The 72,089-nt window shown below is 46.2% G+C and overlaps 2 protein-coding genes across 2 annotated transcripts; both read left to right on the forward strand.

Annotated features, from left to right (window-relative positions):
* Positions 1 to 27,270: 27,270 nt before the first annotated feature.
* On the forward strand, positions 27,271 to 28,792 carry LOC101768125 (cyclin-P3-1). Its single transcript, XM_004965250.4, has one exon. It carries the CDS (start codon positions 27,495 to 27,497, stop codon positions 28,191 to 28,193), a length of 699 nt encoding a protein of 232 aa, XP_004965307.1. The 5' UTR covers positions 27,271 to 27,494; the 3' UTR covers positions 28,194 to 28,792.
* A 7,163-nt stretch (positions 28,793 to 35,955) lies between these two features.
* LOC101767717 (cyclin-P3-1) lies at positions 35,956 to 37,481 on the forward strand. Its single transcript, XM_004965249.4, has one exon. It carries the CDS (start codon positions 36,185 to 36,187, stop codon positions 36,881 to 36,883), a length of 699 nt encoding a protein of 232 aa, XP_004965306.1. The 5' UTR covers positions 35,956 to 36,184; the 3' UTR covers positions 36,884 to 37,481.
* The last annotated feature ends 34,608 nt before the right edge of the window (positions 37,482 to 72,089 follow it).

The raw sequence follows: 72,089 nt of genomic DNA on the forward strand, positions 1-72,089 counted from the left end.
TTCTTACTTCTGGTCCGATGCTCTCAACGCATTTCTGTTTGGACACGGACCAATGACCCCCACACTGGCCGATGTAGTCTTGCTGACCGGCCTGGACATTTCTTCCCCAGACACCCCTTTCCGCCTTATAGCCACAACATCCCATCGGCTGGACACAAGGGGAATCGGCGGGTGGAAAGGTTTCATCAGATGCAACAAAAGGGCCGGATCTGTCGAGAACAGAGAGTACACGGCCTTCCCGATGATGTGGCTTGAGAAACACTTCTTCTGTGGGAGAGCAGCTGGTCCATCTACCAATACACAAGCTTTGGCCGAAGCATTATCGATAGGGACTTCCGTTCCCCTTGGAAAGCACTTACTGGGAGCAGCCTACCACATGCTTCACCAAATCGGCATCAAACTATCCCAAGGGGAGCCGATTGGAAACCCAGGTGGACCCTGGTGGTTTATTAACTTATGGCTTAACCTGTACATGAGCAAGATTTCTCAGCAGCGAGTGGAAAACATGACGTTCCCCAACGTCGAATCGGCAGAGAATCCCATTGTCCGATGCCGATGTACGTCCTTCGGCGAAGCGGCATCGGCCTTCTCCGGTTGCTCGTACTCTGCTACCAAGGTGGCCGAATACTTCCGGTGTTTTTATAACGGCTTTAGTGAAGATGCAACCGTCTGGTTCCCTTATCGGAGAGATGACCCAATCTTTGAGCTCCCTTCTTGCTTCGACTCGACTACCGGCCAATTCGACAAAGATCTCACAGACGAACTAATTAAACCGGGAATCTTACCGGCCAACTTCTTCTCGGGGAAAGATGCTCCTACGTATGAGTTCTACAACCCCTCCGCTGCAGCACGGCAATTCGGCATGGGTCAATTGCCGATTCAGGCATACTTCGCCGGCCGAGCAAAGTTCAGAGATGAGCTCACCAAGGGCCTCGAATACAATCGGCTGCGAGACCGGATCCCAAACTCCAGTACCATAGACTTGAATGAGTGGATAGTAGCCCCCTTCGCCGTTCAACCATTCAAGCTATGGTGGGCCGAATGGAAACAGTATCTGTTCTACACTTCTGCATCGACATACTGCAACCTCCTGGACCCAACCAACATCGATCCGAATGCCGAGGTATTCTTCCCTAACCGATTTTCATTCCTTATTAACGTTGTCAAACGTGTATACTAACTCTTGTTGTTGTCTCAGTCCGAAAACCGCGTTCCCCCAAAACGCAGCCGGAGCGGTCGACTGATAGAGGACCATCATCCATATACCACCTTCCCCCTTATCGGCTATCATGCTCCTTCCGTGGACGTTATTGCCGGTCGAGCGAAGCAATCGCAGAAGAAGGTTGTCAAGAAGACCAGTCGCCGAGTACGAAATTGTATAGAATCGGCCGATCCTCCTATGATTACATCGGCAGAAACTTCGGTCGCACCACCCCTTCCAACTGTTGGAGAAGTAGACATTCAAGTCGTCACAGAAGTTGGAGCAGCTGTTGCATCACTACTGGTGGAGGCCATGTAGGTAAACTCATTGTCCGATCTTCCCGATTGCCATTTCTATACTGACTCCTCTTATATTAGACTGCACAAATCACCCCCGTGGACCCACAACAATCGGCAGCAACCCAATCGGTCGTCGACACGCCAACGCTTCCATCTGCCGAGGTATACTACCCTTCAACCGATTCTCCTAGTATTTGAATGATGTTCTTATTCAATCTTTTGACACAGGTCACCGGCACACTAAGCGCCCCGCCTAATCAACCATTGGCCATCTTTCGGGAAGCTGGCCCAAGCAAAGCACCAATCATTGTGGAGTCTTCTTCTTCTGACGAACCAATGGTACCAGCCCCTGAATCGAGGGTAACGGCCTCTCAGACGCAGTTTGAAGAAATCCGTTTTAAGGAGGTAAGAGATTTCCCACCCTTACTTGGCCGATTTGCTATCACCATCGGCTGATCTGTTTTCTTTTTGACTTACTATTTTCCAGGAACAGGACACCCCCAACAACAATCTTTTTTCGTTTGCGGTCACACTCTCCGACGACGAGGAAGTCGCCTCTCGTCAGGTCACTCTGAGCTCCGTTCCTGATGACGTTCGTGCCAAACTTGCAAGCATCCGATCTCTTCTTCAAGAGGACATCGGCCGATTAGTAGAAGATGCCTCGCCGATTCGGCAACTTTTTGGTGACGTCAGCGGGCGAGTACCAGAAGAAGCGGAAGAAGCCTTGGCGCCGGTCGCGTATATCGAGTCAATGAGGATTCCGGTCTTTAGGGCCCTGCGCCACATGGCCGATCGCGCCAAGTTGAACAAGACTCGTGAAGAAGAAGACACGTACAAGCGTCAAGCTCAAGAGGTGCATCAACGGATCCACTTTCTGGAAGACTCTCGCCCGGGAATTGTCGGCACGATAGATTGCCTCAAACGCCGAAGAGCAGAGCTTGCCAAGGAGATGGAGCAGGTGACCAAAGCAATAACCGCCGAAGAGAAGAGGCTTCAGGAACTTCCTTCCATCATCGCCGATCTGAACTGGGAGAGGCAGCACCTGGCTCACGAAGCCCTCAAACTCCACCGCCATATGTCAGAAGTCCCTGGATCGGCGGAGGATGATCAACGGGTCCTGGACTCTGCCGATCAGATCCAGCGCCGAGCGATCGCAGCTATCAACGCCCTTCTGGGCGACCTGTAAAAGCACTGGCAGTCTTTGTACAAACATTAATATCTCCTTTGACCGTCCTTCGCAGCGCCCCCTTATTTATTACCTTCTTTACTTCCGATGGGACGCGTCTTACCAAACATCCATGCCTTCTCTTCTTATAAACGCCGGTCTAGGCCCCCGTTTTGAAATTACCCGTCTAGCTCGGCTTCATCTCCCCTGACTTGTTTTCGTCGGCATGCCTTTCAGTCATGTCTTCTTCATCCTCTACCTTTTTCTCTGTTAATCAGGTAAAAGATTTGCCTTCATCCTCTTTTCTCAGCTTAATTCCTCTTAAGAGAATCACATCTTCGGCGGCCATATGAATATTGTTGCTTTTCCCAGCCGCGGCGCCTTAGTCCTGAGCTTGTACGAGCCATCGGACTCGTGTATTCCGACGAACCGTTGTCACAAGAAGACAATGATTTAATCAGGGCCCACTGTGACGAACTCAAAGAGCACGTCCCTGCTAACATCTGACGGATCTGAGACTTTCTTGACGGCAATGACCATCGTCGACCTCAAGCCGATAGAAGTCACACGCTCCCTCATCAAATCATCCTTGAGGATGCAGCAGCAGGGACATCACGCCCGGCAATGGACCGGAGTCATCCTATCCCCCGTCAAGTTGAAGCGGAAGCCGCGATGAAAGAGATAGAAGAACGGCGCATCCGTCTTCTAATAGAACTAGGTCAAGTTGAGAGAGAGCTTAAGAAGAGACGTGGTTAATTATTTTTTGTTCTAAGGGTGACTTGTACCGTGTCGGCCATGTAACCCATCGTCCGTACCGAATAAAATATATCGGCCGATTTGGACGATTATGTTTTTCTCTAGACGATTCCTTTTGTATCGGCTGTGTGCTTGTTCATCGTGGTTGATCCTTATGCTCCGACCCATATACTAGGATAGTACCTTTTCAAGTATCTTCCGTTCAGAGCCCTAGTAAACTCTTCTCCTTCGATCGTTTCCAGAATATAGGCGTTTCCTGGAGCACATCTGCCAATTTTATATGGCCCTTCCCACGTAGGGGACCACTTACTGAATTTAGGATCTTTCGACCCGATTGGCAACACTAACTTCCATACCAGGTCTCCCGGAGAGAATTGTTTGACTTTGACCTTCTTATCATACCATCTGGCCACTTTCTTCTTGTTTTCTTCAATACTTATCAAAGCTCTCAATCGTTGGCCAGCCAAGTCATCAAGTTCCCTTTTCATGAGTGAGGAGTAGTCGTCGGCCGCCAACTGGTCCTGGAGCGAGGTGCGTCTTGACCTTGCCCTCAACTCCCATGGTAGTACCGCCTCGTGACCGTACACCAACTTATAAGGGGACATCTTGGTAGCCCCATGGCAAGCCATCCTGTAGGCCCATAGGGCTTCAGTCAAACATAAATGCCATTTTTTTGGCTGTTCCTCTATCTTCCTTTTGATTAACTTAATTATTCCTTTGTTGGAAGATTTGGCCTGGCCATTAGCTTGGGCATAATACGGAGAGGAGTTTAACAATTTGATTCCCATGTCGGCCGTGAACTCCTCGAATTCTCCTGATGTAAACATCGTTCCTTGATCGGTCGTGATAGTCTGGGGAATGCCGAAACGGTAGACGATATGGTCCCTTACAAAGTCAACCATAGCAGCCGATGTTACGGCCTTTAACGGAATCGCCTCCACCCATTTGGTGAAATAATCAGTGGCCACCAGAATGAACTTGTGCCCTTTGCTTGATGGAGGATAGATTTGGCCGATGAGGTCTATTCCCCAACCTCTGAACGGCCATGGTTTGATAATGGGATTCATGGCCGATGCGGGCGCACGTTGGACATTCCCGTATTTCTGACAATCCTGGCATCCTTTATAATATTTGAAGCAATCTTCGAGGATCGTCGGCTAGTAATACCCATTATTCATAATCATCCATTTCATCTTATGTGCCGACTGGTGGGCTCCACACACTCCTTCATGGATTTCTCCCATTAGAGTCTTAGCCTCCTCCGTTCCTAGATACTTGAGTAGGACGCCATCAATTGTTCGGTAGAACAAGTCATCTTCCAGTAACACATATTTGGTAGCATGAAATCGCACCCGCCGATCCACTTTCTTGGATGGATCTTTCAGTTAATCGGCAATCTCCTTTCGCCAGTCATTGGCCGCGAGCTCTAGAGCCATAGTGCCTTGAATCGGCCGATACCCAGATGCATGTTGGGCGAGCTTGTTGGCATCCTCGTTGTGATTCCTTGGGATGTGCTCAATAACTGCAGACTTGAATTCTTTCAGAAGCTGCAAGCAATCTTCGTAATAAATCCTCAACACATCATCCTTGCATTCGGACCTCCCTGTTAATTGATCCACGATAAGCATGGAATCCCCAAAAATTTCGACAGAATTAGCCTTGACTTCCCTTAATAATTGTAACCCTTTCAGTACGGCTTAGTACTCTGCTTGATTGTTAGTGGCGGATGCTTCTATCGGCAGAGAGAAATCATAGCTTGCCCCCCGAGGTGATATGAGGATGATACCGATTCCTGATCCGGCCCCACATGACGATCCATCAAAGTATAAGGTCCAAGGTACTGGTTCCACGAAGGTAGCCTCTGGTCCACAGTGCTGGGCAACGAAATCGGCCATGACCTGACCCTTAACGGCTTTTGCCGATTCATATCGAACGTCAAACTCCGACAAAGCTAAGATCCATTTTCCGATTCATCCTTTCAAAATCGGCAATGACAGCATGTATTTCACCACGTCGTCCTTGCATACGACCACACATTCCGCTGATAGCAAATAGTGCCTGAGTTTGGTGCATGAGAAGTAAAGGCATAGGCACAACCGCTCTACTGGAGGATACCTTGTTTCGGCGTCCAGAAGTCTTCTACTGACATAATAAATTACCCGTTCTTTTCCCTTGAACTCCTGGACCAGAGCCAACCCGATAGCTCGTTCATTGGCTGATAAATATAGTTTAAATGGCTTACCAGTTTGAGGTGGGACCAATACCGGTGGTGAGACCAAGTACTGCTTGATATCTTCAAATGCCTTGCGTTGCTCTTCCCCCCATATGAACTCCTGGTCGGGCTTCAACTTTAATAATGGTGTGAAGGCTTGGATTCGCCCAGACAGATTAGATATGAATCTTCTGATGAAATTCACCTTGCCGATTAGAGATTGCAATTCAGTTTTATTCTGCGGGGCCACGACTTTGTTGATGGCCGCTATGGTCTTTCGATTTATTTCTATTCCTCGCTCATGCACCATGAATCCTAAGAATTGTCCGGTGGATACGGCATGATGTTCACTACAGCTCCTCCGTCTACCAGTAATCTGGTGATGGGTCGGCCGTTGACATGCCCTTTAAGAAACAACGCTTTCAGGTGTTGTCGTTTGTCATCTTCGGGCTTCTCGAATGTGGCTGTCATTGGCTCCAAACCCAATTGTGCCATCTGCTCTTCTATTGCCGACATGTTCTGTCGGTCGGCAGGAGTCAGGATTTCCATCGGCAGTATGAAAACCATGTCGATGTCGGCTGTCAATTCGTCGCCTCCTCTATCATTTCTTTTGGGACGCCATACCTGAGACCTGCCGTTCTTCTCGTCTGCCGTATGCCCTTGCTCTTCCTCCTGTTGTTCCCACTGGCGGAGACGTTGGATTCTTCGTTTCTGAGACTTGGTCAATCCATCGGGGCACCACCTGGGGTTCACTGGTTTGGTTCGTGGCCTGGCGCATTCCCATTCTGGTTCGCGACCTAAAGGATTCTCGTCCGACACCCGAGCATCGGCCATTTCTTCAAGTTGACTGTGGATGCTAACCTTGTTTTCTGGCCGGTCATGTCGATCAAATCTGCCCCCCGGCCTATCATTTCGCTTGCGCCTGCCTTCCGACCGGTCATATCGGTCACTTCTGCCCCCCAGCCGATCACGTACTGGAGGGCGCCGGTCTTCCTGGTCGCGCCAGTTCCTGCTGATCGGCTCTGATTTCCCATCTCTGGAGCGAGACCTGCTGAACGGCTGATTGTTACGATATGGGCCGTTGCACTCAGGGCAATTATCGGCCGATGGCAACCTGAGGTTGCTTTCCCAACAGTGGATGAAGAACGGACATCGCCAGTGATCTTCATGTCGCCGCATTGCTTCTTTCCGGGATCTTGAGCGTTCATGTTGCCGCTGATACTTATTGAGCAGAAATTGGGAAGTAATGGGCCTTCGTGGTTCTCCCATCCCGTCGTCATCATCTTCCATCCGTCATTTTCCTTTGACGTCTTCGGGTGTTGCTTGATTCCTGGGGTCCACGGCGTCGCTTTGCTTAGCCGATTCGGACGTCAGCACCTTGGTTTGGAGCGAATTCCTCCCCGTGTCAACCATGTTGGTGGGGAAGGGGTGCTGGTCGATCTTCATCGGCTTGGCCGATTTTGTTGGAACTTCAAATTTAAGTCTGCCTTGCTCGATGGCCGACTGTATCTGCTGCCGAAAGATTTTGCATTCGTTTGTATCATGGGAGGTAGCGTTATGCCACTTGCAGTATTTCATCTTCTTCAGCTGTTCAGCAGAAGGAATCATATGGTACGGTGAGAGCTTGATCTGTCCTTCCTGGAGGAGGAGGTCGAAGATTTTATCGGCCTTTGATGTGTCAAATCCGAACGTTTCCGGCTCCTTCTTTCCGAACGGACATGATATCGGCTTCTTCCCTTTAACCCATTCCGCAAGGCCAATTTCTGTGTCCTCTTCGGTTTCAACCTCTTCTAAGTATGCCACCTTCTTCTGAAAGTTCCTCCGTGGATCGAAAGGACGTACTTCTTGACCAGACAATCGGTGGACGATTTGGCTTAAGCTCTCAAACTCCTATGAGGCATATTTTTCTTTGATATGAGGTAGGAGACCTTGGAAGGCTATATCGGCCAACTGTGCATCAGTCAGGGCTAGAGAATAGCATTTGTTCCTGATCTCCCTAAACCTTTGCACATACGAGGAAATTGGCTCATCGCTTCTCTGTCTGAGGCTGGTTAAATCGGACAACTTCATCTCATGTATTCCGGCGTAGAAGTATTTATGAAATTGCCTTTCCAGATCGGCCCATGTAATTATCGAGTTGGGCGGTAACGTGGTGAACCACTGGAAGGCCACCCAGACAGGGATGACGAGAAAAGGCGCACCCGTAGAGCATCCTGCGCCCCTGCTTCCCCGCATTGGATGATGAATCTGTTCACGTGTTCCACAGTTGAGGTGTCGTCCAATCCTGAAAACTTGGTGAAATCAGGAACTTTGTACTGATGGGGAAACAGCAGTGAGTCATATGTAGGCGGGTATGGTGTCCTGTATGTGTAGGTCTGTACCTTCGGCTTTAAGCCGAATTGTTCCTGAATCACCTCTGCGATGCGTGCCGACCAGTCCGGCTGTTGCTGGTGTACCGTCGGCTGGGGAACTGGTACGTGCTGGTATATTGGCGGTGAGATGACTTGATGATGAGTGAAAGCGTGTGGCGTCTGATGTGTCATAACCGGCTGCGTAGTCAGGGTTGGCTGTTTGAACGAGCCGCCTGTTTCGTCATACAGTACGAGCGGCGCAACGCCCCGAAGTACTTCCGTTGATTTTGTTGCCCTGCTCATCTCTGGTGCAACAGGCTGATACTGCGGCATGAGTGGCCTAGTGGCCGCCTGGAAAGATGCCTGGAGTTGAGGACTTCCATGGTTGGCCAGTTGATCCGGGGCGGCCGTCACTGATGGTACCCCCCAAGGCGCTGGATTTAATGGAGGAAATTGCGCGGAGGACAACTGAATGGGACGTGGCTGGAGGTATTGTGTGCCATTAAACCCCATAGGGATCGATGATGAGGAAGCGCCAGAACCCCCAACTGGAATTTGGATCGGCTGAGAAGCCGAATAAGGTGTATTTGAATAACTCTTGTTCGGAGCAGTAATTGGCGGAGCATATGCCGGCCCCTGGTACCCTTGAGATACACCGCTAGCTAAGGAGCTGATGACGACATTGTACACCGTATTAGAAATCACTGGGGATTGATCGATGAAGGCTTGATAGACAGATTGTTGAACCATTTCGGACATCTTGTCCGAGTCCTTGGTGATTGTGATCTGGCGGGGAGTTGGAAACGGAGTCTTTTTGATAGTTTCCCCGCTCCTGGTGCGACTGAAGGACTGCAGACATGTCTTCCGGTAGTATGCCGTCTGCTTCTCTAATTCTTCCCTCTGGTCATCCCTGAGGTCTGCTTCTATCACTTCGATGACGTTATCTTCGGAGACTTCAGCAGCTTTCAACATTGTGGCGGTTGTATTGGTCCCACCGAGCGTGCCAAAAGTGTGTTGGTCAAGTTGATGCAGCCCCGCCAACCCGTACGAACTCGTGAAAAAGAAGGAAAGTGTTGGCAAAGTCGCCTGCTTGAAAGTAAGTACGAGGAAATAGTAGTTTGTTGTATTGAGTTGATGATGATTACAAATCTACAAGGGTGGCTATTTATAGCCCCGTACAAACGACTTCTTATCCGACTAGAACTCTATCCCTAAATTTAAACAGAAAATGAATATTTACAAGTACGATTCGTACTAGGTCGATTATCACGCGCTTCATGGGTTGATTCCCTCTTCATCTTCATAATCCTTTTTAGGCCCACACCGGCCCAACTATTCCAGCCTCCTAATTGGCCGACCATCTCATCGGCAAGGGACAACCGATTAGGACCCACACGTCGGGGCTCAGACTACTCCGACTCTGGAAACTAAGATCGGGCGAGGCGGAGCTCCAAGGGTTAATCAGCCGATCCTCGACTGTAGCATCAATCGACCGATCCTCGACTGTAGCATCAATCGGCCGATCCTTGACTGTAGCACCAACCAACCGATCCTTGACTGTAGCACCAATCGGCCGATCTCCAATCGTCGCCCTTGCACCTTGCCGCATCTTCTAATTTCTTCCTCTCCTAACGCCGATTTTACTCATGTCGAAATCTGGCGTCAACAGTGTGGTACCAAAGAACAGCCAACTCTAAGAGAGTCCAATGGGATGAGCGAAAAATCGGCCAGTGCATCAATCTCTCTCTGTCTCAGATGGAGAGGAATGAACACTTGGTAATAGCAGCCTCCTATTTTTGGTACGACGCTCTCAACGCATTTCTTTTCGGACATGGGCCCATGACCCCTACTCTGGCCGATGTTGTGATGTTGACCGACCTTAACATTTCTTCCCCCGATACCCCCTTCCATTATTTGGTCAAGCCGACCCATCGGCTAGAGACAAAAGGAATCGGCGGGTGAAAGGGGTTCATCAAAAACAACATGAAGACCGGGACAGTTTCAGATAGAGAATATGCGGCCTTCTTGATGATGTGGCTGGAGAAACACCTTTTTTGCGGCAGCGCAGCCGACCCTTCTTCCAATACACAAGCTCTAGCCGAAGCATTATCAAGAGGAGCCAGTGTCCCCCTCGGGAAGCATCTACTAGGATCGATCTATCATATGTTGCACCAAATCGGCATCAAATTATCAAAGGGAGAGCCGATTGGAAATCCAGGTGGCCCCTGGTGGTTCATCAATCTCTGGCTCAATTTGTATATGAGCAAGGTCTCACAGCAACGGGTGGAGCACATGACATTCCCCAATATTGAATCAGAAGAAAACCCCACCGTACAGCGCCGATGCACCTCCTTCGACGAAGCAGCGTCAGTCTTCTCTGGTTGCCAGCTCACCGCCACCAAAGTAGCCAAATATTTCAAATGCTTTTACAACGGCTTTAGCGAAGAAACCACCAGCTGGTACCCGTACCAGAGATCAGAACCACTTTTTGAGCTCCCCTTCTGTTATGACTCGATGACCAACACCTTTGACAATGATCTCATGGACGACTTGATCAAGCTAGGGATCTTACCGGCGAACTTTTTCTCGAGGAAGGATGCCCCTACTTACGAGTTTTACAATCCATCCGTTGCGGCACGGCAATTCAGCCTAGGTCAGCTGTCGATTTACGTTTTCTTTGTCGGTCGTGCAAAATTCCGGGATGAGCTCACCAAAGGCCTTGATTATAGTCGGCTGTGCGACCGAGTGCCCGACTCCAGCACCATCAATCTGACCAATTGGATAGTGGCACCTTTTGCTGTCCAACAGTTCAAACTATGGTGGGCAGAATGGAAACAACATCTCTTTTGTGCATCTCCCATGATATACTGCAACATCCTGGATCCTGACAACATTGACCCAAATGCAGAGGTACCGTTCTTCCCTCAGCCGATTTCGATGTCGTTTTCTTTTTTATGTGACTAACTCTTATTTCTTTTACAGTCCGAGAGTCAACTCCCTCCAAGGCGCAACCGGAGTGGCAGGCCGATAGAGAATCATTACCCGTATACGGAATTCCCACTTATCAGCCATCACGCCCCATCCATTGATGACATCACCACCGGCCGATTGAAGCAGATGCCGAAGAAAACCTTAAAGAAGACAAGCCGCCGAGTGCACGCCCGCACGGAATTGGCCGATCAGTATGCGGCGGCATCGGCGGAATCTTTGGCTGTGCCGATTCTCCCGGTCATCGAGGAAGTTGATCCCCAAGCTGCTACAGAAGCTGGAGCGACCGCTGCATCACTGCTACTAGAAGCCATTCAGGTAACCTCGTGTTCACATCCTTCTGAGTATTCTCCCGATACTGACTTCTCCTTTATATTAGGCCGCACAAGTCGCCCCAGTGCCTCCGCAACAATCGGCGATGCCCCAAGCAGAAATCGGAGCACCAATAATTCCTCCCACTCAGGTAAAGAATCCCTTAACTCAATTCTTTGATACTTAATCAAAAGCTTGACCGATTCTGATGCAGGCTACCCTTGGCACGTCAATTGTACCTTCTCAACAGCCATCGGCCAAGGAAACTACGAAGGTACGGTAATCACCACATGTCATCAGATCTAACCATTTGTATTATACTCATAAGAATTTGCTCCTCATACCTTTCCAGGAGGCTCGTCCGAGCAGGGCATCAATAATCATCGAATTCTCCTCCTCTGATGAGCTGGTCGCACCAGTTCTCGAACCAAGGGCAGCACTCCCACCGGCGCAAGCAGAAGAAATCCGCTTCAAAGAGGTAAGAGACTCATCACCCAAATTGGTCGATTTCCCTATTACCGTCAGCTAACCAATGCTTATTATTCTACTCCCTCGCAGGAACAAGATACTCCCAATAACAGTCTCTTCTCCTTCGTGGTCACGCTTACTGATGATGATGAGGTTGCTTCATGTCAGGTCACTTTGAGCTCAATCCCCGATGACGTCTGCACCAAACTTGAGAGCATACGGACCCTCCTCCAAGAAGACATCGGCCGATTGGTGGAGGACGCCTCGCCAATTTGGCAGCTCTTCAGTGACACCAGCGGCCGAGTCCCAGAAGAGGCGGAAGAAGCTCTGGCGCCAGCCGCGTACATTGAATCAATGCGGATCCCAATGTTCAGGGCTTTGCGCCACATGGCCGATCGCGCCAAGCTAGCTAAAGCTCGTGAGGAGGAAGACTCTTACAAGCACCGAGCCCAAGAGGTACATCACCGGATCAACTTCCTTGAAAATTCCCGCCCAGGTATTGTTGGTGCTATAGATCACCTCAAGCGCCGAAGGGTGGAGCTCGCCAAGGAGATGGAGCAGGTGACCAAGGACATAACCATTAAAGAGAAGAGACTCCAAGACCTCCCCTCCATCATCGTCGAACTGAAGCAAGAGAGACAAAGCCTGGCCCACGAGGCAATCAGACTCCATCGCCATATGCCAAAAGTCTCAGGATCGGCCGACGACGACCAGCGCATTTTAGACTCCGCCGATCAAGTTAGGCAACAAGCAATTGCGGCCATTAATGCCCGCCTTGGATGAATTGTAAAAGTGCTGGCCACTATGTAAAAACATTAATGTCTTTTGACCATTTGACGTACGAATCCAATCCTGATCCATCCTTCGTGGTGGCCTTTCATTTATTACCCCTTTTACTCCAATGGGACGCGTCTTACCAAACTCTCGCCCCTTTTCTTTCTATAAGTACGAGACCCCGTATTACTTCTTAAGTCATTCGCCTCGCTCGTCCTCTTCTCATCCAGTAGTTCATACCATCGGACTATTCACCAAGATGTCTTCTTCGTCTTCTTCCTTTTCCTTCTCCGTCAACCAGGTACGAGATCTTTCCTTCGCCCTCCATTCCTTGGTTTGACATTTTGATCAGTCTGACGTCGAGAGGTTGTTTGTCAATTTTCAGCCGAGACGCCTTAGTCCCGAACTGGAACGAGCGATCGAGATCATGCACTCCGATGAATCGTTGTCGCAAGAGGATAAAGACTTGATCAGAGCTCATCGCGAAGAACTCAGGGACCACATCCCTGCTGAAGTCCAGAGAATCTGGGACCACATCGATGCCAACTGCTCCAGGCGGTCGCCAATCGAAAGGAGTCATCCACTCCCTCGCCCAGTCGCCCTTGAAGATGCCGTAGCGGGAACGTCTCAAGCACCGCTAGATTGGAGCCACCCTCTTCCACGCCAAGTTGAGGCTGACACCGCGATGAAGGATCTGGAGGAAAGGAGCATCCACCTCTTGATAGAATTAGGTCGGGTAGAGAGGGAGCTTAAGAAAAAGCGTGGTTAACAGATGTGTTGGTACTTTTGTTCTAAGGGCGACTTGTACCGTGTCGGCCATGTACCCCATCATTCGTACCGAATAATAAATCAGCCAACTCGGACGAATGTTAGGTTCTCAAGGCGATGTCATCTTTGCATCGGCTACAAGATCTAACAGGAGCTGGCCGTGCCATCTTGATACACTCCATAACTAGTTATGCATCGACCCATATACTAGGATAGTATCTTTTCAGGTACCTCCCATTCAAGGCCCTTGTGAACTCCTCTGCTTTGATTGTCTCTAGTATGTATGCATTTCCCGAAGCGCATCGGCTGATTTTATACGGCCCTTCCTAGGTGGGCGACCATTTACCGAACTTGGGATCTTTAGACCCTATCGGCAGCACCAACTTCCATACCAAATCTCCTTGGGAGAATTGCTTGACTTTGACCTTCTTGTCATACCACCTAGCCACTCTCTTTTTATTCTCCTCAATGTTGATCAGGGCCCTCAGTCATTGACCTGCCAAATCGTCGACTTCTCCTCTCATGAGTAAGGAATAGTCATCGGCCATCAACTGATCTTGAAGCGATATGCGTCTTGACCCTGTACTTAATTCCCAAGGCAAAACTGCCTCGTGACCATATACCAATTGATAAGGAGATATTCTAGTGGCCCCATGGCAGGCCATCCTGTAAGCCCATAAAGCCTCGGTCAAACACAAGTGCCACTTTTTAGGTTGTTTCTAAATCTTCCTTTTGATCAACTTAGTTATCCCTTTATTGGACGATTCAGCCTGACCGTTAGCTTGAGCATAATATGGAGAAGAATTTAGTAACTTGATTCTCATATCGGCAGTGAACTCATCGAACTCTCCTGAAGTGAACATCGTCCCTTGGTCAATTGTGATGGTTTGAGGGATACCAAAATGATGAACAATGTGATCTCTTACAAAATCGACCATAGCGGCCGATGTCACAGCCTTTAATGGGATCACCTCCACCCATTTGGTAAAGTAGTCAGTGGCTACTAATATGAACTTGTGTCCCTTGCTTGATAGAGGATAAATCTATCCGATAAGGTCTATTCCCCAGCCCCTGAACGGCCATGGCTTGATTATCGGATTCATAGCCGATGCGGGCGCACATTGTACATTGCCAAACTTCTGACAGTCCTGACACCCTTTATAATATTTGAAGCAGTCTTCGAGTATCGTTGGCCAATAATATCCATTATTCCTAATCATCCACTTCATTTTATGAGCCGATTGGTGAGCTCCGCACACACCTTCGTGGATTTCTCCCATCAGGATCTTTGCTTCTTCCGTCCCCAGGCATTTGAGTAGAACCCCATCAATCATTCGGTAAAATAAATCATCTTCTAGTAATACATACTTTGTGGCTTGAAAACGCACTCGCCGATCCACTTTCTTGGACGGGTCCTTCAAGTAATTGGCAATCTCTTTCCGCCAATCATCGGCTGCGAGTTCCAGAGTCATGGCGTCTTGAATCAGCCGATACCCGGATGCGTGTTGGGCAAACCTATTGGCCTCTTCATTATAGTTTCTGGGAATATGCTCAATAACCACAGACTTGAATTCTTTTAAAAGTTGGAGGCAATCCTCGTAGTAAATTCTCAAGACATCATCTTTGCATTCGGACCTTCCTGTTAATTGGTCTACGATGAGCATGGAGTCCCCAAAAATCTGCACAGCGTCGGCTTTGATTGTATGCCTTTTAGGACGACTCGGTATTCCACCTGATTCTTGGTCGTTGATGCTTCTATCAGCAGAGAGAAATCATAGCTTGCCCCTCGAGGCAATATGAGAACGATGCCGATTCCTGATCCGGTCCCACATGACGAACCATCAAAGTATAGAGTCCATGGAACCGGCTCAACGACAACGATTTCCAGTCCGCAGTGTTGGGCCATGAAATCGGCCATGACTTGACCCTTGACGGCTTTGGCTGATTCGTACCTTAGGTCAAACTCTAATAGTGCTAGGATCCACTTCCCAATTCGTCCTTTCAAAATCAGCAATGACAGCATGTACTTTACCACGTCATCCTTGCATACGACTATGCACTCTACCGATAACAGGTAGTGCCTGAGCTTGGTGCATGAGAAATAAAGACATAGGCATAGCCGTTCTACCGGGGAATATCTTGTTTCTTTGTCCAGAAGTCTTCTGCTAACATAATATATTACCCGTTCCTTTCCTTCGAACTCCTGTACTAGCGCCAATCCGATGGCTCGCTTGTCAGCCGATAAGTACAATCTGAATGGCTTGTCAGCTTGTGGTGGGACCAGTACAGGTGACGAGATTAGATATTGCTTGATGTCTTCCAGTGCTTTTCGCTATTCTTCTCCCCATACGAACTCCTGGTTGGGCTTTAACTTCAATAACGGTGTGAAGGCTTGAATATGCCCAGACATGTTGGATATGCATCTTCTGATAAAGTTATCTTTGCCGATTAGGGATTGCAACTCAATTTTGTTCTGTGGGGCTACAACCTTATTGATGGCTGCTATGATTTTCAAGTTGACTTCTATCCTGCGCTCGTGAACCCTAAATCCTAGAAACTGCTCGGTCGATACACCAAATGCGCATTTGTTCGGGTTCATTTTCAACCCATGCTTCCTCGTGCACTCCAATACTTCTCATAGATCAGCTAGATGTTCTTGATGCCCTTTTGATTTGACCACGACATCGTCGATGTAGATTTCCACCAAGATGCCAATGAGTTTGTGGAAGATGTAATTCATAGCCCGTTGATATGTAGCGCCGGCGTTCTTCAATCCGAAGGTCATTACTACCCACTCGAATAAATCGAGGTGGCCCGGACACCTGAAAGTTGTTTTTGAAATGTCTTCTTCGGCCATTAATATCTGATTGTACCCAGCATTACTGTCCATAAAACTGATGACTTTATGTCCTGCGGTGGCATCTATCAACACATCTGCTATCGGCATTGGATACTCATCCATCGGCGTAGCCTGATGAAGGTTCCTAAAGTCAATGCATACACGCAGCTTTCCGTTTTTCTTATATACGGGTACAATGTTAGAGATCCACTCGGCGTAACAGCACTGCCGAATAAATTTTGCTTCAATCAGTCTTGTAATCTCGGCCTTTATGTCAGGTAGAATCTTAGGATTGCATCATCGTGCGGGCTACTGATATTGCCGATATCCCGGCTTTATAGGCAACCGGTGTTCAACAAAGGACCAGTATAGACCAAGCATCTCATGATATTCCCAAGCAAAACAATCTTTAAATTATTTCAATAAATTTGTCAATTTACACTTATATTCTGGATCCAAGTTAGCACTAATGTACGTCGGCCTCGGTTTGGTGCCATCACCTAGATCTATCATCTCTAATGAATCGGCCGACGTAAACCCGTGCCCCAGCTTCCCATCTTCTTGGACGAACTGATCCATCTAATCTGAATCTTTAGAGCCGACTGCTCGGATCGGCTGTAGGCCAAAATCGGACACTTTCAGGAAATCGGTGTCCCAAGTTCTTCCGGATATGCACTTGACGTGTTCTCAGCTCCACTGTTGCGTCTCGGCCGCAGCAACACTGTAGGCGGAATCAGCGGTGATTATCTCGATGTTGTCGCTGACCCATTGTATGAGGCATTGATGCATTGTAGACGGGATGCAGCAATTTGCGTGTATCCAATCGCGACCGAGCAACATATTGTAGGACCCTTTGCCATTAATAATAAAGAAAGTAGTGGGAAGGGTCTTACTGCCGATGGTGAGGTCGACGCAAAGCACTCCACGGGCGAGAGACACGTTGCCTTCGAAGTCCTTGAGCATCATGTCCATCCTGGTCAGATCTTCATCGCTTTTACCTAGTTTCCGGAACATAGTGTACGGCATGATGTTGACTGCAGCGCCTCCATCTACTAGTAGCCTAGTGACAGGTCGACTGTTGACGTGCCCTTTGAGGAACAGTGCCTTGAGGTGTTGTCCTTTTTCATCTTCGGGTTTCTCAAAAGTGGCTGTTATCGGCTCCAAAGCCAATTGCGCCATCTGTTCCTCCATCTTCGTCATGTCATACCGATCGGCGGGAGCCATGAACTCCATCGGCAAGATGAACACCATGCTGACGTCAGCTGCTGATTCTTGGTTTCCATCTTCCTCATTGTTGTTTCTTTTTGGGTGCCAGACTCGAGACCTATCATCCTTGTTATCCACCATCTGCCTCTGCTCTTCTTCCTGTTGTTCCCATTGGCGCAGGCATTGAATCCTTCATTTTTGGGATTTGGTCAATCGATCAGGGCACCACCTGGTGTTCACCGGTTTGGCCGGCGGTCTGGCGTGTTCCCAGTCCAGTTCCCATCCTAGGGGATTTTTGTCTGACACCCGAGCATCAGCCATCTCCTCTAGCCAATCATGTGCGCTGACTCTGCCCCCCGGTCGATCGTGCTGGTCAGATCTGCCCCCCGACCTATCATATTGCTCGCGTCTATCCCTTGGCCGATCATATCGATCAACTCTGCCCCCCAGCCAATCACGCACTGACAGGCGCCAATCCTCTTGCTCGCGCCAGTTTCTGCTGATTGGCTCTGATCCTCTGTCCCTGTAGCGAGACCTCTTGAATGGGCGATTATTGCGATATGGACCGCTGCACTCTAGGCAATTATCGGCCGATGGCAACCTGAGGTTGTTTTCCCAGCAATGGATGAAGAACGGGCATCGCCAATGATCTTCGTGTTGTCGCATAAGTTCTTCGTGATATCTCGAACTTTCCTGCTGCTGCTGATATTTGTCGAGCAGAAATTGGGAAGTAATAGGTCTGCGCGGCCTTTTTGATCCTTCACCTCCATCATCAACACGTCTCTTCCCCTTGACATCTTCCACAGTAGCCTGATTTCTGGGGTCCACAGCGCCACTCCTTTTAGCCAATTCCGACGTTAGCACCTTGGTTTGAAGTGTGTTTCTTCCCATATCAACCATGTTAGTGGGAAAAGGATGCTGATCAATCTTCATTGGCTTTGCTGGCTTTGTCGGGACCTCAAACTTGAGCCTACCTTGCTCGATGGCCGATTGTATCTGCTGACGGAAGATCTTGCACTCGTTTGTGCCGTGGGACATGGCATTGTGCCATTTACAATACTTCATCTTTTTCAGCTGCTCGGCCGATGGGATCGTATGGTACGGTGAGAGTTTGATCTGCCCCTCTTGGAGAAGTAGGTCGAAAATTTTGGTAGCCTTTGACGTGTCAAAACCGAACGCCTCCGGTTCCTTTTTCCCGAAAGGACACGATATCGACTTCTTTCCCTTAACCCACTATGCTAGGCCGATTTCCGCTTCCTCCTCAGATTCAGATCCATCCAAATACGCCACCTTCTTCTGAAATTTTCTCCACTGATCAAAAGGGCGTACTTCCTGACTAGCCAATCGGTGAATGATTTGACTCAGGCTCTCGAACTCTTGGGAAGCGTACTTCTCTTTGATGTGCGGCAGGAGGCCTTGGAAGGCAATATCGGCCAGCTGCGCATCGGTCAGGATTAGGGTGTAGCACTTGTTTCTGACCTCTCCGAACCTCTGCACATAATTGGACACTGGCTCATCGCTTCTTTGCCTGAGGCTGGTTAGATCCGAAAGCTTCATCTCGTGCACTCCCGCGTAGAAGTATTTGTGGAAGTGTTTTTCCAAGTCGGCCCAAGTGACGATGGAATTGGGCGGAAGCGTAGTGAACCACTAGAAAGCCGACCCGGACAAGGACGATGAGAACAGACGCACCCACAGAGCATCCTGTGTGGCCGCCTCTCCGCATTGGATGATGAATCTGTTTACGTGTTCCACGGTGGAGGTATCATCCAGCCCCGAAAACTTAGTGAAGTCGGGAACTTTGTACCGATGGGGAAATGGCAGTAGATCGTAGGGCGAGTACGGTGTTTTGTATGTGTAAGTTTGTACCTTTGGCTTCAACCCGAATTGAACTTGAATCACCTCTGCTATTCTTGCCGTCCAGTCTACTTGCTGCTGATGAATTACTGGCTGGGGAATCAGCACATGTTGGTGGATCAGCGGCGGGATGACCGGGTGATGAATCAAAGCGTGCGGTGGATTCTGCGGTAGCATGGCCGGCTGAGCGGTTGACATCTGGTGACGCAGCGAACCGGCCGTCTCATCGTACAGTATCATCAGCGCCGCACCTCGGAGCGCCTCAGCAGCGTCTGCTCCCCTGCCGATTTCTGACGTGGCAGGTTGATACTGTGGAGCCGTCGGCCGAATGGCCGATTGGAATGGTGCCTGGATCGGAGGGCCTCCATAGCCGGCCAATTGATCTAGAACGGCCACTGTCGACGGTGCGCCCCAAGGCACTGGGTTTGATGGCAATGATTGCGCGGAGGAAATCTGAGCAGGTTGAGTTGGCGCTTGTGACTAAAAGCATGGCGCACCGTTATATCCTGGATGCATTGAAGGTAGTGAAGCATAGTGTCCTCCATGTTGAGTTGGCATTGGCTGAGGAGCCGAGTGAGATATGCTTGGAAAGCTCCTGACTAGGGCCGTAATGGGCGGGGCGTATGCTAGCCCCTGATATCCTTGAGATACGCCATTAGCTAGGGAGCTGATGACGGTATTGTATACCGTGTTAGCCATCATCGGGGATTGATCGATGAAAGCCTGGTAGATGGATTATTGAACCATATCGGACATCTTGCCCGAGTCCTCAGCGATGGTGATCTGGCGGGGAGTTGGGAAAGGAGCTTTCTTGACGGTCTCCCCGCTCCTGGTACGACTGAAAGATTGCAAGCATGTTTTTCGGTATTGTTCTATTTTCTTTTCCAACTCTTCTTTCTAGTCCTCCTTGAGATCTAATTCTGTCACTTCGATGATGTTGTGTTCGGAGATTTCGGTAGCTTTCGACATGTTAGAGGTTGAAGTGGTCCCACCAGGCGTGCCAAAAGTGTTTTGGCGCTAAAATTCAGCCGATTGACTCTCAGCGTCGGACACACGACCCGGGAAAATTGGCTTAGCTCCTGTTTGGGTAATTGCCCTGGTGCAGTTCGCACGGCGTGCCAGCCAATCTGACCTGTTGATTGGCAAGGAAGAAACCGTGTTAAATTCCAGGGGTTCCGATCGGCTAAAGGTTCCGATCTCGAAAAGCATATCAGCGAATCAGCCGATTTGCTATATGAAGATAATCGGCTATGATACAGTCGACAATCACGTGGCGATTACGAACAAAACTACTAGAGTAAACTAGGCAAAGCTACAAAAGCAACACTTGAACTAGATCTAATCGGCTATGCGATAATGGTGAATGAAAAGCAACAAAAATAGAGCTGACAATTCAGATCTCAAGCTGAATAACTAGTGATAAAACTAAAACAATAGGTAAAACCTACGATTCTAGTAAATATCAATAACTTGTGAATAAATCTAAATGAAACAACAGCGATGCGCCCGAAGTTAAAGCTTAGATGTTACTCGATAAACAGAACTTATAGAATCGGTCGGAGATCACGTCGATGCAGCCCTGCCAACCCGTACGAACTTATGAAAGAAGAAAAAGTATTGGCGAAGTCGCCGACTTGAAAGTAAAGTACGAGGAAATAGTAGATTTTTATATTGATTGATGTGTTGTTTACAAATCTCTAAAGGCGGCTATTTATAGCATGTTACAACCAATTTCCTAACCGACTAGGATCTATCTCTAATCTTAAACGAAAACAAATATTTACAATCACAACTCGTACCAGAGTTGGTTATTATACTCCTGCGGGCCAATTTTTCTTTATCTTCTTTCTCTGATCCACTTTAAGCCCACATTGGCCCAATTGCTCCAGCCTTCCAGTCGGCCGATCTCCAACTCCGTCCGCCAAAGCACTCTAGCGCCAATCAGCTGATCCCCAACTGTAGCACCAATTGGCCGATTCCCAATCGTGACCTTTTAATCTGCCGCATCGGCCAGTCCTTTCCTTCCTTGACGTCGATTTCATACGTGTCAAAATATGGCGTCAACACCATCCTGACTCCCAATCGGCCAGCCTCTATCAACTCCCTCTGCCAGTCGGCCGAAACACTGTAGCTTAATTGGTCGATTCCCAACTGTAGCTTCTAGCCACCGCACTGGCCGCCTTTCTCCTTCTTTAACGTCGAATCCAAACACGTGTCAAAATCCAGCGTCAACACAATGTAAGGCCCCTTCCCATGGCGAATTGACTTTGTGCAGCCCTGTGGTGTCTTGGATGCGCTTGAGGACCATGTCACCGATGTTGAAGGAATGTTCTTTGACGTTGTAGTCATGATAATGGCGGAGTCCTTCAAGGTACCTGGCTGACTGGATGAATGTCGCACAGCAGGCTTCTTCTAGACTATCTATGTCTAGATGCCTTGTTTCTTCTACCGCACCTTCATCGTATTGTTCGACTGTGGGAGATTTTCACATGACGTCAGCAGGGAGTATGGCTTCTGATCCATAGACCAAGAAGTAGGGTAACTGTCCTGTAGGTTTGCATGGCTGAGTACGTAGCCCCTAGAGTACATTGGGTAGTTCTTTGAGCCACTTGCCTCCCTTGGTGTTGCCAATGTCATGCAGCCTTTTCTTCAGGGCATCAAGTAATATCCCGTTGGCGCGCTCAACTTGGTCATTGGCTCTTGGGTGAGCGACAAAGACAGCGAATGCCGATTCCGCTATTTTCACAGTACTCCCAGAATTTGTGGTTGTTGAAATTGGAGCCTAAATCCATGATGATCCGGTTTGGGAATCCATAGTAGTAGACGATCTCGTCGAGGAAGTCAAGTACTCTGTCTGCTTTGGGGCAGGTGATAGGCTTCACTTCAACCTACTTGGTGAATTTGTTGATGGCTACGACTACTCAGTTGAATCCTCCGATCGCAGTTAGGAGTGATCCAATCATGTCAAGCCCCCAACATGCGAATGGCCATGTTGGAGGTATCGTGATGAGCTTGTAGGCAGGGACATGTTGTTGTTTCGCAAGGAATTGACAACCTTGGCATCGATGGACTACTGCTTCTGCATCGGCTAGTGCGGTAGGCTAGTAAAATGCTGTTCTGGAGGCCTTGCTGACTATTGTGCGCGAAGATGCATGGTTGCCACAGATCCCTTTGTGTATTTCTTCCAATATATCCTTGCCATCCTCTCATGTGACACACTTCATGAGTACTCCTGAAGATGTGCCTCTTCTGTATAGCTTGTCTCCAACGAGTACGTAGACTTTGCTTCGCCGTAAGACTTGTTCTGCTTGCATTTTGTCTGAGGGTAGTTTGTGCTCTTTGATATAGTCAATCATCATAACGTCCCGGTCTGGTTCTGTGGGACCGTGATCGGTGGTTGCTGACGGTGCCTGCTCCGTGATGGATGGCTTGCGGAGCTCATGGATGAAGACACCTGTTGGAACTTGAGCACGCGTTGAACCCATCTTGGACAGGATGTCCATAGCGACGTTGTTGTCATGGACAACGTGATAGAACTCTAGGCCTGAAAATTTATTTTCCAGCTTGCGTACTTCTTTGCAATACGCGTTCATGTTTTCTTTGTTGCAATCCCACTCATCGTTGACTTGGTTGATGACTACTAGCGAGTCGCCGTAAACCAGCAATCTCTTGATCTCGAGGGATACTGCTAGGTGTAATCCATGTAGTAGCGCTTTGTACTCGACTTTGTTATTGGATTCCTCCCAGAATATTTGGAGAACGTATTTGAGTTGTTCGTCCTTCGGGGATATTAAGAGTACTCCTACGCTGGTGCCTTCAAGCTTGAGTGACCTATCCAAGTACATGACCCAATGCTCTGGGCGCTCTACTAGTGTTGGTAGTTGATTTTCTCTCCACTCTGCCATGAAATCGACTAGAGCCTGAGACTTGATCGCGGTTCGCGGCTTGAATTCTAGAGAGAGTGCTCTGAGTTCTACTGCCCATTTTGAGATTCTGCCCATGGCATATCGATTATGGAGGATTTCGCCTAGGGGGAACTCAGTGACTACGGAGATCTTGTGTTCCTAGAAATAATGTCACAGTTTCCGCGAGGTGAGTAGTATGGCGTAAAGTAGCTTTTGGACTGGTGGGTACCGGGTCTTGAAATCTGAGAGTACTTCACTGAATAAGTAGACTGGTCTCTAGACCTTGTATACGTAGCCTGGTACCGACCTTTTGATTACTATTGCCGTGCTTACGACATGAGTAGTAGTAGCGATGTATAGCAGCAAGTCTTCATTTGGAGTTGGCACTGTGAGGATCGATGGTTTTGCTAGGAAGTATTTTAACTGTAACAGAGCCTTATCTGCCTCTTTTGTCCACTGGAATTTGTCTTGCCGTTTGAGCAGTTTGAAGAAGGAGAGGCCCCGTTCTCCAAGCCTTGAAATAAATCTGTTGAGGGCTGCCATGCATCATGTCAGCTTCTGGATGTCTTTAATGCCGGACGGAGCTTGCATATTGGTGATGGCAGTAATTTTCTCAGGGTTTGCTTCAATGCCTCTATGGCTGATGATGAACCTGAGTAGTTTCCCTGATGGTACACCAAAGACGCATTTTGTAGGATTAAGTTTCCACCGAAATGCTCGCAGCCTGGTCAAGGTCTCCTCCAAGTCTGCGATGAGACCATCTAGATTTCTGGTTTTGACTACCATGTCATCCACGTACGCTTCCACATTGCGGTGAAGTTTTTTCTCAAAGCACATCTGGATGGCGCGTTGATATGTTGCTCCTGCGTTCTTCAACCCGAAAGACATTGTTTTATAGCAGAAAGCTCCAAAATGGGTGATAAACGCAGTTTTGGCTTGGTCTTCTTCCTTGAGAGCTATCTGGTGATATCCTGAATAGTAATCAAAAGCAGACTAATGCACATCCGGTTGTTGAGTCGACGACTTGATCAATCCTTGGGAGCCCGAAGGGATCCTTAGGGCAATGCTTGTTGAGGTCTGTGTAGTCCACACACATCCTCCATTCATTGTTGTTCTTCTTGCAGACCAGGACTGGGTTGGCGAGCCACTCGGGATGGAAAAGTTCTTTTATGAAGCCTATCGCAAGTAGTTTTGCTAGCTCTTTCTTGATGGCTTCTCTTCTGTCCTGGGCAAATCTATGTAGTCGTTGTCTCTTTTGAGTAGCTTTAGGATCTACGTTGAGTGAATGCTCGATCAACTCCTTAGGCACACCTAGCATATCAGTCGGTTTCCATGCGAAAATGTCTCGATTTGCCCGAAGGAAGCTGACGAGCACGCTTTCCTATTTGGCATCCAGCCCTGTGCCAATCAGGGTTGTCTTGGAGGAGTCGCCGGTTTCAAGGTCAATGGCTTTGAAGTCCACATCACTTGCTGGCTTGACTTTAGTAGCTCCCAACTTGTTTTTCAGGATTTTGAGTTCTGTTAGGGAGAGCTTTTTTGAAGCAGTGAAGACTTGTTGTATTGGGCTGGGTACTTGAGTAGCTGCCACCAACTCAGCAGCTTTTGTGTCGCATTCGTATAATCTTCGTAAGTCTCCACGGAGGGAAAGTACTCCCTTAGGTCCTGGCATCTTCAGGAGTAGGTAAACATAATGTGGGATTGCCATGAACTTAGCTAGTGCTGGTCTTCCAAGGATAGCATGATAAGAAGTCTCGAAGTCTGCTACCTCAAACCTTATGTACTCTGTGCAGTAGTGCTCCTTGGTCCCGAAGGTAACTGGTAGGACTACCTATCCAAGCAGTATAGCTGCGTTGCCTAGGACGATCCCATAGAATGGGGAGCTCCTTGGGGTGAGCATGTTGATAATGTCAAGGCCCATCTTCTTTAGAGTTGTGGCGAAAATGACATTGAGGCCACTCCCACCATCGATGAGTACTTTGGTGAGTCTTGAGCCAGCGACAACTGGGTCCAGGATAAGGGGGAATCGTCCTTGTTCTAAGAAACTTGTCCATTGATCTTTTCTGGAGAAAGTAATCTCTACCTCGGACCGCTTGAGGGGTGTAGGAGTAGCGGGTTGGATGGACATGATCTCTCTGAGTACTACTTTTTGGGACCGCTTAGAGGAGGTACCTAGGATCCTACCAAAGATGACGTTGACGGTCTTGGATGGGGTCTAGAACTTGTTTTCGCCATCTTCGCCTTTGTCTACCTTTCCTTTCCCCTTGTCGTTGTTATTGTTCAGGGATTCTGGCAAATCTTTCATTACCCTGCACAGGCTGTAGCAATCTATCGCAGCGTGCTTGCTATGCGGATGCCACGGGCACTACTTTTTTAGCAGCTCGTTGAATGTGGGCCTATCTTCGTTTCTGTTAGACCCTTTCTCGCTCGAGTTCGTCATTGCTGCGACTGTATTGTCAGGCTTGCGCTTGCGGTTTTGGTTGTCCAAGTAGTTATTTCGATGGTCGCCGTTGCGGTTTCTGTCTTGCTCTTGGTTGTTGCTGTGATTATTGTTGTTGTCACGGTCGCGATTGCGATTTGAGTCAAATCTCTCGCGTTCTTTATCCTCCTCGTCTGCCCATGATTGGGCCATGATCTTGAGTGCCTTGACATCCACGGAACGACGCCTACCGAAGTCTTCGAACATGCGGCGATCATAGAGATCATTTTGGAAGCATTCTATTACATCTGGTTCTGAGATGTCTACAATTGTTGTCCTTTTGTCAAAAAAATGACGTAGATAGCTGCGTAGTGACTCATCTTGTTGCTGCTTAACTTGTGCCAAGTCTATTCTGTTACCGGGGCGCTGCATTGCCCCTGCGTAGTTGCTAGTGAAAGCTCATTTCAAGTCTTTCCAGGAATTGATGGAATTGGGCTTCAAGGATTCGAGCTAGGTCAGTGGTGCAATTTCCATGCATACAGGAAAGTAGATAACCTTTGTGTCGTCTGTCCCCCCTGTAGCTTGGACTGCTAGTGAGTAGCAGCGGAGCTACTGAACTGGATCCTGTTTGCCATCGTACTTGGAGATACCCAGAGGTTTAAATTTCTCTGGTAAGATTGTGCTCCTAATCCGGCTTGTAAAGGCGGAAAAGTGATCATTGTCATCACCCCTTAGTCTTCTTAGAGTTCATGCTCCCGATGCTGGTTGTTGATGATGCTGCGTGCATCACGGTTGTTGTTAATTTTGTTCCTGAGATCACCATTGATGAGCGAGGGTTGGGGTCAGCTCTATGGTGGTGAGCGCCTCCCCTAGAAGCTGTTCAACTACCCTCAAGCGGTTCTCTGTATTGTCTTGGGCTTTCGACTACATCTTTGTTTTGCCTCGGAGCCCGAATTACACCTCGATGGGGTCCTGCATGGTCTCTGTTGCTTCCATGCTGACTACGCCCTGATGGGGCATGAGATACCGATGGAATTGGGGTTGCTTTGTGCATGCTCCGCTAATTGTGCTATCAGAGTCCTGTATTTGTCTTGAGGTATAGCACGAGTGATGAGGTCGATGGAGGCAATAGCAGCGAGTGGCATATTGTGTTGCCGCATTTGCACCGCTTTGAATGCCCTATCGAGGTTCATAATTGGGAGCTGGGCGGCTAGTTGAAGATGTTGTTCTGCTCTCTGTACATTTCTTGCCCTCCGCCGAGTCCTTTGGCTTTCGGTTTCTTTGGTAAAAACCCTCTCAAATAGGCTTTTTGGTTCACATATCATAATCGCATTTCTTTATCCTAGTTATGACTTTGATATCTTTCGAGTTTTTGTAGCATGTTAATTTATACTTATTACAGACGGCAGAGAGATATGCAATAGCCCCTATGTGAGATTTTGGTAATCTTTATCGAAATTAAATCAATTTCCTTGTAATTAGTCCAATAAAGTATTATAAATATCAGGATTTATTTAAAAAAGAACATAGGATACCATGAACCAATGCTTGAAACTTTGGTCATAAAACTAACCTAAAATTTGAGAATGTCATGTTCCTTTTTTTTTTTCTGAAACTGAGAATGTCAATTCTTAGCGTCATTATATTTGAAAAATCTAAGGTCGGCTTGTCACACGTCAGGCCAACGAAGAGGTTGTTTTCTCCAGCAGCAATTGGCCCAAGTAACTGCGTACAGGCCCACCAAATCAACTACAGTTGGGCCGAACCGGTAGCAACGGACAAGTTTCCAAAGAAAAAGGAAACCGTGTGCGTACAACTAACGCGTACGCGTATGCGTATGGGTACAGGCCATATACAGCTTTCGATCCCCCGCGTACGGAATACGCTCTCGCTCCCCTGTCTTTCTCGCCAGATCAGATCGGAAATTCCAAAGCAAGCTTTTCGTCAGCGATTCGCCGAAACCCATCCAACGCCGCCGCCATGTCCGCCGCCGTCGCCGCCCCCGTCCTGCGCGAGGACGACCGGGGGATCCCACGATCCCTCCCCCTCCTCGCGGCGCTCGTAGAGGCGGAGTCCCGCCGTTTCGCCGCCGCCGCCTCCCGTCCCGCCGAGACCGGCCTCGTCCGCGCCTTCCGCGGCGGCGCCGCCCCGAAGGTCCCGATCCGCATCTTCATGGAGCGGATCCACCTGCTGACCCGGTCGGTGCCGACCTCCCGGGGCATGACCAGGATCGACGGCACCAGCTTCGTGCTCGCCGGGATCTACTTGACTCGCTTCATCCGTAGCCCCGCCGGCAGGGAGGCGGGGATCCTGGTGGAGCCAGCCACCGCGCACCGCCTGGTTGCCGTCGCGCTCTTCCTTGGCGCCAAGTTCGGCGGCCACCCGCCCAGGAAGTGGATTGGGGTGTTCCAGGCCAGCTCGGAAGGCGCGATCCGTGCCGGCGAGATGGTGGGCCTCGAGGGCCGCTTCCTGCGTGCAATCGACTTTCGCCTGTTCGTAGAGACCTGGGAATTCGATTCCTTCTGCCTTGTGCTGGAGCGGGGGCCTCGGGCACCAAGGGGCGGCAGCGGTAGCGTTGGCTGCGCCAGCAAGAAGAGGCAGGCGGACGCCACGGTCGGAGAGGATGAGCGCCGCCGCGTCCGAGCTCGCCTGCCGCCACCTGCCGTCTTGTCCAATTAGGATTTGTTTTCAATTTGAAGTTTCGCCTTCAATTCGCTTATTATTTCTTTTAGTTGCTTTTGATTGTTCGTCTATCTATTTTTGCTGCAGGTACAAGGCTAGGAGTAGAAGTGTTCGAGGTGGAGAAGGCGTTGTCCAGTGTCCGATCAGGGATCAGCTTCTCCTTGCTGGAGCCTGGAGGAGAGCCTGGTGTAGGATGCGTCGTCCCGCTTCGGATCATGGATGACCTCCTGCTCGTCGCTAGAGCCTGGAGGGTTGTTAAAAGCGATTGCTGGGTCACTGAAAGAGTTATCTAGTACTGGGTTTTCAAGCTTTGGAGTCAATAAAAAGGGCACAATATGGTGTTCTGTACTCTGAAGTTTCAGTGTTTAGTCTGTTTGAGCTACTGCAACTCAGTGAATGAGTATACTATCCTTCAGTTCTGCCAGATGTTATCAGTTAATAGGTCTCATTGCCTTTTGTATTATTGCAGTAGATTAGGCAATTTACTTGTGATTAGGATGTGTTTCTTCAGTGCTCGATTTTGGTGTGATTCTTCTCTTCTGTGTAAGACTTTCTCAGATCAATAAAAGGGATAATAAAGTGTCAGACTTTTGTCATGAAATGTCCAATTTTCACCCTGATTTTCAACCCATAACTACAAAAGTGGACAGGGACAACCATCCAACGGGCAAATTTGGTCCTTTGGTGGTTTCGAGGGTGGTTTTCCATTTTCTAGAAATTTTAAAAGTTTTAACTTAATCAAAAAATTTATAACTAATTCATTTCAAATCCAAAAAATATGAAGTTGGTACAAAAAATTTCTAAAATTGTAGGCTATTTGTCTGTTGGGGGAGATGTGTCTACTGATGCAAGAACTAGCAAGGAAACAAATAATGATCCGCTCAAATAGAAACAGGAAATAGTATCAGGTAAAGAATTAGAACAAACGGAAGAACATAAACAGCTTTGCAATGGTCATTGTAGCCTCTCAGGATTAATCCTCCATGAAGGCATGAACCATGACTCATGGTCTGATTCCCCTCGATATTTGAGCAGTATATGTGCCTTCATGACTCATCGTCTGATTCCCCTCGATATTTGAGCAGTATATGCTTACAGATTCGCACTGCAGCTGTGCAGCATGTCAGGATGCCACTTTGAGCAGCATGTTTGTTCATCAAATTTTCAGTCTCCTTTTGATTTGCATGTCTGTCTTCAAACGCATATTGAGGCAGGGGATTCTAAATCTGACATTCCGACTATCTGAGAGCACACTCAAGTTGACTACCAGGTCTCCGCCAGCCCAAATGTGTAGCCTCTGTTTCTATGTTCCCTCTGACAGTTTAGCTGAAAATGGATAGTTAGGAAAAACATTATCTTGACGTACTGAAAGGCAACCATCTACTTTATTTACAATGCCCACCCTCTCTGTGACCATGTTTCCAATATGCCTTAACAATATCTGGTCCGAAAAAGAAAAGGCAGTGCTAGTGGCAAAAATTAGGAAGTATCATCATTAACTATTTACTGTTCATAGCACAGGTCCCTGAACTATATATAGTACTAAATAAATTATGACTCTTATGGCCTTGCCTATACTATTCTAGAACAAAGGTGTGTTCTCAAAATACTTAAATTTACTTCTATTTGAGTTTGGCCCCAATCATTTTGACTGTATTTGACATTAAGAGTTAACTGTGTATTAAGAGTCCTTTTGATATTTCAGGGAATAAGATATTTGCTAATATTCTGGACTGTTCATATGTCTTTACCATGTTACCCAGGAAATGGCTCCATTTACTTATAGATGGCACTTTGGGCAGCATGTTTGTTCTTCAAAATCCCAATGTCTCTCATTTTGATTGTCATTTTTGAAAAGACGCAATGCGTAATCATCACCATGCCATGAGCCATGTATCTGCTATGCAGGCGCCTGTTTTCAAACGCATATTCAGACAGGGAATTCTTGTGGATCAGTATTTGTATTTATGGTGGGGGTACCAGCAAGTTCTCCCTCTCTAAGAAAATCTGAGAGCACACTGAAGTTAGTGGCCAAGACTCATAAAGGATGTAGTCTCTGTTTCTATGTTTAGTCTGTTTTTTTTTAGCGAAAGTCTATGTTTACACTCTGACTTATGAAAATGGATAGTTAGGAAAAACATCATAAAACATCATTCTTATGTACTGAAAGGCAATCATCAATTTTTATTTACAATGCCCATCCTCTCTGTGACCATGTTTCCAGTATGCCTTAACAATATCTGGCCCCAAAAAGAAACAATAGTGCTGGCGGCATAAATTTGGAGGTATCTTTTTTCTATCAAATCAACAATCTACTATTCAAATCCCGGACTACATAAGATTAAATAAATTAATGATTCTTTCCTATACTGATCTAGAGTAAAGATGTGTTCCCAGATTATTTAAATTTACTTTTTTTAGAATCCGGGCTAATCATTTTGACTGAATTTGACATTAAGAGTTGACTGTATATTGCCAAGTTGACTTGTGATATTGGTTAGCATTCGAGATTCTTGTACTATTTACCACATAGCTATTTTTGCTAAAATTTGCCCCTGGTTGCTTGGCAATTTAGATTTCTGGTACTTCTGTGAGGTGGGTATCATGCTCAGTCGTGTGGACAGCATGCAAGAATCAAGTGTTAATCTTAGTTCTACCTCTATCTTGTAGATGCCATTTTGACAATACTGCAATTTGTTTTCAATTACATACTACAGTGTGTTCACATCTCATCTGCATTTAGTCAAACAATAAATACATTGTACCAAAAGCCTGTATATATCCTCTTTTTCTTGCGATTATGGATATGAAGCCCTCCTAATATCTGCTCATTTCACAGTTGACATGAGCAGTAGTTAGGCCTACCATTGGGAAGGGTATGGGCAAACCCACTCTTATTTACGTCCAAATCCAAATAATTATTATCCACTCCTTACCCTCCTCAATCTCACCCATATCCAATGGATAATTAACATTGTACTGCATATATATACATATCCAATTGATTAATCATATCCGCCCCATATCCTACCCTCCCCATTTGTAATGAGTATATAATTTTCTACTCGTACCCTCCCCATTTGAATTGGGTGTGAATTTAGGGAGAGAGTATGATACCCAGTGGCAGGCCTAACTGTTGTGGAGGCATGCGATGTCCTCCTTCCCTACAAGACCCTTCTTGAGTCTTGACATTGTTTTTAGTATCATTAGTATTCAGTTTTGACAGTCAAATCTTTGAGCTATTATTACATCAAAGTTTAAAGATACATCCTAAAGCTAGTTCCAAGTTCGTAAGCTAATGACAGGCGATTCTTTTAAACAGAAAGGCATCATAGTGTCTCTGCATCCGTTAGTTGTTACTATTTTGTTTTTTATGCCATGTACAACTCGACCTTGAATTGAACTGAATAGCCTAGTAGTTCAAATTGACTTGTTTAGTGGAAGTGCTGATGACTTCTGTTGAACAGTGTACTTGCACACTATAGGTGACGCCGTGACGGTGACTTCTATTTAACAATGCTTGATAGAACTTCATTTCCAAAATAATCGAAGAAGTCCAGTTTTAACCTATAAATTCACGCCGCCGTCGATGTCGAAGGTGAAAGCATCTAAGCTCCTAACTTGTGTTTTGGTAATTAATGATGGTCTTAGTGGACTAACAATTTCTTCTTTTCTTTGAGAATATGGGCTTGTTTGGTTTGGGTTTCTTATTATAAGCAACTTAAAGTTGCTTAAAGTTGCTTATTGTAGTTGCTTATTTTTAGCTCTAGGTGTTTGGTTTGGGTTGCTTATCTGCATTAAATAAGGTTGCTATTGACATATTTGCCCCTAATAAGTACATGCCATCCCATTTCAATTATACCCCTAATAATTACCCTGGCCCTTGGCACCAGATGAAGTTGGTGCCAATTCCAGGACCTGTCTGGCCCTTGGCGCCAGATGCAGTTGGCGCCAATTCCAGTATTTTGGCTGCCACGGTGCAGGGAGCCAGCATCCTGTTTTTCTTCGGAGTTTTCTTTGGCTGCCACGGTGCTGGGAGCCAAATTTTTTATTCAAATCAAATGTTGTTCAACATTCTACAAATAACATCATTACAAAGCAATAAAGCTGCGATCTATTGAACAGTCCATCGGCAATCCAATCCCTAAATTGGTTCATGTTCTGATCTTCGTCCCCGTGTTGACTAGTATCCGCATTGTTTTGTGATGACGATGCGTCCGAAGGCGCCACATAGCATTCATCATGATCCGCCCTCTCAAAGTCCACATCAGCAAGTGCACTCTCTCTAATGAAGTTATGAATTGCCATGCAAGCGATAATTATGTTGCTTTGCTTTGCCATTGGATATGCCGGTAAATCACGCAAAATACGCCATTTGTTTTTCAAAACTCCAAAAGACCTCTCAATCACATTCCTTAGTGATGAATGGGCATAATTGAAAAGCTCTTTTTTACCTCTTGGGAGTGGTCCTTGTCGAAACTCTGGGATATGATATTTCGTACCCTTGTATGGTGAAAGATAACCCGGTCTGTTTGGGTACCCAGAGTCCACCAGATAAAATTTTTCTGCACAATCATTTATTTTCGTGTTATATTCAACCAATGGATAGCTATTGTTACAAGTATTGGATCATAGAATAGGGAAGCACCTTCAGGCGGATGAGGAAACTTGTCGCTGTACTTGATCAATGCATCTTTGAAGACTCTCATGTCATGCACCGACCCAGGCTATCCCGCAACAACAAAAGTAAAGTAAATCCCATGTCGAAATCACATATTGCTAATACATTCTGGCTGGTGTACCCATGTCGTCCCATATGTTGGACAACCTTGTCCACTGGCACAACAACAGGCACATGTGTTCCATCTATTGCTCCAATGCAATTATCAAAGTAGGGGGACAACCATGGTGATTGCAGTCTATGATGCACGGTACTAAATGTTGGGTCCAATGGTCTAATGATATCACCTGCTAGCTTACAAACACTACGCAATACTTTCTCAAACTTTCTACTGCATGTTTCAGTTGACCTAACAAAACAATCCTCAGCTTGCCTCATGCTTTGAGGGGCACCACAAATCCACACAAACATAGCTAAAGACTCTACTGATGTCATCCTCCTTGTTGACTTTAACCCATAAGATTGGACTAGGATATTGTGTAGCCTATCAAACACATCCCTACTCATCATGAACATGTTGTAGCAAGATGTCCTATTTCCTAATGTAGTAATAACCCATTCATAACCAGTTTGGTTTGCAACCCTATATTTAGCTTTGTCTACGTATGTGTCGTAATAATACATACCAACAGCTGCACAAATAGTAGCAAGTGCCCTCCTCCTTCTCTTCCTTCTTTGCAGCCACTCTTCATCGAAATTAGACGATGATGATGAATGAGCCGTAAGAATCTGTACAAACAAAACAAAAATGATCAAACTTCATGAACACAAATCACAAATAACTAAAATGGCTCACAAATACAACACATGACAAATAAATCTTATCATAAATATAACATATGATACACAAATGGGATGACAAATATAACAGATGTCACATAAATGGGTTCACAAAATAAAATTGCTCACACATAACAAGGGTTCACAAAACAAGATAGTTCAAATAGTTCAAACATTATTTTCGATTCCTCTCAAGCAACTTCAATCTAAATGGTCAGTAGCTTGACTTATTCCTGATGCACTTCATTTTCAGCCATGTCAACCTAGCTTCATTTGTATTAATGTTGGAAAAAACAGTTCGGTTGTATCTTGTGGCAAACAACTCAGTGACCATGAAAAATTCTTCTGTACCATCTGATGCTCCACATTCCCTTGCCAACTTGAGGCTTTGTTCTATCTTATAATCTTCCCTTTCCTAAATTTTCCACCTTTCTTGCATCTCCATCTCCTTTTCCTTCCTCCTGTATTCCCTCTCCATCTCCTTTTGCTTCATCTTTGCTTCCATCTCCATTTCTCTCTGCTTCTTTATTTGTTCCATCTCCATCTCTTTTTGCTTCATCTTTAACTCCATCTTAACTCTTATTGTGTTTGAGTCTTCAGAGCTTTTAGCTTGCATGTGTGGACAAGACCCTTGAATATGTGTAGGAACTGATTTTTTTCCTTCTTTTTGACAAGAGGTTAATCGATCACCAGAAGATCTTCCCAAAACTTCCTAAGAAGATATTTTTTTATTTGGCATTATTCAACAAGAAAAAAAAGAAATTTTTTGACAAATTCTTTTTTTTGATGATTATGCGGCGGACAGACACTAAGATGGAATAGGCCCGCTAATATGCCTAATGTACCCGTAACAATATGATGCAAAGCTATTCCTCCCGGAATGAAAGGATCAAAACCTTCTGCACCCCACGCAGGAGATTGTAAATTTTGAAACTTTAGTATTTATTTTTCTTCCGTACAAGATAGTTGCCCTAGCAAAAGTGTTAGGCACCCTTCAAATAGGAATCCATTTTCTAACTGGCTTTCGTGCTTTGGTGAGTCGTCTGAGATCCTTTCGGTGACATAATACAAATTAACCCTTTGTTCTTTTTTCTTTTTAGGTATACCCTTCCCCGGGAAAGAAGAATAGGACAAAAGATATGGAATGCAATAGAAAATAGGATAATAGATATGGAATGCAATAGAAAAAAGGATCCTAGCTTTCGTCTCTCAGTGTCAGTGTCGACCCAGCAGAGTGCTTTCGCCGTTGGTGTTCTTTCCGATCTCAATGGACTACTTAATTGGAGGATTCACTGCAAATATTAGCTTGTCTCATTATTGCCGCGACAACGGCCTACTTCTTCACATTCACCGAGCAATGCATGCAGTTATTGATAGACAGAAAAATCATGGTATGCATTTTCGTGTATTAGCTAAAGTAGGAAGAACAGGTTGTTCCAGCTAGATACCGTCAAAAATTCCTGTGGGGGCATCTTACTTGACCTGATCCATGTCGTGTTACGCGGCTCCTAAAAAAATTCATGTGACTCTACCTACGTCGGATCCCGCTTCCGTTTTCCCCATCTATTGATGGGTTGTTAACGAGTGTTTCCCCCAAATGGTTTCACCGGTAATAAAAGGTCAGGTAATAAAAGGTAAAAAAAACAAGTTCACCTCACTTTCAATTTATTTTTCACTCTGTTTGCAAAACGTGCAAACAGAGAAGTTTCCTTAGTTTACTAAAAGTAGGTAAAGCGGAACTGTGGAAGTCGGTAAAAACCCTCTCAAATAGACTTTTTGGTTCACATATCATAATCGCATTTCTTTATCCTAGTTATGACTTTGATATCTTTCGAGATTTTATAGCATGTTAATTTATACTTAATCGCATTTCTTTATCCTAGTTATGACTTTGATATCTTTCGAGATTTTATAGCATGTTAATTTATACTTATTGCAGATGGCCTTTCTACGTAAAGGAGATATGCAATAGCCCCTATGTGAGATTTTGGTAATCTTTATCGAAATTAAATCAATTTCCTTGTAATTAGTCCAATAAAGTATTATAAATATCAGGATTTATTTAAAAAAGAACATAGGATACCATGAACCAATGCTTGAAACTTTGGTCATAAAACTAACCTAAAATTTGAGAATGTCATGTTCCTTTTTTTTTTCTGAAACTGAGAATGTCAATTCTTAGCGTCATTATATTTGAAAAATCTAAGGTCGGCTTGTCACACGTCAGGCCAACGAAGAGGTTGTTTTCTCCAGCAGCAATTGGCCCAAGTAACTGCGTACAGGCCCACCAAATCAACTACAGTTGGGCCGAACCGGTAGCAACGGACAAGTTTCCAAAGAAAAAGGAAACCGTGTGCGTACAACTAACGCGTACGCGTATGCGTATGGGTACAGGCCATATACAGCTTTCGATCCCCCGCGTACGGAATACGCTCTCGCTCCCCTGTCTTTCTCGCCAGATCAGATCGGAAATTCCAAAGCAAGCTTTTCGTCAGCGATTCGCCGAAACCCATCCAACGCCGCCGCCATGTCCGCCGCCGTCGCCGCCCCCGTCCTGCGCGAGGACGACCGGGGGATCCCACGATCCCTCCCCCTCCTCGCGGCGCTCGTAGAGGCGGAGTCCCGCCGTTTCGCCGCCGCCGCCTCCCGTCCCGCCGAGACCGGCCTCGTCCGCGCCTTCCGCGGCGGCGCCGCCCCGAAGGTCCCGATCCGCATCTTCATGGAGCGGATCCACCTGCTGACCCGGTCGGTGCCGACCTCCCGGGGCATGACCAGGATCGACGGCACCAGCTTCGTGCTCGCCGGGATCTACTTGACTCGCTTCATCCGTAGCCCCGCCGGCAGGGAGGCGGGGATCCTGGTGGAGCCAGCCACCGCGCACCGCCTGGTTGCCGTCGCGCTCTTCCTTGGCGCCAAGTTCGGCGGCCACCCGCCCAGGAAGTGGATTGGGGTGTTCCAGGCCAGCTCGGAAGGCGCGATCCGTGCCGGCGAGATGGTGGGCCTCGAGGGCCGCTTCCTGCGTGCAATCGACTTTCGCCTGTTCGTAGAGACCTGGGAGTTCGATTCCTTCTGCCTTGTGCTGGAGCGGGGGCCTCGGGCACCAAGGGGCGGCAGCGGTAGCGTTGGCTGCGCCAGCAAGAAGAGGCAGGCGGACGCCACGGTCGGAGAGGATGAGCGCCGCCGCGTCCGAGCTCGCCTGCCGCCACCTGCCGTCTTGTCCAATTAGGATTTGTTTTCAATTTGAAGTTTCGCCTTCAATTCGCTTATTATTTCTTTTAGTTGCTTTTGATTGTTCGTCTATCTATTTTTGCTGCAGGTACAAGGCTAGGAGTAGAAGTGTTCGAGGTGGAGAAGGCGTTGTCCAGTGTCCGATCAGGGATCAGCTTCTCCTTGCTGGAGCCTGGAGGAGAGCCTGGTGTAGGATGCGTCGTCCCGCTTCGGATCATGGATGACCTCCTGCTCGTCGCCAGAGCCTGGAGGGTAGTCAACAGATCTTAGTTTTAGCCAAGATTGTTAAAGCGATTGCTGGCTCACTGAAAGAGTTCTCTAGTACTGGGTTTTCAAGCTTTGGAGTCATGGCACAATATGGTGTTCTGTACTCTGAAGTTTCAGTGTTTAGTCTGTTTGAGCTACTGCAACTCAGTGATTGAGTATACTATCCTTCAGTAGATTAGGCAATGTACTTATGATTAGGATGTGTTTCTTCAGTAGTCGATTTTGGTGTGGTTCTTCTCTTCTGTGTAAGACTTTCTCAGATCGGATAAGAAAGTGTAAGACCTTTGTCATCTATTTTTTATGGGAAAAGTCTCCCATTCGAAAGGCAAGCTCCGGAGCATAATCTTTAATTTCATAACTAACCTTTAATTTCAAAACTATGAAATGTTTTATTTAAGTATTTCAAAACTATGAAATGTTTTATTTGAGTATTGTGCATTTACATTTTTTCAGGAGTTGAAAGAAATCATAGATGCATGATCCACCGCGCATGACGCACCGCGCGGTGCCGACCTGGACAGGGGCAAGTGGAGAGCTAGCCATGGCGTGTGCGGCCCCGTGCGTCCCAGAGGCGATGGAGGCATCAGGTGAGACATGCTGGCTGCGTGTCCTCCTGTGTCTTCAATGTTGCCACCTTCTCCTCAGCTACCTTCTCCTCGGCTGAGGAGTTGTAGAGACAATAACGGGAGAGGGAGGCGGCTGAGTGCCGGTGAGGGATCGTGTGGTGTGGAGGAGGCTGCGCGTGGCAACGCACGTGCGTAAGGTGGCGACACCCTGAGGAGATGCTTGATGATACGTGATGGTGAGGCGGTGCGGCGGTGGCCTCGTGCGAGGAGTGGGGTACGGCGGCGTGGTACATGGAGGCGCGGCGGACAACGAACGGTGGTGGAGGTACGGTGGTGTGGTGCCTGGAGGAGCAACGGCGACGTCGCCCCGGATGGGTTGCCGTGATTGTGGTCCGGGAGTGCCGAGCCGTGAGCATGCAGTGAGGGGTTGGGATGCTCCGGGCGAAAGCCCTTGTCAGCGTTTTGCTTGTCGAGATGATGGCGGCGCCATAAGGGCATCGTTCTCCCCGTTGGGGACATCATGTTTAAGCTACAACCCGGCTGCACGGGGTCCTCTGGGTGAAATCCCTGTCCTGATCCTGGATGAGCGACGGAGGCGTCATTGGTGTTGTGCCCTCCTTGGAGGCGTCATCTCTAGAGACCCATTTCGGTTTATGGCATTGTTGGTCCGTTGGCCATGGGTGACTGCAGCTGGTAGCGGCATTTCTGCCGTGTGGCAAGCTGATTGGGTATTGCCGAGGTCACGTGAAGGTGATCACAGTTATGGTGGCGGCCAGGGGTTGTCGCAGGGGTGCCGATTTTTGACTGCATGCAGCGGACCACAACGGCTGGCGTTTCTTGGCAATAGTTAGTATGGTATGGGATGGCGTCAAAGGACGACGCTTGCGGCAATGGCATCGACGGACAGCTAGGCTTGCAGCGGATCGCGGCGGGTTGCTCAACTCAGCTGGGCTACCTGGTGCAGTACATCGTCGGAAGGCAGCGCAAGCGACTTCTCTGGCTTACTAAAATGGCAGTGGAGGTTTTTTGCACGGGTGAAACAGCGAGGCGAAGTCGACCTGTGGCGGCAGCCAGGCTGATCGATGGAGATCTTGTGGAGCGGGGCAACAATGCTCACTACTCTGATGGCGATAAAAGAAATGGATCCGTGACAAGGAGTAGTGACAAGGAGTACTGTGGCTGGCGTGGTGAGGCCCCCGCGTGCGGTGTTTTTTTTCTTCGAGGCGATGAGAGCGAGGTGGAGTCCAACGGCGGATGTGGTGAGGTCCCCGCACGTTGTGTTATCGCGGTGGTGATTGTGTGGCAGCCTGCGAGAGGTCCGGATTCGGTGGTATCACTCTATCAGGTGGAGTGTGGTGTTGCAGCGGCACTACAGCGGAGGGTCCCGTATGGCGGTGGCCTTCTCGGTGCAGTGCAGTTTGCTTTATCGGTTCCTTGTGGACGCATGGCCTGGAGGTTTTGGTGAATACATAATTGGGTATGTTAGTGGGTGTCGTACTAAAGGTTTCGGTTCTGCTGCCGTGGCAAGTGGAGTGGTGAGGCCGGGTTGATGTCCTATTCTTACCGGTCAGGCATGGTGGTTGAGTTGAGTGGCTACCCACGTTGATGTCCCAATCCAACCTGGTGAGTCTTCTTTGCTTTTTTCTTTTCTTTTCCTACATATGGCCTCCCAGGGCTGTAGTCTTGTATTTTTCTACTATATCAATGAAACAAGCACTATCTTGTGCCGTTCGTTCAAAAAAAAGTTAGTTTGATCTCATCGAACTCGGTCAGGACTCGGGGGCATGCACACAACCAACTCATGGTTGCGGCCCCCCCGTCGCGTAGCGCTATAAAAGGAGAGGTAGAGGCCGGGGCATGCACGCCAAAGTTGGATGTGCCCACTAGACCCACGGACACACCTAAAACCTGATCTAAACCCTAGCGCTGAAGCGGCAGGAAGCACCGCCGCCACCTCATCGCCGCCGCCGCCACCGTCACCACCAACACCGTCGTCACGACCATGGCGAGCTCGTCGACCAAGTCCGATGGTGGTGCCCTCACACTCTATCTCTCTCTCTCACTCCTTCTCGGATGTTTCTGTTTAGATCTAAGGATCTGTTTTTCACCTAAGAATGAAGTAGTTAACCCGCTAGTTTTGCACCTAGTGATCCTAGAATTTCATCAATGCTACCAGAGCCGAACCGTGGTGTAGATCTTGTCGGGGTCAAAAAATAAAAGCAATTAGAAGGAGATGATTCAAAATCAGTACCAAACCCTAACCCTAGACCGGATCCGCTGTGAGCATAGAGAAAGAAGAAGAGGGTTGAGGGAGAAGAAGAAGAACCCTTACCGGATCCGCTCCGCACTCCAGGAAGAAGAAGGAAGCCACCGGCGGCGGGGTGCCCAAGGCACGGACGCGAGTCTGCTCGATGGCGTGCGCTCACCCTAGAGTGAGCACGCGCATCGGCGAGAGGACCGGCAGCAGCGCCATCATGCGAGGGCACCCGCCGGTGAGGGGACCGGCGGCGGCGCTGTCACCCGCCCCGGGCCCACCGAGGGGAAGCCTCGGGCCGGGGACCGATGCTCCATTAGCACTGCTCCGCTCAGCGTGGCGCTCGCCGGCGCTCCACCGCTTCACCGCCCCGGTGCACCCGCTCGGCTCTCGCCTCCTCGCTCGAGTGGCGGTGCTAAAAGATAAGGGGAAGGAGAAAGAATGTGCTAGGGTTTCAGACGAAGCCAGCCGCGGTGTTTTTGATATGGCCGAAATCACTGGACAACCGTTGGATGAGAATGAACTGCGCAGATCAAATGGACTGGATTTGGCCGAGGTGGGAGGCTGCTTTCCTGACCCAGGCCCAGGTTGCAGCGTGGGAGGATGAGCGCGACGAGCGTGTGAGGCAGACCGGGCCGCTTTCACGCATGGGATGATTGCACAGTGGAGTTCAGGTCCAGGCGGGAAAGGGGCCTAGCAAGGCCGCGGACTTGCGCCTGAGCGTGCTGGGCCGCCTTCTAGACGCGGGTTGAGATTGTTGGGATACGAGGTAGGCTACACTAGCGCAAATCAAAATTTCTACCGCGTATAACCAGGAAGAACTGCCGTATAAGGATCACGGGATTACCACTCGACGCACTACTGGTGCGGAAGATGTAGATATGCGTCGGTGCAGTGAAGACGATCACGTAGTCGTACGTAGTCGATCAACGTAGTCGTACGTAGTCGATCACGTCCAGCAGCTCCTCAGCAGCTCGTCCACGTGCAGCAAGATCGCCTCCGGTGCCGCGGCTCGTCGTCGGCTCGTCGTGGCTCGTCGGCGGCTCGTCGATGGCTCGTCCAAGTGCTGCAGGCGCAACACCTCCAAGGTATCCACACGTGCGGGAAGGAAGCGTCGCAAGCCGGACTGCTAGATCCGCGAGTTGCAACAGGCGAGGGCGTGGGAGGCGCGACAGGTGTGTTTTGCCAAAAGGTGTAAACCCTAGGGCGCCCCCACCCCTCTATTTATAGAGGTTCCTGATGGGCCTCTGGATCCGAGGCCCATTAGTACTCCTAAACCTAATCCAACTCGGATCAGATCCGAATTGGGCTTCCAGCCCCTTAAGTGTGTGACCCTATGGGTTCGGATACGTATAGACATGGCCCGAGTACTCCTACTCGGCCCAATAGTCGGTAGCGGCCTCTAGCAAGACGTGCCAACTCCTATACGCACACGAAGATCATATCAGACGAACCATCACAACATAATATACATGCTATTCCCTTTGCCTCATGATATTTGGTCTAGCTTCAAGCCGACCGCTCTTTCTCGATCCTGTGATCCGGAATCCCTTTGTAGGTTAACTCTTAACCGTACGTAGCATGGCCATGCATTTTCGGATCCGATCACTCAAGGGGCCCAGAGATATCACTCTCAATCAGAGAGGGGCAAATCCCATCTTGATTGACCATGTCTCATAGCATGCTTCTTGACAAACCCGAAAGCTACCTTTATAACTACCCTGTTACGGCGTAGCGTTTGATAGCCCCTAAGTAGGTCGATCCACATCTAGAATACATGCGACAATCTCAGGTCTAAGGACAAAGCGTATATGTTGTTTAAAGAGAGAACTACTTCTCGTGTTGGGTCAGTCCTAGCACATGTCTCCACATGTGTCCACATTATTAGTTCAACATCTCCATGTCTATGACTTGTGAAACATAGTCATCAACTAATACATGTGCTAGTCTAATATTCATGTGTGTCCTCACATGAACTTCGACTAGGGACAACTTTAGAATAACCATACAAGTAAAGAGTTTCACATACAATTCACATAATTGCAAATCAATTCAAGTAGCCTTTAATGGATATTCAATGAACACAATATACAAATCATGGATACAAATGGAATATCATCATCTCTATGATTGTCTCTAGGGCATACCTCCAACAATCTCCCACTTGCACTAGAGTCAATCTAGAAGGTACCTAATACCCATAGCTCTTACATGCGCATCATGCTTAGCCTGCGGGAGTGGTTTTGTCAACGGATCAGAAATGTTCAGATCCGTGTGTATTTTGCATATCTTGATCTCACCCCGGTTAACGAAGTCACGAATGAGATGAAATCGCCGCATTACGTGTTTGTTCTTCTGGTGGTTCCTTGGCTCCTTTGCTTGCGCAATTGCCCCATTGTTATCACAGTAGAGATTCAATGGGCTGGACGCATTCGGGAACACACCAAGCTCAATGAGGAAATTCCTTATCCAAACACCTTCCTTCGCGGCTTCCGAAGCCGCGATGTACTCGGCTTCTGTCATAGAATCGGCCACCGTCTCCTGCTTGGAACTCTTCCAACTAACAGCACCACCATTTAGCGTGAACACAAATCCTGATTGTGACTTTGAATCATCTCTGTCGGTCTGGAAACTAGCATCGGTGTAACCTGTTACAACGAGCTCCTCCTGACCTCCATAGACGAGGAACATATATTTAGTCCTTATCAAGTACTTAAGAATGTTTTTCACCGCTGTCCAGTGACTCTCACCTGGATCAGATTGGTGTCTGCTTGTCATACTTAGCGCATATGAAACATCTGGGTGAGTACTTATCATTGCATACATGATAGATCCAATAGCCGAGGCATATGGCACTCTACTCATGCGATCCCGCTCATCAGCAGTCGAAGGACACCGAGTCTTGCTGAGATGTATGCCATGTGACATAGGCAAGAACCCTTTCTTTGCCTCTTCCATGCTGAACCGCTTCAACACTTTGTCAATATAAGTATCTTGGCTCAAACCTATAAGCCTTCTCGATCTATCTCTATAGATCTTAATGCCCAGAATATATGCCGCTTCCCCTAAGTCCTTCATCGAAAAACTATTTTTCAGTGAAGTCTTTACGGACTCAAGCATAGGAATGTTATTTCCAATCAGTAATATGTCATCCACATATAAGATTAGAAATACTACAGAGCTCCCACTAACCTTCTTGTAAACACAAGACTCTTCTTCGTTCTTGGTGAAGTCAAACCCTTTGACCACTTCATCAAAACGAATGTTCCAACTCCTAGATGCTTGCTTCAATCCATAAATGGATCTCTGAAGCTTGCATACCTTTCCAGCATTCTTCGGATCGACAAAACCCTCGGGTTGTATCATATACACGTCCTCAGCTAGGTTTCCATTCAGGAAAGCTGTCTTGACATCCATCTGCCATATCTCATAATCGAAATATGCAGCTATAGCTAGAATAATCCGAATGGACTTAAGCATCACTACGGGTGAGAAGGTCTCGTTGTAGTCAACTCCTTGAACTTGTCGAAAACCTTTTACGACAAGTCGTGCTTTATAGATGTGAACATTTCCATCCATGTCCTTTTTCTTCTTATAGATCCACTTGCACTCTATGGCTTTAACACCATCAGGCGGGTCAACCAAGTTCCAAACTTGATTGTCTCCCATGGACTCTATTTCGGATTGCATGGCACTCTGCCATTTTTCGGAGTCTGGGTCCATCATTGCTTCTGCATATGTCGCAGGCTCATCATTGTCCAACAATAATATTTCCCGCATTTCGCGGAGCCTTGCCGACCTTCGTGGTTGTGGCGGTGCTTCTCTTGCCATGGGTATCTCAACTTGTTCTGCTACGTTAGCATCACTCATTGATTCTTGCCCGATTGGCTCATCTTGAACTTCTTCAAGATGCACTGTCTTTCCACTCTTTTCTCCTTTGAGAAACACTTTCTCTAGGAAAACCCCATTCCAAGCGACAAACACTTTGCCTTCTGATCGGTTGTAGAAATAATATCCCAAAGTTTCCTTTGGGTATCCCACGAAAATGCACTTATCCGACTTGGGTGTGATCTTGTCCGACTGAAGTCGCTTGACAAACACTTCACATCCCCAAATCTTTAGAAAAGACAAACTAGGAACCTTTCCAGTCCATATCTCATATGGTGTCTTAACAACGGATTTAGATGGTACCCTATTTAGTGTGAAAGCTGCTGTTTCTAGAGCGTATCCCCAAAATGACAACGGTAGGTCCGACTGGCTCATCATTGATTGAACCATGTCTAACAAAGTTCGATTACGTCGCTCGGACACACCGTTTCTCTGAGGTGTTCCAGGCGGCGTAAGTTGTGGAACAATTCCGCAACTCTTTAGATGATTGCTAAACTCGTGGCTCAAATACTTGCCTCCATGATCAGATCGTAAGGCCTTAATTTTCTTGCCACGCTGATTTTCAACTTCATTCTGAAATTCCTTGAACTTTTCAAAGGTTTCAGACTTGTGCCTCATCAAGTAGACATAGCCATATCTACTAAAATCATCAGTGAAAGTTATGAAGTATTGGAATCCTCCTCTAGCCGTCGTGCTCATTGGTCCGCATACATCACTATGTACGAGTTCCAACAAGTCTACTGCTCTCTCAGGAAATCCTGTGAAAGGCGTCTTGGTCATCTTGCCTAGCAAGCAAGCCTCGCATGTCTCGTATGATTCAAAATCAAACGAAGTTAGAAGTCCATCAGAATGGAGCTTCTTCATGCGCTTTTCACTTATATGACCCAAACGACAATGCCACAAGTAGGTAGGACTCAAATCATTAGGCCGAGGCCTTTTAGTACTTACATTACAGACAGGTGAACCATCAAGATTTAAAACAAATAATCCATTCACAATGGGTGCAAAAGCCATAAACATATTATTCTTAGAGATCACACAACCATTGTTTTCACTCGCAAATGAATAACCATCCTTCATCAAACATGAAGGAGACAAAATGTTTCAACTTAAACTAGGAACAAAATAACAATTATTCAACTCCATAATAAATCCTGACGGGAGGTGGAGTTGCATCGTCCCGACGGTCAACGCAGCAACTCTTGCATTATTGCCCATGCGGAAATCAACTTCTCCTCTTTCCACGCTTCTACTTCTTATCATTCCCTGCATCGAATTGCAAATATGAGCAACCGATCCGGTATCAAATACCCAAGAATTAATAATTGTATCAGCGAGAAATATGTTGTCTATAACATTAACAACAAGCGTACCTGAGGTAGAAGTACTCTTACTTCTGCCATTCTTCAACGAAGTTAGGTACTGCTTGCAGTTTCTCTTCCAGTGACCAAGTTCATGACAGTAAAAGCACTCTTTATCTGGAGCAGGTCCAGCTTTAGCCTTGGGCGCTGGGTTTGGCTTGGACATTCCAGCCTTGCCCTTCTTCTTCCAAGAATTGCCCTTCTTCTTAAAGCTGGGCTTGTTCTGTATCGCCATCACATGGCTGGTACTAGCGCTTTTCTTAATGTCTACCTCTGCTGTCTTGAGCATACCACACAGCTCATTCAGACCCTTCTCCGTCCCATGCATATGGTAGTTCGAGATGAAGTTCCCATAGCTAGGCAGAAGAGATGAAAGAATGAAGTCAGTGGCCAACTCTTTGCCCATTGGGAAGCCCAGCTTCTCCAATCGCTGAGTGTAACCAACCATCTTGATTACATGTGGTCCTACTGCTGCGCCTTCTGCTAACTTGCACTCCAGAAAGGCTTTGGACACATTGAACCTTTCGGTCCTAGCCTGTGTCTGGAACATGTCCTTGAGCGCCACGATCATATCGTGTGCCTCATGATTTGTCTCGAACTGCATCTGCAGCTCGGGCTCCATGCAAGCAAGCATAAGGCAGCTTACCTCAAGATTAGCATCAAATGCCTTCTTGTAAGCAGCCTTAACGGCAGCAGATGCATCATCAGCAGGTACTGGTGGTAGTGGGGTGTCTAGAACATCTTCCTTTTTCTCAGCCCTGAGAACAATTCTCAGGTTACGGATCAGATCCGAGTAGTTTGTTCCATTCAACTTGTCCTTCTCAAGGACCGAACGCAAAGCAAACGATGCGGTGGTGTTGCTAGGTGCCATTTAATCTACAACAAAAGTAATGCAAAATACACTTAGACAAACGTATCCATGATAGAGCAAATTACATTAAACTATTTTAACAGAATCTACTCCCACTAAAATCAATATCCCTCTATTGAAACTTAGTGATTCAGGATCCACAACTAACAAGTCTACTAGTGAGCTTTAGCATCACCGCTAGCAAACGAGGTAGATCGGTAAGCAACTTCTGCTAATCATATCACATATGACTCCTGTTGTTGGGTGACATCTCTATGTCTCGGCGCCCAACCTTTATGCCCCAAGGTCCTTAACCGTTAAGATAACCTCGTTAAGCAAACCAACCCTTATGCGTGTAAGTGTCCGACACAAACCCGTCTAGTCAAGGAAAACTAGTGGCACCCTAATTTCATAGACCCACCACTAATTGTACAAGACATGGGACGGTGCAAGTTTTAGTTGGGAGGGCATACTAACTTAAACTTTGTGAGGGATCGTTCTACTTCTAACATCACAGCATGCAGAAAGTAAAACATAAACAGAATAGCATTCACACAGCTTGTGACACAGTATGGCCCGTTTTCATATGGTGATCTCCATCTCCATAGAAACTGTTCACCATGGTGATCTCCATATCCATGTTCCATGTGCGCCATCCTCTTGGTGATGAGTCCTCCAAGAACTAGAGCATGCTATTACGCCTAATAGCTAGTAAAGAATCTAGTAATGAAGATTACATAGTTGCTTGGATCATCACAGATTGGTACGCAGACCATTAAATACAATAAAGTGACAACACATATGGCTCCTGCCGTGTTTCCGTACGCGTGACACGCAGGTCACGAATGAGTTACACACATGCATCACATACACAAGGGGGCCATACTGATCACAAGATACATACATACATCCTGCAAAAGAGAGTTAGGCGTCCTAACGTTCCAAACTTCGAAGGCCCGAAACTCCAACTTCCAAGCTGAATTTGGGAAATCTAATTTCGCCGAAAATGGCAAAGCGGTTGAATTTCATGTGTAACTTTTTCTGTAGATCAATTTTCGTATAGAAATTGCCCCGATCCGAGATCGTACCGAAAAGTTACGGCTGATTTACCGAAGCATACGCATACGGCAAAATCCCGACCCCGGCAGTAGATCCTATCTACCATTGCACATCTAATGCGCCTGGCGTATGACCCTGGATCTCGATTCGACCAATCATATTGATCTTCGCTCACTGCAACTGGATTTACGTGTATCACTTAACTCCGATGGCGGAAACCGACCGGTAGGAGTATGTCGTTACACTACCATTGCAGCAAGGGCACGAAACCAGGACATAGATCAAACAGAAAACTCGCATATCTCCATATGCACACATCCCGAATCCAAAACTAAGCAGCTAAGGCTCTTGATACCACTGTTGGGATACGAGGTAGGCTACACTAGCGCAAATCAAAATTTCTACCGCGTATAACCAGGAAGAACTGCCGTATAAGGATCACGGGATTACCACTCGACGCACTACTGGTGCGGAAGATGTAGATATGCGTCGGTGCAGTGAAGACGATCACGTAGTCGTACGTAGTCGATCAACGTAGTCGTACGTAGTCGATCACGTCCAGCAGCTCCTCAGCAGCTCGTCCACGTGCAGCAAGATCGCCTCCGGTGCCGCGGCTCGTCGTCGGCTCGTCGTGGCTCGTCGGCGGCTCGTCGATGGCTCGTCCAAGTGCTGCAGGCGCAACACCTCCAAGGTATCCACACGTGCGGGAAGGAAGCGTCGCAAGCCGGACTGCTAGATCCGCGAGTTGCAACAGGCGAGGGCGTGGGAGGCGCGGCAGGTGTGTTTTGCCAAAAGGTGTAAACCCTAGGGCGCCCCCACCCCTCTATTTATAGAGGTTCTTGATGGGCCTTTGGATCCGAGGCCCATTAGTACTCCTAAACCTAATCCAACTCGGATCAGATCCGAATTGGGCTTCCAGCCCCTTAAGTGTGTGACCCTATGGGTTCGGATACGTATAGACATGGCCCGAGTACTCCTACTCGGCCCAATAGTCGGTAGCGGCCTCTAGCAAGACGTGCCAACTCCTATACGCACACGAAGATCATATCAGACGAACCATCACAACATAATATACATGCTATTCCCTTTGCCTCATGATATTTGGTCTAGCTTCAAGCCGACCGCTCTTTCTCGATCCTGTGATCCGGAATCCCTTTGTAGGTTAACTCTTAACCGTACGTAGCATGGCCATGCATTTTCGGATCCGATCACTCAAGGGGCCCAGAGATATCACTCTCAATCAGAGAGGGGCAAATCCCATCTTGATTGACCATGTCTCATAGCATGCTTCTTGACAAACCCGAAAGCTACCTTTATAACTACCCTGTTACGGCGTAGCGTTTGATAGCCCCTAAGTAGGTCGATCCACATCTAGAATACATGCGACAATCTCAGGTCTAAGGACAAAGCGTATATGTTGTTTAAAGAGAGAACTACTTCTCGTGTTGGGTCAGTCCTAGCACATGTCTCCACATGTGTCCACATTATTAGTTCAACATCTCCATGTCTATGACTTGTGAAACATAGTCATCAACTAATACATGTGCTAGTCTAATATTCATGTGTGTCCTCACATGAACTCCGACTAGGGACAACTTTAGAATAACCATACAAGTAAAGAGTTTCACATACAATTCACATAATTGCAAATCAATTCAAGTAGCCTTTAATGGATATTCAATGAACACAATATACAAATCATGGATACAAATGGAATATCATCATCTCTATGATTGTCTCTAGGGCATACCTCCAACAGAGATGAGCTGCCACCGTACGAGCTGGGCTCAACCGTTTCCGCGGTCGAGCCAAAAGAACAGTAGAAGTTTGAGCCCGTTTCTTTTTTCGTTTTCCAATGATTTTTTAAATTTTTAGAAATTGATTAATGGCTCAAATAAAATTAGTTTTGAGGAGTTTTACCTGTGGGTAAAATTCACAAATTAAGTTTAAGCTTCCGCTGTGTTAAGTTTAAGATAAGTTGAATTTTTGGCATTATTTTATCAACTTATGCATTAAGTTGAAGTTTCTTAGTCTATTTTCTAATTAAATTGGAACCAACGGGAAAATTTAATTAGAAAATAAGTAATTTTTCTGAGTATGATAATTTTATTTACTAACCAACATTTTTGATAAGGTTATTGTGCTGATAAGTTTTATTTATCATTATTGATTCTATTTCTGCCCAACGGTGATATAGAATTAATATTGAGAAGTTTTATGTTTTAATTTGACCAATGTTGAATTAACTCAAATTTTTCTAAATTTTTTGTTTTCAGGCAATCCTTTGAGTTTTATCTCGTCCGTAGAGCCTCTCAATGGAGGGAATTATGGCTCATAGTGAGAGAAGATTGAGATAGCGCTTGCGCTGTCAGACATTGATCTAGCACTAACTGATCCCTGTCCCATAGCTCCTGAGGACCTTATGAGGGGTGAAAATGAGAGCGAAGAAGATTTTAACGCTAAAGTGTGTGATCATGCACCAATTAGAATGAAGTACCATATTGATCGTGTTTAGTGGGACCAGTCAACCAGAAAGTGCATGATGGTGATTAAGAGCTCCATTGTGGAGGCTATAAGGGGAGGAATCGTAGAGTGTATCACCGCCAGGGAGTACCTAAGGAAGGTGGAGAGTCAGTTTACTAGCTCTTCAAAAGGTTATGCAAGCCCTCTTATTAAGATGCATGTTACTGAGAAGTATACTGGTGGTGGAATAAAGGAACACATATTGAGAATGAGCAACATGGCTTCCAAGCTCAAGCCTATGGACATGGAGCTCAAAGATGAGTTTGTAGTCCATTTGATCTTTGCCTCCTACCCAAGGAGTTTGAGGCTTTTGTTGTTAATTATAACTCACAGCTAGATAAGTGGGGCATTGAGAAGCTGATTGCCATATGTGTGCAACAAGAGGAAAGAATTAAGGGCTCACGTGGTGATTCTATCAACTATGTGAGGAAGAATAAGAAGAGGAATTATCAAAGCAATAATTCTAAGAACAAGGAAAACCTTAGTGGGACAATACCTCTTCTTCTAAGGCACTAAGGCACATGGAAAGGCTTCACTAAATGATCACCATCAGAGCTCAAACCATGAAGAGGTGGTGGACAAGGATACTTGCAAATGGTGCAAGAAGAAGGGACACTACCATAAGGATTGTGTGGAATTCCTAAGGTTTCTATGTAAGAAAGGGATTCTATATGAGGAGGACCCTGCAAAGAGGAGAAAGAAGCATAAAGTAGCAAATGGCGTCGAAGCTATTGGAGAACTCCCATTAGAATTAGTAGATGGTTTTGTACTTCATCTAAGAGATGTTCTCTATGTACCCTCTTTGCATAGAAATTTAATAAGTGTATTGCTCTTAGACAATGATGGTTTTGCTTGTCACTTCGGTGATGGATAATATAAAATCAAGTTTAATAATAAGTGTGTTGTTCTTGCCTTAAGACAAGATGAACTTTATTTGCTATCACTTTGTGAGAATGTGAATGTTGTAAGCACTGATAATGTGAATGCCTCCTTTTTTATGAATGTAAGAAATAAGTAAAAAAGAATTGATGATGTATCTTCAAAATTATGGCACTGTCGTTTATGCCATATTTCAAGGTGGAGAATTGAACAGTTAATTAAGAAATCAATTCTTCCACCCTTAAAATTTTCAGATTTAGAGGAATGCATCGATTGCATTAAGGGAAAGTTTATTAAGAAAATTAAGAAAGATGCCAAATGAAGTGCAGAAATTTTAGAGATAATTCACATAGACATTTGTGGGCCATTTCCTGTGACATCTGTGGATAGTCATGATTCATTTATAACATTCACATATGATTATTCACGTTATGGCTATATTTATCCAATTAAGGAACGCTCAGAAGTGTTGGATAAATTTAAGATATTTAAGGCTGAAGTAGAAAATCAGCATAGTTGAAAGATTAAGATAGTGAGATCCGATCGTGGGGGGAGTACTACGGTCGACATACCTCATATGGTCAAGTTCCTGGACATTTTGCAAGGTTTATATAGGAAAATGACATAGTTGCCCAGTACTTGACACCGGGTGAGCCTCAACAGAATGGAGTGGCTGAAAGACGCAACCGTACCTTAATGGATATGGTGAGAAGCATGATAAGTTACTCCACTTTACCGATAAATTTGTGGATGGAGGCGTTAAAAATCACCATTCACATTCTTAATCGGGTTCCTTGTAAGTCAGTGTCTAAAACCTCGTATGAGTTATGGATTGGACGAGAGCCCTCACTAAATTATTTGTGTGTGTGGAGCTGTCCGGCTGAGGCTAAAGTGTTTAACCTAGATATTGGAAAACTAGATCCTAAGATATTCAGTTGCCATTTCATTGGTTATCTAGATAAGTCAAAAGATTATCGTTTCTAGTGTCCTCACAGACATACTAAGTTTGTAGAAATGAGACACGCTGTCTTTTTGGAGGATGAGATGATCAGGGGGAGAACAGTACCTCGAGAAATTAGCCTTGAGGAGAAGTGGGTATACGTACCCACTCCAATAATTTAGGAATATTTTTTCTCGATATCTGTTGCTGCTGCACCGACAGTACAAGACACTGTGGTAACGACACCTATTATTAGTTCTCCCATGGCAACAACAAATGAGTATGAGGAACCTGTTTTTTAGGATCCTATAGAACCTGTTGTCACACATGAGAAAGTGCTGCAACACCCCCACATGGAAGATGTGCCAAATGTTGAGGCCCCCAGAAGATCTCAAAGAGTTAGAAAGGCAACTATTCCTGATGACTATGAAGTCTATGTCAGTGAAGAAGTTCAAATGGAGGGAGATCCCACCTCATTTGAAGAAGCCATGAGAAGCGCTCACTCATCGAAATGGCTTGAAGCCATGGAAGATGAAATGAGATTTATGAGTAGCAATAAAGTCTGGGATTTAGAAGAAATTCCTAAAGGAGCCAAGACAGTAGCTGTAAATGAGTCTACAAAACTAAATGTGACTCCAAAGGGAATGTGGAAAGATATAAAGCACGACTTGTAGCAAAAGGCTTCACTCAAAAAGAAGGAATAGATTATAATGAGATATTTTTCCAAGTCTCATGTATGGATTCTTTTAGAATCATAATGGCTTTAGTGGCGTACTATGACTTAGAATTACATCAGATGGATGTAAAGATGGTATTTCTCAATGGAGATTTGGATGAAAATGTTTACATGGCACAACCCAAAGGTTTTGTCATGAGAGGAAAAGAAAGTATGGGATGCCGCCTAAAGAAATCCATTTACGGATTAAAACAAGCCTCAAGACAGTGGTATTTGAAGTTTGATGAGACAATAATAAAGTTTGGGTTTAATGAGAATAAGGAGGACAATTGCGTTTATGCAAAGTTCAAGAGTGGGAAATTCATTTTCCTCATCCTATATGTAGATGACATCTTACTTGCTAGTAGTGATGCTAATCTGCTATTGGAGACGAAAAAGTTCTTGTCCTTGAACTTTGATATGAAAGATCTTGGTGAAGCTTCATTCATTTTAGGAATTGAAATTCACTGAAATAGAAAAAAAAGGGTTTTAGGATTATCTCAAAAGGCATACTTAGAAAAGATTCTAAAGAAGTATAGTTATGCATGCGAGTAAACCTACGCCTGCTCCCATAGTCAAGGGCATTAGATTTGGAAATTTCAGAGTCCTAGGAACTAATATGAAATCGATCAAATGAAAGCGGTTCCATATGCTTCAACTGTCGGAATCTTAATGTATGCTCAAGTATGTAGACACCCTGACTTAGCTTTCGTAACCGGGATACTTAGCAAATATCAAGATAATCTTGGAATAGATCATTGAAGAATGGTAAAGAAGGCATTGCGTTATACGTAAGGCACGAAAGGTCTCATGTTAACGTAAAGAAGAACTGATTTCCTTGAAATAGAAGGGTACTCAGACTCAGATTTTGCGGGAGATGTAGACGATAGAAAGTCCACGTCAAGTTATGTATTCACTCTCGCAGATGGAGCTATATCGTGGGAAAGCTTCAAGCAAACCGTCATAGCATCGTCCACGATGTATGCCGAGTTTGTAGTATGTTATGAGGCCACGGGGCAGGCAAAATGGCTAAACAAATTTGTACCTGGGTTGAGAGTGGTTCAAAGGCCACTTAAGATGTACTGCGATAATGAGCCAGTAGTATTTTATGCTCACAACAATAAGTCAAGTGGTGTTGCCAAACACATTGACATCAAGTTTTATGTTGTGAAAGAGAAAATTCAGAATCATACCATTAGTTTAGAGCATATAAGAACAAAAGAAATGCTCGTGGATCCACTCATGAAAGGCTTACCGCCCAATGTGTTCAAAGAACAGTTAGCCAGCATGGGTTTTAGGGAAAGCCTATGATCCCTGGATACTAAGAGCCTAGAATAAGAATCTGTTTCAAAATAGAAAGGTGTGTTGTAGCTGTTGAATCTAATAGTACGTAACCGACTATTATGATGAGGCATGCTCTATACACTGATCTTTGACGAAATAGGTGCTAAGTTAAGCATCCCAAGTTTAAGAATAAGTTTAAGTATGAGAGGAGATCAAGGGGGAGAATGTTAGTTTGATCTCGTCCGGCTCGGTCCAACGACTGAGTCGGAGTTCCTGATCTTGCTCCCTTATCGGGGGCGCACAACCAATTCATGGTTGCGAGCCCCCGTCGCGCAGTGCTATAAAAAGAGAGGTGGGGCCGGGGGCATGCACGCCAAAGTTGGATGTGCCCACCAGACCCACCGACACACCTAGAATCCGATCTAAACTCTAGCGCTGAAGCGGTGGGAAGCACCGCCACCACCTCGTCGCCGCCGCCGCTGCCGTCGTCGTCAACACCGCGTTACCACCATGACGAGCTTGTCGACCAAGCCCGATGGTGGTGCCCTCACACACACACTCTCTCTCTCTCCCTCCCTCTCAGATGTTTCTGTTTAGATCTAAGGATCCATTTTCACCTAAGAATGAAGTAGTTAACCCGCTAGTTTTGCACCTAGTGATCCTAGAATTTCATCATTAGTGGTTGAGTTTTTAGTACATGATGAAGATGTGAGGCTGCTGCTACCTAGGGGGCTTCAAAATAAAGACCCAAGTAAAAATAAAATGTCATTAATACGGTTAACCATATGTCCATACATATAGCTTAGCACTCGAGTCACTTAGCAATTTACAAATATGTGAAATTATCCTAGCCTCTTGACCGCCGCCTGACGAACCGCCTGATGAATCACTACCACCGTCCGATCAACCGCTGCAGGCCCCAACTCCTCGCTCCTTGCTTTATAGTGCACCAGAGAAGCATGATCGGAACTTCTGCCATACAAGGCATGCGCTCTTCATTTATATGAGCCACATGAATGCACTTGAGTGATATAGCACTCGCCTGCAAATTCTGATAAGTGCCATACGCTCCTCTGCTCGAATAATGTGAGGGCGCCATGCCCTGCATGCGCCATCATTTGGCGAACTACTAGGCGGGCTTTAGCATGACGCTTCAAAGTTTGATGCCAAATCGTTTCTTTAAATGCAGTAAAAAGAGAAATGTCACATAAAAAACCATAAAGCATTTAACTAATACCAACCATCCACACAAAAAACTACATTTCTCTGAGGAGCTACTCCCGGAGATTTCAAGGATGACTGACGCTGTTACGAAATCACTAGACAATAACTCCTCAAAGAAATATAGTACATATAGAGGCATATCACATTCATCAATGCATCAACATTCATCCATATTCATCTATATATGCATGCACATTCACTCATATTCATCTATCAATGCATACACACATTCATCCATATTCAACAAAGCTAGAGAACTCACCTCTGCGATCGGGACGGCGGTGCCAGTATGTGAGAAGGTGTCGGTTGGGGAGGAGGCACGGTGCTGGGCGAGCAGGAGGCGTCTGGCGTGGAGGATGCGCGGCGCCGGGAGGAGGCGGAAGCAGGGAGGAGGTGGTGTTGGTCGGTGAAGGAGGCACCGAGCGGAGTATGAGGCACGACGGTCGGGTGAGGAGGTGCGCGCCGGGGCGGGCTGGGGCCATGTTTGTGGAGGCGCACCCATCAGGGATGAGGTGTGGCGGCAGGAGGGGCGGTGGGGGGCGAGCTGTGGCCACGTTGGTGGATGCTAGGGTAAGGTCCCTTGGGGGATACGAATGGATAACCAAAGACTTGTCGAATTTGAATGGGAGGAGCAGCCTATAACATGGAGTAATATGGAGTAGCAAAAAGGTAACGAGCGCCAATGATGGACAAATTTGTAATGGCCGTTGTTGGCGCCCATTACAAATTTGTAGATAACGCCCGTTACTAATATATAGTCATTGGTAACGGGCATTGTTGTGGCCATTGGCGGGTCGCGACCTTGATACTTATTTGTAACGGGCCTTAATAACGCCCGTTAAGGAGCCACGTTTGCCCATTACCTATCCTGCGTTATCTAAAATGAGTTTTCACATAGAGATTCTAATAAAATAGCTGACGGGTTTATTCATTTCACTCATTAATCAGCATGGCAAAAAAGTTAGGTAATTGTTGGTCCTGGATTTACGCTTGTCGACCAAGTCACATAAAAGACGTAATCACCTTCGCCCATTAGGTCCAAGATAATAATGAAACATGCTTCTCTGTCGGACACTTTTCTCAACAAATGTTGTGATGCTTGTTGTTGACATTAAGATATGTCCTACACCGAATGTCGTACCCGGGAGGGACCCAGTTAGGGCATGGTGACCAATGGAGTGCTCTAGACTCAGCAGGACAGCTAGGGCATCATAGATCGTCATCGAGACAAAAAAGGAACAACAATTGAGGTTGGAAAATTAGGGTAAAGGATAAAAGGGAAAAATATGAGTTTGATAGATTTGATCATGGGTGATTCAATCGGCCGTCAACCTTTATATTTATAGGGTGGCTAGTCTTTTCTGCTAGGTCAGTTACAATAGATACGTAACTTATGTAGGAGAAGGGGCAGCAGGATGAACCAGCAATGGCGCGCCAACCCAGGCTGGCCTCCGCGAGCCGCAGGCTACTGGTGAACATGGCGGTCGCAGTGGTGGTGCTTCTCGGGATCACCATCTACATGTGGCACATCCTTGACGTGGGAAGTGATGGGAATGGGCTGTTAGGCTGATATGGTCAGTGAGGATGAATTTAGGTGGGTTTTCTAGGATTTATTCCTAGGTTGGGTTGTTGTGGGTACGCATGCATGTTCAGTGGTACTACGCATTTCTTGCGCGATTGTTGGTGCTTGTTATTGACACTTTTTTAGTGCCATTTAAGTCATGTTTTCAGACTAATTCTTATACTAACCCACCACTTGGCATCTGAAATAATCCCATTATTGCATATGTGTTGTATTTTGGAGCATATTGTGTTTTGATAGGAAATACGACATAATCAGGGGGTTTGTGTGCAGAGCTTAATGGATAATTGGACGTGGGTGCTCAAGAGGAACCTACACGTGAATGGGGAGGACCAGATGGGCCAGACTAGGACGATTAGCCTGGTACCCTATAGGCCGATCGGCCTGGCCTGTTCTGAGGCCTGGTCGAGCTCCAATTTTTCAGCGTGAAGTCTACGATGCATCTAGGGTTTTTTCATTGACCATTCATCCAGAGTCACCTCCCATGAAGGATTATAAGTACCCCCTGAAGGACTACAAGCAGAGAGAGCTAGAGGAGAGAGGAAACACCAAGCATATGCCATTCCACTGCTGCCACAAGGTCAGGAACAGAGAGAAGATTGGATCTACAGGAGGCCACACGAGATGGAGATCGGGAGGGGAGGAGAAAACATCCTAAGCCGATCGGCTTGGAGATGCTCAGGCCGATCGGCCCGGGGCTTTCTCCCCTCATTCATCACCCTATTTGGTCTAGCTGATCTATAGGGCATCCTTTACCTCCTTTTGCGTCAACATGTGTAAGATCATGGGATGAAGTCTCTATTTGTCCTCGAGGTTGTATGGAGATCTTGATTTGTGATTGTTGAACCTATTGTTGAAGACCTGTTTGTTATTATTCATGTATTGATGATGCTCTTTCATGTAATGGCCGGCCAGCGCTACTTTGGATTGTTTTATTGCTTACCTAGAACAATCATCATGCCATGTTTCTATTGTCCAATAGTTGATTATCCTTGTGTAGTGATAGTATGCAAGAGGAAAAGTGTTGGGCATGGTTCACATTCACTCATGATAACACCTAGATCTTATTGGTTCACTCTTGGCGATTGCATCACGAGTGATCCTAGATCCCTAGGACAATCGTTCCATCTACCTTATTCACACCCTATACTCTCTATCTGCTTTGATCTAGACTAGTTAGCTCTTTTGTTACCTTACTCATATTCAATACACAGGCCTTTCAGTTGCATTAAGCGTGCAAATCCATTATTCTGTGGATTGATGAACCTTGGAGGATTACTCTAAGAAAAAAGATATAACTGATCCATGCGCTTGTGGTACATTTAATGACACGAATTGGCACGTTAACAGCTGCCAACAGCAATGAGGGCAGTAGTCTCTCCAATCTCTATTATAGCATGTGTATGGATGCGCACACATGTGTGTGCGTGCGGAAAAAATAAAGTACACAATAGACACTGGATTGTTAGAGGAAAAATGTATTCAGCTGGGAATTTTATTAGGGCCTCTAAATTTGCAATGCTCTTAAAAACAAAGATATAATACCACAAGCTAATGTGTTGAAGAAAAATATTCTTGATGTTTGGCTGCATGCACTGCCACCAGAATATTCCGTGCCGCATGTGCTGCATGCTCGCACAACCACAGCTGGTCTCACCGCATGAGCAGATGTTACCGACCCGGGTTCCATCCCATTCCCACACAGAAATTATGTTGACAGTCCTTAAATCCTAACTTTGACCATCAAATCCTGCATCAAAGCTGTCAAGATTAATCACCAAACATCGTGGTAGGGTTTATTACTTATTACTTCCACAAGTGTTGGTGAATATTTATTTGCAGGTGAATATGCATGAAGAGAAGGAGAAAACAAATCTAAAGACTAAAGAAACACACAAACCCGGCCAATCAGGAGGAAGCACACGGATCCTAGTTCCCACTTCTAGGGTGCAAACTGACATCAACCACCCTGTACCCACTTGAGGACCCATAGAGCAGTGTTCCAGACAAAAGGTGGAGCGAGAGGTAGTGCCCAGGGGTCGACCGAACCCCTAGTTTGGCCAAATCCCAGTGCCCCCTCTCATCTCCAGCCACCATGTCTCGTCTCCTACCGACCTCGCAATGGTGGTTAGATAGGATTCCCCGAATATCCATAGCCAGAACTGCCTTTAAGCACCAATATAAGGACAAGGGTGGCCTCACTTACAACACACACACACACACAAAAAGTAGGAGGAACACTTTGAGCTCTACTCCAAGGTGAAGCCCTCGTTAGGCTATTGCTTAGAATCACGAGAGATTGAGGGGTAGTCTGGGAAGTGCCGGGTCTGTCAGCACTCTTCCCCAAGCTTGTACCTCGACGGATGCTTCTATCTTAGTAAGTATTCATGATTTTGTATGGTGGTAAGTTTGTTGATTAGGCAAGTTATGTTTCTTAATGGCTTGCGGGTTCATTGCTTTATTTATATAGAGTACCATAGTCTTCCATGAGTGTAGTACAAAGACTAAGGTAGTAATTGAGAGTGTCAACATGGTGTCTAGACTCGAGGTTACCTTTGTTTGCCTTGTGCGCCATAGAATGTAGAGGTAAGCATCATGTGGTGATAGTCCTGTCTATCATTTATAATCCTCCACGTTCAGGTACAATGTAGAGCCGTTCAGAGTCTCCTGGAAGACTAGGGGTAAGCTAGTGCCCGAAGTAAGCAAGCTAGCTACAAAACCTGTAATATTGCAAACATTTGTAATATTAATTTGAGTGTAATTTCTAAAAGTTTAAAACTTTTTGTTTGAATTGTGTGCTTGTTTATAAATGGAAGAAAAATTCTCTTCTTATCCAAAATTCCATTTCAAAACTTGTGTGGAATGATTTGGATCTTTTTGGATTTTATTTGGATCTTAAGTTTGTGTGTGTGTTTGAATTTTGAATCCAATTCAAAATTCAAAATAAATATAAATCTAAACCTAAATCTAAATAAAAATCAAAACCCACTAACTACCAGGCCAGTCGTAGCCCACCAGCCTGGCCTGCCAACACCTTCCCCCTCACCCACCTTCGGCCCAGCCGCCAAACTAGCCTAGCCCGTCAACCGTCCCTCTATCCCTTGTCTAGCCCAGTAGGCCCACCCGCCTAACCAGCCCAGCCTGCACACCACTGCTCCCCGCTCTCCCTCTTTCTCTCTCGCTGCCACACAGGGCCCGCCAATCAGCCCCCCTATTCATCGTTCTTCTACCTCCGGCCGTACGTGTCATGCGGACAGCGTGTGTGCGTTGGATGGGACGGGCTCATTGGCTGCATTCGCGTTGGCGCACGCTCACATGCCTGTGCGCGCGCCTCTGACCTACCCCACTCCTCCACTTTTGCGCTGGGATCCTCGGATGGGTGCCACGCCACCCGCGCCGTGCCGCTGCCGCATCCTGACTATCCACCTGCCTACGCACACCACCCTAAACCCTAGCACCGACGCCGCGCCCTCAAAACCCTAGCCACTCCTCACTGCTATAAATACAACCCCCGGCGCCCCTCCTCGCCATCCTAAGCCGCCCAGGGCTCCTCTCTATCGCCGCCACCTGAGAGAGGAGAAGTAGAAAGGAGGAGAAGGGAGGAAGAGAAGGGAAGAGGGAAGGAAGGAAAAGGAGGAGGAGGGAAGAAGAGAAGAGAAGGGAAAAGGAGGAGGAGAAGGCCCGCGCCGAAGGGAGCCAAGCCCAAGAGGAAGCTACTCACTTCCGTCCGCCTCTTCTTACTCTCCCCGCCGTGAGCTTCGCCACCCTCTCTCCTTTCTCTTGCTACCTTATTGCTGTGCCCGGCCTTCGAGCCGCTTGTAGGAGCTGCCACCACTCTCCTCACCGCTAGCTACCATGGGCCTAGGATGCTGAGGCCCCATGTGCTGCCGCGGCCGTGCGACCCTGTGACCGCGTGCCGCAGCTAGGGCGACCCCGTGACCACGTGCCGCAGCCAGGGCGACCCCGTGACCGTGTGCACGCACACGTGTTGCATCACGCCACGCCTACCGCACCGCGCCCACGTGCGCGTGTGCTGCCCACGCTTGCCCTTGCCCGTTGCCGCGCGCTAACCCGCGCCACGCCGCGATGTCGTGGGTGCGGTCACCGCCACCTGAGCCCCACGACGCAGCGCCACGCCCCGCACTACTGCATGCCGCGTGGCGGCACCATGTAGGGTAAAGCGCGCCACATGGCTGCCACGTGGCGCTAATGTGTCCAAGGCCTGGGCCAACTGGTGGGGCCCACTAACTGACCCGTGGGGGCCACTGACCTGTGGGGCCCACCGGGTGACCGGTCAATGTTGACCGGGTCAATGTTGGCATCATGATGATGTCAGCAGACACGTGGCGCACTCTCATGCTGCCACGTGGCACGACCAGGAGCTGACACGTGTCACCTTTAATAAATATTTTTCAAAATTAATTAAATAATTAAATAAATCCTTTAATCTTTAAAAATTCATAACTAATTCATTTTAACTCTGAAAAATATGAAATCAGTCGCATTAAATTCGTAAAATCGAGCCCGTGCTATTTGTAGCGAGTTTGGTGTTATTTGGATCTTCTAAATTTGGCTTTCTTGGAGTTGTTGACCATATGTAATGCCATTTAATTTACTTTATGTTGACCCAGAAGACCCTCAAGACCCCGACTATGCCGAGGAAGATACAAACGACTACGGACTAGGTGTCATGTCACTCCCAATCATATAGATCCTATACATGCTTAGTTGCTAGTGCTTTATTTATTATGCTTGATGATGATGGATTGTATAGCCAATGTTTTTAGCCATGCCTTGATAATTGTTTATCCTGTTATCCTTGTTACCTATTTTTGTGGACTAGCTACAGACCCCAGGTAGTCCACCGCTCATATATCCATATACATGCTTTTGAGTTATGGATGGGCATATGCCATGGTTTTGGTGATGGGAATTCCTTGAATAATCTCGCGTGTGTTTTGGGTGAGTGTGACTCCTTGATGTGTTTTGGCGGGAGTGACCCATGGTTGGGACTGAGGAGTGCCCTATCGAGAGAGAGCATTCTAGACTCTCTCTATACCCCGTACCTGTGGTGGGTACCTTGTTTGTTTCTGAGGAGTAGGTGGTGTACTTGTACGTTGCAGGTGCTTCGGCACATACTTGTGGAGTAGAGTGCTCGCTCTCAGATGCTTAAGGACCAAGTCAGTTTACCACCAGTCAAACCATCTATTTTCGTACATACCACTCGCTTACGTTATGGGCGGGGTTCGGTCCAAGACTAGTGGTGGATAGTGCTCAGCCTGTAGGTGGATTATAGGATCGTATAAGGAGTTTGAGGCGTTGGCCTGCTCTGACCAGACTGTACCCCAGCATGGGTAGGTTTCATAGCTTCGAGGTCCTCCCTGGTAACGGCGTGCCCTGCAGCTGAGGACGGTTCCAAACTAGAGGAAACAGGAGAGAGCTACCCAGCTACTAGGGCTGTGGCTGTTAGGTGGGGTTTGGAAGAATCGCTACCGTTTAGGATCCATCCGTGCGGGTACAGTTGTACAACCTCTGCGGAGTGTATAAAGCTATAGCTATAGTCCATGTCCACTGGTTATGGATAGTGCTATTGACTACCGCTAATTTTGACTAGACTTTCTTATTCTTCTACCTCCCCTTTTTGAGGTAGGCAGGTGTTTGCCGTTGAGATGTGAGAAGAGGGAGCTTTCACATCGCCTAGTGTGTTGGGTGCTGGACCCTTGGGTGAAGGATTTGGTAATTTGTGCCGACTTCCTTGTTTGAGGTGTTGACCTTGGAGATGATAATGCTTTGCTGCTTCCTTGACTGTTGCGGCATAAACCTCTACAGACATATATAGGTTTTACTAATGCATATAGTATAATTCCTCCGTTCCTTAGCTTGCTGCTATTGGAAGTTGACATGGCCTACCTGTCGGGGATAGATCCTCAGTACCTGCAAAAAAGGAAGAAGACAAACTCGTACTAGCATTCCCTTGTGTTGACAACAAAAGCTTGCTGGTGATCTGTTGTTTCTACTGCCGGCAATGCTGATGGTGTTCTTTATATTTGAAGAGGAGTCGACGTGGCTTTGGATATTGCAATCAGACGCCATTAGCTCTGAAGACAAGTATCAGACTTCTATAATTAGTTTCGAAACATGAAGCATTCATACTCCGAAACTGGGGGGCCTGTGTTGACACCGGATTTTGACCAATCCTATAAATTCGGAGTACAAGATAATTGGAGTCACGTACAACAATAAGAAGCTAGCATGCGTGTATATGGGCATGGAGTCCAAATCGGCTTCATTGGATTGACCGGCAAGGAGAGGCAAGGATGATATAAAGGAATGGCCAGCACGTATGGATAAAAATGATTAGAATATACAACATGGATTCTGGCGCACTTTGCATGCCATGCGTGGGAGGCTTCCAGAATAATTATGCATGCGGCCGATCTGTGCATGTATGGGAGGTTGTTTCATAGAATAAAATATTTTAGAGATAGAGTTGGGTTAGTTAGAGATAGAGTTTTTTATTAGAAAAGATTGTGTACGTGACTTACCTTGTGCGTGGTTAGATACCAGTTATGTAACGTCCGCCCTATAAATATAAAGGGACGTGGTCATTGTAAAGAATAATCACACGATCAATAATACAACATATTTACCTTTAAAAAAAATAAAAAATATATATATATCGGCTGATTAGCAATTTTCAATCCGCTAAACCAATTTTTTATCGGCCGATGCCAACTTTTTTTCTTCTTCTATTTTTTTCAATCGGCAATACCAATTTTCCATCAGCCGATGCCACTTTTGTTTTTTCTTTCTTTTCCCAATCGGCTGAACCAATTTTCCATCGGCCGATGCCACGCTTTTTTTTTCAATTCCAACTGGCTGACGCTAATCGGCCGATGCCTCTCTCTATTTTTTTTCTTTTAATTCCAACAGGCTGACGCTAATCGGCCGATGCCTCTCTCTGTTTTTTTTCTAATTCCAACTGATTGATGCTAATCGGCCGATGTCTTTCTCTACGATCGGCCGTTGTTGTTTTTTCCTTAATCAGCTGATACAACTCCAATCGGCCGATCCCATTTTCCATCAGCTGATGCAATTTCCAATCGGCCGATCCCTTTTAATTCTTCCAATCAGCCGATACAACTGCCGATGCATTTTTTTTTATTTCTCTCTTGCCCACCCGCTGGAGCTTTTCCAATCGGCTAAAAAAATGTTGCATCAGCTGAAAAATACTTCTATCGGCTGAAAAAAAAAGTTCCATTGGCTAAAAAATAATTCCATCGGCCACTATGCTTGCCGATTATATTCCATCGGTCGATGCTTTGTTTCCTTTGGCTGATAAAAAAAAAACAAAACTCCATCAGCTACTATGTGCCCAGCCGATACTTGTTTCCGCTGAACTGGCCGATATATAACATCAGTAAGGAATGATGGTGTTGATGTTGTATCGATTTCCTCCGTAATTAATCTAGCATCAAATTTATCTATACAATGTGCAGCCGATTGAAATTAAGATCATCTTTCTGTACCATCGGCTCTTCTGGTTAGAATATTATATTGATTTAAATTAACTCCAACACGCCGATGCCGATGAACTTGATACAGCTGCTGAAGATGCTTTTTTATTGAATAAAAATGTGAGCCTTATAACCGTGTCCCACCGGGCGTGCCAAAATGTGTTGACGCAAAATCCTGAAGGTGGTGGACCCTGCATCACCACATGAGGACCTGGGAGATCTGCTTAACTCCAGTGCAGAATCCAAATCGGCGCGCATGGTGTGCGCGGGCGTGCCAGTCAGTTTGACCATTCAACTGACAAGGTGGAGATAATTCTCTCGAAGTTCGATGGAGTCGGCCGATCGGGCCGATTTAATATAATTTACAATAACCATCAGCCATACGGCCGATAGGAAACACGATGCTGTTGAGTTGTTGCTCCACCATAGCTAGAGCCACAAGCCGATGAGATCTAAACTAACATCACCACCAATATTTTTAGGTGAAACCACAGCGATGCGCCCGGTAGTTGCAGTCTAGAAATATTTAGCAGGACGTTAATCTGAACCCCGCCAGCTGATGAATCCAATCACAATGGAACTTACTCCCAACAACACTCGAAGGGGTAACCAAGATTAAGATGCAATAGGCTATTAAATGATCTATCGTCTATGATGAACCGATCTAAAGCTAATTAAAGCAAACTGAACGGCAAGACGAAAGAACAGATAAATATCAGCCGATGCAAGTTTAATCAAGGCGGGATAACTGGTGAATACCGTAGATCGAGACAGAAGCGATGCGCCGTAAGTCAAAGATCCAAGATACTCGATAACTGGTAGATGAAACTAGACGAAACCACAGCGATGCGCCTGGTGGTTAAAGTCTAGAACAACTGGTGACGGAACTTGCAGCTCGCCGGAGATCGAGGTCGATGCAGCCCAGCTTGCTAGAAGGAACTCGTCGAGAATCTACATTACTCTTACTCCTAGGGCAATGGCGTGAAGCCGAAAGGTAAAGGTAAATATGTTGTATTATTGATCGTGTGATTATTCTTTACAATGGCCACGTCCCTTTATATTTATAGGGCGAACGTTACATAATTGGTATCTAACCACCCACAAGGCAAGTCACGTACACAATCTTTTCTAATAAAAAACTCTATCTCTAACTAACCCAACTCTATCTCTAAAATATTTTATTCTATGAAACAACCTCCCGTACATGCACAGATCGGCTGCATGCATAATTATTCTGGAAGCCTCCCACGCATGGCATGCAAAGTGCACCAGAATCCATGTTGTATATTCTAATCATTTTTATCCATACGTGCTGGCCATTCCTTTATATCATCCTTGCCTCTCCTTGCCGATCAATCCAATGAAGCCGATTTGGACTCCGTGCCCATATACACGCATGCTAGCTTCTTATTGTTGTACGTGACTCCAATTATCTTGTACTCCGAATTTAGAGGATTGGTCAAAATCCGGTGTCAACACCTTGTAATCCTATTAGGACTCATACCCTGTAATCCTACTAGGACTCCTACCTTGTAACCGACTAGTAATCTCGCCCCCTTAGTATATAAAGGAGGACAGGGGTACCTAGATTGGTAGCTCAGAATTATCAATCAATAAAATCCAACCAACATACAGAACGTAAGATATTACACGGCATAAGTACACCGAACCTATCCAAATCGTGTATTAGAGTTCACCTTCAAGTTTCTAGTCTTGGTGAGCCCCACGCATGAAACACTACCTTGGGTACCCCCTTGGTAGGTTGCCGGTATAAAACATCGACATCTGGTGCACCAGGTAGGGGTGATCGTTGAGATCATCGGGCGAGCTTGAAGGATCTCATCATCAAGATCAATCTAATCAGCGTGATGATATCTCCACGTCAATCAAGGCCAAGTTGGTGGATTCCGCATCTTCGAATCATGTTCCGCCTCTACACATCGACTTCTAGGCACTCGATTCCAAGACAAACTCATGTCGCCAAATCCGACTAGAGTTCAATGTCGCGGTGCGTGGCCCACTCATCCACGGAGACAACAACGCTGGATAAAGAAATACAGTGTTTACATGAAGATCAAAGCAGAGGTCAAACTTGGACTCGCTGCTGCAATTTTGAATTGAAGAAAATCCGACAGTTTTTGCTATACAAATGTCATGTCCGCACATACGGGCTGTTGACAACAAGCAAGCATACATGTACAGACCAATAAAGAAGCAAGAGCAAGGTCACGTCAATCATTACAGGGCCTTGTGAATAGCAAACATGCTATCGTAGGATCATTAATACTATCCATCTACCGTGAAGAGAAAGCGGCAGACAGCACCGGCACCGACAAAGCGCTGGCAAAATTACTCATCTTGACTAGAAAACTAGTCGAGAACGGTCTACTTCAACTACTCATCTCAACTAGAAAATTAGTCGAGGACAGTCTACTTTGACTACTCGTCTCGACTAGAAAAAACTAGTCGAGGACGGTCTACTTTGACTACTCGTCCTGACTAGAAAACGAGTCGAGGGTAGGTTCCACGTGATCAAAAGCTAGTCAGATCGACTACGATTAGTTGGCTTCATCAACAATCGACACGGCTTTATCAACAATCATCCACGAATCAAGCTAAGTCACTTTTTTTAATTATTTTATATAAATTTTTCAGCTTGTTTTCTGCATGGAGGGCAACGCGCCGACTACTTATTTGTGTACGCCTCTCAATGGGAATTACCTTCCAGAGCTACACTTTGCCAGGGCATATTGACCGATAGCTACGGGTTTGGTACACCAAATTATGGAGGCTATGGCCACGGGTTTGGTGCACTGAGTTTTGGAGGCACCGCCACAGGTTTGGCACATTGAATTTTGAAGGCAATAGCCATCGATTTGATGCACTGAATACTGGAGCCTCACAACAGCTACACCCTAAGGAGACACAAATCCTATACGCACAACACGCACTCTAATAGTCGAAGGGTAGAAAAGTCTTACGCACAATCACGCAGTCTTTTTGTCGCAATGTCGACTACTTATTTTTGTTATCTTCTCTTAGTGGTCACTAATCTTTTCAAGCAGAACACGCATATATTCGTGAAAGCCTCGGATCTTCTGTCATGCCTAAACACTAGGACGCGAGATAAAGATCTCCGTAGCAGTAGTGCCAGCACGCGTACACGAGACAAAGATCTCACATGCAGTGGCAATGGCTCAACAGGGACTGAGAGCCTAAACGTAGTAGGATAACTACTCGAGAGAAATATAGCTGAAGCAAGAGCATGATACACAACATTTACATTATATTCATCACTGAATAAATTTCAGTAGTTCCAAATTCTACAAATATGCTACATAATGTATGCATTTCTTTTTTCAGGTCAAGTTTCGGTGACAACTCTCCAGGACGCTTAGCGTACCTCCAATGGCTCCGCTAGCTCCCAGGCTCAAGGGCTAAAGTGCCAATTATTACTCGGAATACCTCCAGTAGCTCCGCTAGCTTTCAAACTTAGGGGCTAAGCGCCAATAACTACTCAACTTGGCTCCTATGACTCACCTAGCGTATAGGCTCGGGGGCTGGACGCCGCAAAACTACTCGGATGATGACTTGTGTGAAGCCTAAAGACCCTCGGATTGATTAATTAATCATTCCAAGGCTCAGGGATTGATAAGCTACACCCAACAATTGATTTTTTTTTCAAGATGAAAGAAGATTCAAGATTTTATTGACCCTTAGCCTGATTCTTCGATTCAACCTAAGACTCGGGGGCTACTCCATATGGAGTGCGACTTCCTCCGCCCTCCATATCACATTCCAAAGATAAAGATTACAAAATGAAGATGATCAAAGGCTTGAGCACACCATAGCCTCATGGCAGCTTTGAGGAACTTTGAAGATTCAGCCAGCCAAAGTACTCAAAGAGCACCAAAACTACTTGGCGAGAATCTGAAAAGTACTCAAGGCTGCATCATTCTACTATGAAGTGCTCGGAGGCTTGTCGGGAATAGATCCTCAGTACCCGCAAGGTAGAAGACGGACTCCTACTAAGATTCCCCTATAATCCTACTAGGACTCATACCCTGTAATCCTACTAGGACTCCTACCTTGTAATTGACTAGTAATCCCGCCCCTTGAGTATATAAAGGAGGGCAGGGATACCTAGATCGGTAGCTCAGAACCATCATCAATAGCCAGCAACCAGGCTACACAACACCCAAGCGCAGGGCACAATATACAACAACCCAAATATGAAGTAGGGTATTACGCTACTCTGGCAGCCCAAACCTATATAAATCCGTATCTTGTGTCCTCGCTTTTACCTTCAAGTTCCAGGTCCGATGATTCCCCAACAAGTAATCTACTACCTCGGGATACCCCTTGGTAGGTTGCCGGGTATAAAACATAGACACTACCCGCTTCTCGGGTAGTCCAGCCCGACTATGACTTCGACAACAATGTATGGGAATACTAGGGATGGCCCTTTGCTCGACTCACCTCTGGAGATGGAGTTTGCCATAGCTTGTGTTTCCGTTGCGTAGATGTTTTACCTTTCTTGATTCAGTCCTGATGGACTTGTACCGGCATGTGCCGAAGAGATGTACTCCATACTTATGATAGTTATGATATTTCTACTATGTTGTTGCTTTATATTTCTGTGTTGGTATGGATTTGTACTATCTGAGATAGGGATTCGCACATGATAGCCTTCCTAGGACTATCACTGAGGTGCGTAGGCTTGAATTCCCAGAAATGGGAATTCGGGTCCATTTCAAAACCTATCTTATCTAAGAACTTCTACCCATAGGAATCCTCTCTACCCTCGCCTACCTTTCTCTTGTTGTCCTTGGATGAACTAGTGTTGAAGTTAGTACACACACAATCCCTCCAAATTCAATGCCTTGATTACTTCCAGGTGAAGTCTACATCAGTTTCCATACATTTGCGGATTTATTCATAAATGTTATTTATACAAAATCTTTCAGGTGCCGTTGCCAGGGAATCGTTGCTGTATCATCTTTGAACCTAGTTCATCCTCGTATCTTTGTTTTTCTTTTTTTCTTTCTTATTCCACTTCTACCATGGAGCAACCTTCTATTCAAATGCTATTAGCTCCAAAGGGCAAGTTCTATGAGCCACCACCTTTACCAAACCTATTTCTCACTTTCGGCTATGAACTCTACCCCTGCTTTGTAGCCACTGTTCGGGAATAATCCTTCTCAGGACTATACAATGAAAACTCTTACCATCATCTATGAGAGTTCAAGCAACTGTGTTTGTGCCTAGTGATCCCAGGCATGATAGAGGAAACCTTAAGGTGGAAATTGTTTCCATTCTCTCTTACAGAGATGGAAAAGTAATGGTACACTCATACCGTTGCAGTGTGAATGGTGATTGGGAGGAACTTTGAGATAGATTTTATCTCTCGTTCTTCCCTCTGCCCCATATAGTCTCCCTACGTGGGGAAATTCTTGACTTCCACTAGTATGAGAAGGAATCCATATGTGCAGCCTGTGCCAAGTTCTCAACATTAATATAATCCGGCCCAAACTTGTCAATACTCGACCATGTGTTGCTACAACGCTTTTGTCTGGGCCTTAGCAAGGAGCTTATCCTATACCTCGACATTATCATAAGAGGATCATTCGCTCACAAGACCATGATGGAAGGAAGAGAAATCCTAGAGCGTATGTTAGAAAACACTTCCTTTCTCGCTGATCATAATGAACCCCTCCCGGATGAAGCCAAGTCAAGCCATGAGGACCCCTCAATAGCCAAACCCAAGCTTTTGCCTCCTACATCCCAAGTCTGGGGAAGTGCCAGGTCTGTCGACACTCTTCCCAAGCTTGTAGCTTGGCAGATGCTTAAGTTCTGTTTCTTAATTGCTTGTGGGTTCATCACCCTAATTATATAGAGTACCTAAGTCTTCCATGAGTGTAGTACTGAGACTAAGGTCGTAATTGATATTGTGTAGACATGGTGTCTAGGCAGTAGGGATTATCTTTGTTTGCCTTGTGCCACATGGAATGCAAAGGTAGGTGGCAGGTGGTGATAGAACTGTTCGTCCTTCATAATCCTCCATGTTCGGGTACAGTGTAGAGCCGTTGGCTGGACTCTCCTGGCAGACCAGGGGTAAGCCGGTGCCCAAAGTAAGCAATCTAGCTACAGAATCTATCTTATCTAAGAACCTCTACCATAGGATCCTCTCTACCCTCGCCTACCTTTCTCTTGTTGTCCTTGGATGAACTAGTGTTGAAGTTAGTACTCACACGATCCTTGCGGATTTGATGCTTTGATTACTTCCAGGTGAAGTCTACAGCGGTATTCGTACATCTGTGGATTTATTCATGAACATTATTTATTCTAACATATTCTAAACTAACACAATCCAACGACAATTTTCCTCACTATCCTTTACTCGCTTTGGTTGCATGACCCTTTCGAATGAATTTGAATGCAACTTGTTGGGGATCTGGATCAAGGATTCTATCCTCGCACGATGTAATGAACAAAGCTTACCTTCGCCCATAGCTAACACCTTCGCTACCCGGTTACCTTAGTCGGGTTAACCGCGAGGGCGCTGGGCATTCAGTTTGATATGTTCGCATGTATTCGCACCAACGGGGTTGAAGCGAATGTGTTCATCGACCGCAAGAGCAAGAGATGGAGCTGGCTGGTACCTTCATGTGGGAGAACCTAGGGCCCGTACGAGATTGCCTCGGTGAAGGTGCTGAAGAAGAAGGTCACGTTGCGAACGTGACCATGGTGGTGTGAACCGTGTGACCCCTTTAGGAGAGTTCAAATCGGCTTAGGACTCTTTCTTTACCATTTACCATTATGTAAAGCATATTTCCGGGATGTTGTAGTTGATGAGGATAACTTTAGTATGTAAAATGTTGGTTGGCCTCGCTATAAAAGGGGAGGCACCCCGACTGTATAAGGGTTCACATTTTTGGAGAAATACAAACCCTTGAGAGTGTTGTTTTCTCGCCATCTTTAAGTGTTCGGTTAAGAGCTTGCTCTGAACCAACACAATTGCTTTATTACCGCAGAATGAACGAGTGTCTCATGTTCTTTCACGATGGAGCTACTATGTAACGTACTCCCTCTGTTTCAAATTTTAGGTCGTTTTGGATTTTCTAAATATATTACTTTTTGCTATACATCTAGATATATATTATGTCTAGTTGATATTGATGTATTTAGAGAAGTCAAAATGATCTACATTTTCGAATGGAGGTAGTATAAGATATGAATATGAGCATAATAGCCACTTAAATAAATGTTAGATGCGGTGAATAATTACGTACATGTGCAGAATAATTAGAGAGAAAGATAGGATAATTTTCATCTAAAAAATATTTGCTTATGCCAAAAGAGAAACAATCCATCACGTAGATGTGCAGAATAATTAGAAAAGCGTTATGGTCACTACTGGAATTCCCCAGTTTCCCTACGATTTTGTTCTTTCCCAAGAAAAATATTTGCTTATCCCAAATATATGAAACATTCTCTGAAAACACAACTTTGACCACCAATCTTGTTACGATACGATCATGAAACCAAGTAATATTAAAACTAAGATTGTACATTCAAAGACAAATTTACACTATCAATTTTTTATGATTATAGCTAACTATTCTTTTTAAAACTATATTGATAGTTAAATTGACAAAGGAATATGTCCAAAATGACAATTGCTTGCTTGGCTATTAGTGCAGATGGTAGTGAAGTAGTGGGCTTTTTTATGTAATGTTGATAGAACATAAGGGATGGATAAAACGGAATGTGGACGCGAGACAATGATTGGACCTCTTTAGACATGTCTTGTAGAGTGGCGATAGACAGAAGAAGACACGAGAGTTTGTTAGTTACTTCCTCCGTCCCAAATTACTATTCTTTTTAACTTTTCTAGATAATAGGTTTTGTTATGCACCTACGTATGTATTATGTCTAGATACATAATTACATACGTTTAGATACGTAGCAAAAATTATGCATACAAAAAACCAAAATAAATAGTAATTTGCGATGGAGGGAGTAGCTGTCGGTACAGTAGAGGTTAAGCAAATCATAGCATCTAAATAATTTCACGGTCACTGGAGTTAGGTAATACGGACTTGTAAGAATATAAAAGCCAAAGCGTGTAACGAACCAGAGAACAGATGAAAGCACGCATCGCAACGCGTGGCATGTTAACCATGGCAGATTGCTTTTGGGGTAATCTAGGTGCCAAATGCTTTTCCATGTTGAAAGAGATAGATGGAAGATAACAACAAGCATGTTGCTTTATGTGGTGGAATATCACAACTA

The sequence above is a fragment of the Setaria italica genome, chromosome IV (assembly GCF_000263155.2).
Source record: "Setaria italica strain Yugu1 chromosome IV, Setaria_italica_v2.0, whole genome shotgun sequence".
Taxonomy (NCBI): Eukaryota; Viridiplantae; Streptophyta; class Magnoliopsida; order Poales; family Poaceae; genus Setaria; species Setaria italica.

What these genes read in the sequence shown, in the direction of transcription:
- LOC101768125 (XM_004965250.4), top strand. Translation starts at nt 27,495, where the DNA reads ATGTCCGCCGCCGTCGCCGCCCCCGTCCTGCGCGAGGACGACCGGGGG.
- LOC101767717 (XM_004965249.4), top strand. Translation starts at nt 36,185, where the DNA reads ATGTCCGCCGCCGTCGCCGCCCCCGTCCTGCGCGAGGACGACCGGGGG.